This window comes from Homarus americanus, unplaced genomic scaffold (assembly GCF_018991925.1).
Source record: "Homarus americanus isolate GMGI-L3 unplaced genomic scaffold, GMGI_Hamer_2.0 scaffold24523, whole genome shotgun sequence".
Taxonomy (NCBI): domain Eukaryota; kingdom Metazoa; phylum Arthropoda; class Malacostraca; order Decapoda; family Nephropidae; genus Homarus; species Homarus americanus.
The window spans coordinates 3,647,848-3,719,936 of NW_024744357.1; the positions used below are offsets into that span (position 1 = coordinate 3,647,848).

Consider the following 72,089-nt stretch of genomic DNA (forward strand, 5'->3'; position numbering starts at 1 on the left):
CAACTTGTGTATTCTCCGTGGCTACCAGTAATGGTAGTCACGGAGAATTAATTACTGGTGAGCTCATCAGTCTGTCGTAACCATGAACGGCAGAGATATGGTCGTTGTAGTGCTTTTATTTACTCGTTACACATCTCTCACTATGCTTAATAATATTAACTATCTTCATGACATTCTTATTGTTATCAGTGATTGCGGAATTCATGATGTTATGCTCCACCTACACACAGCCTGTTACTAGACTAACCCCCCCCCCACACACACACTACAGTGGGCGACATCTGTTGGCCGACCATAGCATTTCCCCCAGCTGTTTCGAAACTTCAGACTCAAGGCTATTCGAACCCTCACTGTGGCTGGGTAGTGAACACGACTTTGGTGCACGATAGTACAGTAGAGGAGAGTGAGATCAAATCCCTAAGGGACAACAGGTGTCCACAATATTCAGGTCATTGGGTAGTGACCCAACCCTTACTTATCTTCTTAATCACAAAATTTACTATGCTATTACTAAGCACTTTCGTGTAATTTACATCTTTAGGGGTAGGAACAGATTAGGAGTAAATATTGACAAGGCTAATATGTACATTAAAGGAGATTAAATCCATAGGGACAGCAGGTGTCCACCATATTCAGGTCATAAGGTAAGATGACCCCAACCCTCTCACTTGGTTAAAAATCTTCTTAATCACAAAATTTTCTTGTTTGTACATGCTATTACTCAAATTCATGTTGACAAATTCGGTATGTTTAATAAGTTGATATTTTGAACAAAACTGATATTTTAAGATTATGGTTGAAAGGCCTTATGCCCCAAAAAAACTTTTTCCTTCTCAATTGGAAATTATGTTTAACTATTTTAGATTCAGAAAAACACAAAAACACCAGAGTTTTATGAACAAAATCTTAGGTCAGGAATAACTAGCATCGTGAAATTAATTAAATATTTCCAAGGGTCATCAGGACAAATAATTACCCAAATATGAATTTTTAACCACAGTTCATTCGCCCCGACGTGGTTTCCATATAATAAAGCTAATGTTTAGGTGATCCATAAATGCTAAAATTGCAAAAGGTCTCGGTCTTAGACATAGCAGTCTGGACTACATCACATGTTGGGGGATTGGGGCCCTTTGGGACTGGACCCATTGTTAGTTAATATACAAGTGCACATCAACTTGCCAACACCCATAAAGTGGTAGCTCTACAACTTTTCAAAGTGACACAAAGAACATGACATACATTAAATTTATTAGTTTGGAGCCAAAACAAATGAATAAATTACATTATCAAGTTTGTACATTAAATGTAACATTCAACAATACAGTGGATTACTCTGAACAAGTGTCCCAACCCAGTGCCTCTACAACTAACACAAATCTTTCATTTATTCTTTCAACATCTATATTTTATGGAACTCTATACCAAGTACCTTCTTAATCTTTTACTGTGCTGAATAACCCCATAAAACCATTTGACACAAACAAGTCCTTCTCAACTATGATGCAGGATGACTGATATCAAAAGCAAGTCATTCATTCTCTCTAAATGATGTAACAGATGTCTTCTGCTACAGTGTTCCCATCCCACAACAATGTCCCAAGAGATCTTGTTACTTTATTCATATCAGCATCATCACATATCATGCTAACATTATTAACAAAGGTACATATACAGTATAATGCAACAAAATAGTAACCCTTAAACAGAAATATTCCAGTAATCTTATTTTCTGTATACTGTATAGGCCTATGTATGAACCTTATTCACATACAGTACATGAGAATATACGGTAAACACCTTAGTACCGGACACCTGAGTAACGACATGTCCAAATAACAACATGAATCTTGGAAAAAATTATTTAACAATTTGAAAAAATATTGGTAGCATATATTGCAGTTTTACTCCCAATTGGGTTGGAGCAATTTTAGGCTCACTGGACGTTATATCATCAATTGCAAGAACTGTGTCTAATACCACTTCCGTCGCAAATGGATAATAACCACGATAGTAATTCATATAGGAAATTAAAGTAAATCTGCAAGTCACCTCGTGTCATGTTTGTTTACAACTGACTTACTCAGTCTGAGCGTACACTCACGTCCACAAAAAAAAAGAGGAAATTACACCCTGATGCTTCAACAAAGTTGCTATCATTGATACCAGATATCAAAATAGGTACTGTCTGTTTAATATGGAGGGGGTCTGTCCCCCTGCTAGGAAGTTAGGTAAAGTTAGGTAGGTTTCTTTGGTTGGTTAGTTCAGGTTCTATGGGGGGTGATAACTCAGAAAGGGCTCTTTTCCGGCAGAAATTAAGGTCAAATTTGAATGAATCACACCAAATACCATGGAAAAAACCTAGATTTATGGTCCAAAACCAATTGGTAGTGAAACTGCAATTTTACCAAAACATCTTGGTATCTAGCGGGTCGTTGTTATTGTTGTGGAGTGACGTAGCTCCAGGGAAGCCCACATCACAGCAATATAGAATAACAAAGAATTGGAACCTATTACCTTTTACTCATTGTTAAATCAAACTATAATTTGATCCTAGCTTTTGAGAAATACAGTAGAGTCCTGGTTATCAGGAGTCCGGGTAACTGGCATATTTAACTATAATCGGCACCAAAATTAAATAAAAAAATCAGCGAGAACCATAATTTTGAATACTGCCATATCCATTGTTTTGATAAACAATAAAATTGATACATAACATATCATAAAATACAATAGCACATATTTTATGTACAGATATAGCTCCTTCCACACTCAAACCATCCTCTGGACGATGCGACACAGTACCGTACAATCAAATGACTCACAGATGTGTGGCTGCCATGCTGTGTGTATGTCATGATGTCACATCAGGAGGAAGCTCAACCACACAGTTATAATGCACCACCTCAACACACATTCACTTCCCACACAAACACTCCCACACTCTTCATTTTTCTTATTTTATAGTTTTATATTATATTTTTGTTATTTATAAACCCAATTAGAGTATTGTAGTAATTTTTCCACAACTTTTATAGTTTCATTACCTGTGAGGTTAATGGGGTTTTATATTATGTATATTTTCTTTATTCTAAGCCACATTGTTTATATAGAGTGGAATAAGTGATTAAAGAAGTCTGTTTTTCTGAGACATGAATTTGTGAGGTCAGCCTGTAGCACTGTGTAGTGCAGGATTTATTGGGGGATCCTAAAAGTGAGGTTCAACTAACTGGAAAATCACCTGTTCAGTGAATGAGGTTCTGTTCTTCATGTAGCAACATAAAGAAAGAATCTTGGGGTATGGTAGGCAAACCCAGGATGAAGGAGCTTACTACGAGCATGTACAGCTACCATTCACCACAAATGACCCACAGAAATTAATGAATTTTAACCCCTCAACAACAGCACTGTATGTGTACCTGTACTGTATAGTTCGACTCCTTACTTTTTGCATGAAAATTTTATCATAAAAACTTGAAATGTACTCTAGCATATACTGTATACATTACTGCACACATCCACTTCATCTCACACTGCACAAAGCCATTCATGCCTCATACACGTACGTTTTAGAATCTAGAACCTTACCTACATTTATTATAACTTTAAATGAAAAACAACTGAATTTCCTGAAAGCATATCATAAGAATGATTATTTTACTTGAAATCTGTGTTAGTGTAATATGCTGGCTGTTGTTTTGGACAGTCGTGCCTCCCTTCTGATACGGACGTCCGTATAACGGATTCTGTCCGAGTAACATCACTGTGGCCTAATTAGTCCGATACTCGGGGTCTTTATTGAACTATATACAGTACAGTATTAATGTTCAACAGTCCACTTATCCCAAATCAATATTACATGTGTTCGGGCTACTTCAATATCATGCATCATTTAATTGTGGACAAAGAGCAAAACTGATCCCATATCTCTTCAATTTGACAGCAAAATGTGTCTATCCTTAACTTGTTGAGCAGATGTAGTGAGGGTCTGTTACTATTAGACTGGCATACGTATGAAATGAGGGTCAGTGACAGTTAGATAAACTATGGATGCACTAAAGAAAGGTCACTGTCAAGGAAAATAGCAAGAAAATCTGGGGTAGAGTGCAAACTTAATAATGCCCTGTAGACTATCAAATGTATCTGAGACCATCATGTTTAACTGACTACCTAAAGTTCCTTCTAAATGACACAGAGAAAGTTCTTGGTGTACAACTAAGAATGTTCATCATCACAGAAAGTGGCCCACTGTTATCTAAAGTCTCAAAAGTAACCAAACACTACAGGTTGAACATTATATATAAGATGTAACACATATTACTAATACAGCCTCTACATACCTTGCAACAACTCACTGATAGCTAACTGCAGTATCCATTTATTGGCATTACACTTCTACTCTTTTGTGGGGTGAAAACCTCATAATATTCAATGTAATATGAAGCCTAAACTTCTTAACTGGTTTACAAGTTCACAATGCTTCATACTAGTTGATTGTGTATACTAACTTATTTAGTGACATACTGTATATAGTGTTGAAAAAATATTTAATGGTTCCTATAATTTTAAAACTTGTGACTAGATAAGAAATATTTCGAGTTTTATCCTCTATTTCTAAATACTGTACACAACAAACTTCATTCGTCCTGTCTGAAGTACAGTGAGTTCTGGTATAACGCGTGTTTTGATAACGCGAATTTGCTCTAACGCGATTTATGAATAGCGGAACGATATTTGTATAACGCGAACGCTTGTTTGCTGTAACGCGATTTTTGCTTACTATTTCTCCAATTTTGTGGTATTAACTGTGAATATGGTAAAGAAGAATATCTCCAAGAAGCATTCTGGTGATCGAATTCCCGGTGATGATTGTAAAAGAAAGGATATAACACTTGAAGAGAAGCTCGATGTTATCAACCTCAAAATCACCCTTCTCCCCCATCAAGTTATATTCATATTTTTTCAAGGTAAAGTGTTACATTTACTGTATGATTTCATTATTAGATATGAATGTAACATTTATTTAGACTGTGCTATCCTTTGTGTTAGGCTAATTACCAACTGTTTTTCGATTTCAAGTAGTAATCTGCACCTAACCCTATTTTCTCCATAAGCCCTGTTATTTCTATTACGCAATTTTCTATAACACGATATTTTACAAGAACACAACTATCGCGTTATAGCAGAACTGACTGTAACTTTAACAATGATGGGAAACTGTCCATGAAAAATAGTTAGCGAACTCGAAGTCTTATAATTCTCTAAACATAACATAAATACAGTATAAGCAATTCATCTTTTTTTAAGTGTTAACTCAAAAGCTTTAGTGTTTATAAGTGACAACTAAATAAGAATCTGGATTTAGTGTCAAGTCAAACACATTAGTTTTCTAGATGTTAACTGAAAATGCTTAATCTTAAGTAAGTGATTATCTTGGACGAGTAATTACTTCTTGAAGCATTAACTCAAAGGATTTATTTCTTCCTAAGTGTTGCCAGGATCAGTAGTGTGGCCCCAGCAGTGATGCAGGTGGTAGTGAGCAGCACGGTGTCCAGCAGGTCTGTATTGCCCACTGGAACAATACCCATAACTGCCTCACTCGTCTAAAAATATAACAACACATATATTAACATATGGTAAATATCAAAACAAATCTTTAATCAAAAGGGAACTTTCTCTCTCAATGGGAAAAGTATCTTTGTACACTCTCAACAAAAACTTCTTGAACACCTGGGCACGATGGATATGAGAATGAGCAGAATAGGGGCTTGCCATCTTGGAAGAATTTTAGATTCTTCGTTCATTTTTCAGATTGCATAGTGCTTATAGAGTTCGAGAAGTGTTTGGTGAGTGTACAATACTTTGACAAAATCTTGTATATTAGTGAATCAAAGCTCAGGACACAGACCAAAAGACAAAGTTCTATTTAAGGTTGATGGGTTTCTGTAAGTGACCCATTAGATGTATCACAACTCATCATTGCCTAGGGATCTTGTATTGCTTAGTTACAGGCCATTTGGATAATGATATTGCTGTTAACCTTTCATTGGTGACTAAGGATTCCCCCAGATTTGCAAAAATGGAATTCAAAGAACATACAACTTTCACAGATGATGGCCACTGTCCCTACAACTAACTTCTACAGACGATGATCACCGTCTCTACAGCTAACTTCCACAGATGATTTTTGCTGTTTAAGAGTTAAGCAGCTTGTACTGTAGAGGTAATTATGGAGAGGAGCACAAAGTATGAGAGTCAGTTGCAAGTAACGAGAGGTAAAAGAAGCAAAGAGTATAGGGAAATGGAGAAAAATAAGCAGATTGGTAGAAAAGAAAATGAAAAGAAAAAGAGAATACATACCATCCATAGTATAATTCAAGAGGAGAATGGGATGATCAAGAAGGAGCTGTAAGGGGTGGGGCTGGTGGGGGGGGGGCCAAAAAGGAAGTAACAGAGTCTATTACTGTAATGAAAGAAAAGAATGATGTTGAGTGGTTCAAGCAGTCATGGCAGTAATGGGGACTGAAAGGAAAGTCTGTATTTGCTCTTGATTCCAGCCACTCTGTACCACGGCAGGAAAACACTTACAAGACAAAACTGAATTCTCTGTATTCTTCCCACCATCGTTTTTCACATCAAGTATGACAAAAGACAATAATACTGTACAATAAAAGACCCAACAGATGATACTTACGCTGAAGGTATTTACAGGCAGCCACTCACACAGCTGCACACCACTTGGAGGACATGGTTCCAGCTGTACAAGAGGCCGGCATGCATCTCCACCCACATCTTCACACTGGACAAGTACAGCCGGGTGTTGTAATCTCACTGGGACCTCCAATGAATAAGACTCTCCACTCCGAGCCCTAGAAATGTAATGTTTTTCATATATACCTGTACCTGTATATATATCTACACTCGCTGTTTTCTAATATGACATTCTGAGACTTCTGCAGAAACCACAGTCATAAAATGTGTTCTACCTTTTTCTTTTCTACTACACTGAGTCCTGTACTACCTGTCCTAGTACAGGTGAACACACTTCACTCTCTGCCCCGAAATCAGGGTTAGGCCACATGACGTAATAGTAGAGGATGTGTACTAGCTGCCAAACATTTTCATAATTAATTTACCATAAGTCAGTTCACACCATTTGATGTACAATAAACCCCTGCTATTTGCGGGTTTGCGATTCGTGATTTGGACTATTTGCGGTAAGTAGATGGTGGCTAGCTTACGAGTCTGCTCACAGCACAACGAATCACCCTCACATGCCCGCAGCAACTCCCCTCTCTTTGTTTGTGCTCAACCATTGCCTATGACACAGCATCTCTTATGTTGTAATGAAATGGCCCCTAACAGACTGCCTAGTGTTAGTGTTAGTGATGCTAGTGGAGTGAAACGTTTAGAGATGTCAAAGCCAAGAGGAAACAACTACCAATCACGATGTTTTTCAAGAAAGAACCAGCGGCTCGCCCAGCTGATTCATCTCCCTCACCTACTTGGTCAGCTGCTGCTGCCACTACACCACCTGCCTCCCCACCACATGGCTCTCCACCACCTGGCTCTCCACCACCTGCCTCTCCACCACCTGCCTCCCCACCACATGGCTTTCCACCACCTGCCTCCCCACCACCTGCCTCCCACCACATGGCTCTCCACCACCTGCCTCCCCACCACATGGCTCCACCACCTGCCTCCCACCACATGGCTCTCCACCACCTGCCTCCCCACCACACTGGCTCTCCACCACCTGCCTCCCCACCACCTACCTCCCCACCACATGGCTTTCCACCACCTGCCTCCCCACCACATGCCTCCCCACCACATGGCTCTCCACCACCTGCCTCCTCCCCACCACACCACCACATGGCTCTCCACCACCTGCCTCCCCACCACATGGCTCTCCACCACCTGCCCTCCCCACCACATGGCTCTCCACCACCTGCCTCCCCACCACCCACCTCCCACCACATGGCTCTCCACCACCTGCCTCCTCCACCTACCTCCCCCACCACACATGGCTCTCCACCACCTGCCTCCCCACCACATGGCTCTCCACCACCTGCCTCCCACCACATGGCTCTCCACCACCTGCCTCCCTCCACCACACCACACATGGCTCTCCACCACCTGCCTCCCCACCACCCCCACCACATGGCTCTCCACCACCTGCCTCCCCACCACATGGCTCTCCACCAACCATCACTGCATCACCCTCTTCCAACAGTGATCCTGATGACCTCCCTATGCTTCAGTAACCATACTTCATCCTAATGTACAGTGCATTTCATCAAGCTCCAGACGTCTACATACAAAGGCGAGTAGTATTGGTGACCTTAGTTTCTCATACACTGTATAAGTATACAGTAGTGCACTAAAGTAGTATAAGTTGTGCTATTCACGGTTTTGCCAATTTGTTCCATTCCTTGGAATCTAACCCCCATGAATAGGAAGGGTTAACTGTATTTAGAAATAACATTAAAGGAACGTCTGCTACTTTTTTAGCTGACAGTACAAGCCCCACCCCCTTGCAGCTCCTTGGCTCATACATAAGTTTGATTATTATTGATATATTGCAAATAAATCCATATAAAATTGTTCAGGATACCCAGTTCAGACTCACTCTAATGCTGAATATAATGTATGTAAAGATAAAACTACTTGAACACATTAACATTCAAGATATGATTGGAAAAAAGTTTGAAATAAAGAAAATTTAGCGTCAAAGTCACAAACAAATTCAAGCTTTCTGAGAACACATTCATCATTACTTCTTCTCTTTTCACTAATTATAATGTATATTAAGATAAACGAAACAAAACATATAAAGCAACAACATCCTTACATGAATAGGTGGTGTTCACACTTAATTCTACTCTTTCGTATAACTCACCTGGCATTAGGTCAGGTCAAATGTTAACTCGTACCAAGACCAACTCGTCCCCTACCAACTTATACACATTCCTGGCTAGTGGTATAAATCTTAAATGGAATTAGTGACCTATACCAAGTGTAGGTAATTTATCTCTACATTAGCACCTGCCTCTGGTCAACAACCGGTGTCAATTTGTCAACATTTCAAAGGAACTGCCAAGTAAGGGGCAATAGATGTAAGGTGACAGGAGTTATAACCTCACATGACAAGGGTTACCACCACTGACAACAGATTATGGAGGGAGATGATTAGGGTGGGTGATAATGGGTGCTGGCTCTGATACAGATTCACCATGCAAAGGATTTAGACATCAGCAAAATCACAGACAAGTTTGCCATCAAGTACCCAAGATGGATGCTGATATACAGGTACAGTTGCCTTCACATGAACGTACCTCATCTTGGGAGTGTGCAAGGGATCGGGTAAGAGATGTGGCAATGCAGCACCATAGTAAGGGCTGAATGAATAGGCATGAAACAGTGAAATTAACTCGTGTGTGATAAGATACAAACAAAAAAGGAAATAACAGATAAACGATCACTGTAATACGGATTATGCAGCATTGATGTGTAGCCACAATTGAGTAACAAGGACTGAACTACAGGGAACCGGCGAACAGGATAATCCACAGTTTCACACCCCTTGTCACGTACTGTACCATCAACACGAGGGGACATAACGAAAAATTTGCCAAGTTATCATGTAGAATGAATACAATATAAGGATATACAGTATTTCTTTACACAGAGTGTGGTAGAACTATGTGGAATCCAGAACAGTACTGGACTTCAAAATAGCCCTGACAAAATTACCAAGAACAATACAGGGAACCTACACAGGCAACTGTCCTCCTTCCCTTGGCATGGACACCTCTAAAGGGTGACCATTTGATAAATATGATAAGGTAAGTCTCCCCAGAGTTGTCAGGTTGGCAGTTTTCACACCAAATTGGTCTAGTATTGAGACTAGTTGAAGGTCAACATTTGACTGAGGTGGGTTGGTGGTTATTTAATTGTTTTCTACTCAAGGTGGGGTTTTTAGGGCTGGTTATTGAGTAAAGTGTGATTTCTAATTCTGTGTAATTTCTATTAAGTTTTGATTGTTAATATTCCCATAACAGTCATTACTGACCTGATAATCATCTGAGTTTGACTTTGACCGTCACTCAGTGATCCAAGGTCCCCCTCCCCTCTTCCTCACCATGCCACTGAGGTGCAGTAAGCCGGTATCTTTGGCAATTCTTCTATATGTGAGACTTACGATGTCATTGGCAAGGCAATTAACGACAACTGGCCGCTGGGTCTGGCTGGGCAAAACCACATCATGCTGTGGAGATGACAGAGGATATGTGTATACCTAGTGTTAGGTGTTTATGAGATTATATCCGTAAATGTTACTTATGCCTATTGCCATGAAAACTATTAACAACGTGGTTAAAAAATCTGCTACAATGGAATCATGTATACCAAGCAGGCCACTCACAAAACCAAGTTGTGGTGGAAATGTATGAAAAGATTCAGTGGTCGCTGTCGGGGCAGTTTGATGGCAAACTTTGTTTCACACTCGTGCAGCGCCTTATTTATAACAGGTACCCCTCCAACGCATGGGTTAATTTTTTCGTTTAAAACCAACTACAGTATATTAGTACAACATGCTTTGACAATTCACGGATTTTTAATTTGCGGACCTCAATTATTCACGGATGACACCCTGGATGTACCCAAATATGTCTGAGGGTAGTTTTAAAGTTGCTGGCATTTTTGTGGCCGGGACAGGGAGCCATTCATACTAGAGACAGTAATTTCTTTAACCTGTGGTGTATGTGTGTGTGTGTGTGTGTGTGTGTGTGCATAGACACACACACACATACACAAAAAAAACATATACAAATAATTATAATGGGAAAATCCTCTAACAAATAATCAGAAACAAGACAACAAAATTTAGAAACAATATGAGAGTCTACCCTCAAGTCAACTCCATGCTTTGTTATTAAAGTTAACTTTAATAACAAAGCATTCTTCATTGTGTCTCCTGTTTCTCAATGACAGTTCCTTATATTTAAAATTAAACTGCACTAGTTTTCTAGTTTTGTTCACATTATACAGAATTTAATTTTGACAAGACATAATGTCATAGATCATTGTTAATACTATTTCCAATGCAGCAATAATTACTGTCATTGACATTAATGTAAAAATATGGAAACATTATACTGTACTGCTTTAAGAAGTACTGGATAAATGACCGAAATAAATGTGAGAGTCCGGTACAGGCACCAGCCACAACATGTTCTTGGTAGAGTAATGGTACAGTATAAACTAAGTTTACCCCACCATGCACATGTCCTCTGGCACAAAATAGCAGTGACAATATTACTGTCTATCATCTATACCTGTGATAGCGTAGGTGGATGGGAACAGTTATGTTCACCAGCCATCGTCCATCACTCATAGGCTGAGGAAGTATGTAGAAGTAAGCAAGAACTCGGGGCGACAGATGTTCTGGAGTCTCCACATTAATAATCTGTTCAGAAAACCATACAACAGTTATATACCATACAGTACTAACTTAGGACATTCAACAATACATAATAGAGGTGACAATGAGAACCTACTATCCTGAATTTTATAGATTAATACAAAAGCCATCTTCATCATAGCTTGAAAGTTTCAGCAAGTGTGTGGAAAAAATGCTTCAATCCATCATGGTTAACAGATTGACCTCAACAATCAGTCCTGAGAGTTATCTAAAAATATCAAATGTTTGCACACTTCTAACCATTCATACAAATCAAAACAAAACATAAAAGCTATGTTCTTTATCTTCTCTCTATCCAATAACTGTACTTTTTACATCCCTACTGCAAATTATCTCAAAACAACCACCTTGCTATTACAGTATTTACAAATTCACTTCTTGACTTACATCAAACTGTTGTTCTTCTCCACTATTCTGGTTTATCTTCACTTTCTCTTGTTTCCTTTCCATTATATTATCTTTCTGGTCCTCATCAAAAAGCCTGATGGGGTATCCAGTTCAATAAAAGTACTGCCTCTCTTTTCCAACATATTTGTGGGATATTCATATGTAGTTCTGACTATCAGGCACACTCAGCCCATCAACATGAGTCATGGTTAATGACATTACAAAATACTCTCAAGTACAGACCTGTTGATGACATCACCCAGGACAGGACCATATACTGTACCCTGATATTACCCAAGTATCAAGACAAAAGTTTCTTGATACAGGTGTTGACTGTTATACAATTGATTGATATACAATCGATCAGTTTTACAATGTTAAAAAATTAACACCAAATACCACTATGTGATTTCTAAGATCAGATTTATGATGGTCGCTACTCGAGTGCTTTACCTGAAATGTCACTGCTATGAAAAAGTGATGTGCAATAACTCTCAATATTTTGAGATATGATGATGCAATCTTGGAATGGCTTAATACGCGGGATGTGTGGGAGACTCTGCCTAAGCCCGGTGACTGCCAGGATGAGCAATTGAACTGTGTCACGTCACCCAGAGGGGGGTTTTGCATGTGGAAGAAGCTGTTCTTTGTACATAAAATAACATACGAGGAAAAAATAATAATAACAAATAAAATAAAAATACTGCATTGCTTATTTGGCAATTGTTCCATGGGACATAAGACAGAACAGCTGAGAAATCCCCCTCAGTGCTCCTCCCTCCCCCGCTCTGTGATAACTCGCACACACTTAATAAATGTTCATTCCCTGTATGTTTTTAACCTTATGATACCGTAATTATTCTTTCATATTTTGTTTTCACATTTTGTATGAAAGATGTGTGTGCATATAATTGTGTGTGCATATAACAAAGTAAAAGAAATTAAAAAATTACGTACGGGTAATGACAGTAACACAATGGGTCTATATATGATCAATCAGTTTTACGATGTTAAAAAATTAACACCATTTACCACTATGCAAGGGCTACGATCAGTCTTACGATGGTTGCTACAAAAATGCCTTTTCTGCATTGTGACTGCTATGAAAAAGTGATGTGCAATAACTTGCGATACTTGTATTTCGATATATAATAACGCAATCTCCGAATGGCATAACTTGTATGACCAATGCAGGATGTGTGGGAGACTCTGCCTGTCCCTGGTGACTGCCAGGCCAAGCAGTTGAACAGTGTCACGTCATCAAGAGGATGGTTTGAGTGTGGAAGTTATTCTTTGTACATAAAATAATATATACTACACCAGTAAATGTGAGGTATAAATAATATTAAATAAAATAAAAGAAAAATATACTCCACTACCATTTAGCAAACATGTCACTACACATGGGATGAGACAGCGAGCTGAGATCCCCCACGCTGCTCCTACTCCCTTTCCCCCACCCCCACTATATGTGTTAAGTCCTGCACATGTAAGAAATGTTTATTCCCTTTATGTTTTTGAGCTTATGATATATATATATATATATATATATATATATATATATATATATATATATATATATATATATATATATATATATATATATATATATCCTTTTTTTTTGCATATGAATAAAATTACGTACAGTACATCTATCAGAAATTGTGAGTTGAAAAATACCAATAATGCATCTCACAGCTTGACCTGATAAGGGAGGCACAGATCCTGATGCTGCACCCCTCCTCCTGCTCCCCCCCTCCCCTCCCATGATCCACAAACTCCTGTGGACACAAGAAATGTTTATTCCCTTTGTTTTTTATCTTATGATAATTATTATATATATATATTTTTTTGTACATTCTGTATGAAAGACTGTGTGTGTATGTATCAAAGTATAAAAAACAAAAAACAAAACACAAAACAAACAAGAAAATTACAGTACGTATGTCTACTCAAAATTACAAGTTGAAAAATAACTACTGTGAGTACTTACTCTAGCTTGCAGGGCCTCAGGAAAAGAAACTATTTTCCCCCATAAGTCATAAATACTGTATCGATATACGATCGATTACTATGTTACAACTTTTTGAGGTCCCTAACTCCATCGTACAATAGTCAACACCTATACTGTATTACTTTAATATCCCTCCATACATATATAAGCTAAGATCTAAAGTTACTATACTGCTCTCTTTATCAACAGCATAATCAATAAAACTAGTTCCTGGAGCTTCCATTGGAAAAAATTACTATTCATGTACGGTTGTACGGTATCTCAAAAAAGTATCTGTCCACACTGTGAAACATTATGAGACGACGGATGATAGATACTGCATTGGGACATAGTTTAACATAAGTAATGCAATGTGTATTTATATCAGCGTAATTAATATGATGTTCGGTTACCAAATGCAGTAGGATCAGTATGCCACAGAGCCATGCATACCAACCCTCCCGGGACATCACGAGTTGCATGTAGCATTTCAGAAGTAATCAGACCCATCCTGGCAGATACTTTCTCGAGATATTATACATATAGTATAGTACATTCTTATACAGTATGTGATATACACTACAGTACATGATGACTAGCAACTTGTGGTATTAACTGTTATCAGTGCAGTGTTAACTATATATATATATATATATATATATATATATATATATATATATATATATATATATATATATATATATATATATATATATATATATATATATATATATATATATATATATATATGAGAATAAGCTCACCTGTGGAACATGGAAATCAGGACCCCCAAATGCTCTGAGGAAGCGGAGTTGATTAGGGTCTACATAAGAGCCAGGAGGGAGGACTTCTTTAATGAGAACTAAACATGACTGTAGGTCCTCTGGGGAAGACAAAAATACTGTTGTTTCCAAATCTCTGAAACAGAAAAAAAAATTTGCTTGATAAGTTAATTTTTAAATTTTCAGGAGAGTACATGTCATCCTTTAGCTTTTCTTTCCATCTTTCCCCACTTAATGGATCTCAAGTTACAGAATGCACCCAACTTAGTCAAGATGTTTGTGTTTTCCATGGTTCTCCTCTTCATTATATATAGTACTGTATATGCAATCCGGTCCTGTCTGTGCGACTGAGCGGCCCTTTCGAGGAGCCACTCTGTTCATCCCACATGGGGAGGGGGCTAGAAAAAGTGCCCTAAACATAGCCTGCCTAAAGAACCAACCTGACTGGGCAACCGCACCCAGTAAGGTCATCCTAAAGCAGTCAAAAACACAATTATAATCACAGATCAAAACAAAAACAAAAACAAACTATACCTCTTATGGTCGCTGCATGGAATGTCAGGACCCTTCTGGATACTGGCAGAAGAACCACCCGTGTGGCAAAAGAGCTGGCTAAATATAACATTGACATAGCAGCCATTAGTGAGTCCCAGCTCCCAGACAAGGGTCGACTCACAGAACGGGGATATGGCTACACCTTCTTCGGGAAGGGTAAGCCTGCTGCCAAGAGAAACCGCATTTATGTTGTTGGCTTTGCCATCCGCCGAGGCATCCTACACAGGCTAACTGAAATGCCTATTGGGATCAACGAGCACCCCATGATGCTCAGAGTCCCACTGAATCACTCAAGTCATGATTTTTTTATCAGTGCATACGCCGCAACACTGGATGCAGAGGATGACATCAAAGAGGCCTTTTATGCCGACCTTGATAGAATGCTAACCTCTATCCCCAGAGAAGATAAGGTTGTGCTCCTTGGTGACTTCAATGACAGAGTTCGCAGAGGTGCTGACATTTGGCAGAGAACCATAGGGAGAAATGGACTAGGCAAGTGAAATCCCAATGGCCAGATCGAAAGAATACATCAGGACTGGTTTGATGCAAATGACCCGGAAATCAATGTACAGTACTCGTAAATGATAAAAGTGCTGCTTTAACTGACTGGCAGAACAACCCTCAGTCTAGGTCCGCAAGAAGAAAGCGGCGGCCCAGCGCGAACTTCGTAAACTAAAGAACGACTGGTTTAAAAACAAAGCATGTGAAATGCAAAAAATTGCAGATCAATACAAGATGAGTGAATTTTTTCAATTCCACTAAAACATTTTATGGGCCAATCACTCATAGCACAGCCACCCTCCGCTCATCCGATAGTAACTCCATAATTAAAGATGCTGGAAAAAAGCACTACCATTCACTGCTCAACCGAAACACTGATGTGGATGTCCTGACTACCCAGCAGGTCCCTCAACATCCAGAGCTGACCCATCTCAGCTATCCTCCATCCCTGGATGAGGTAGCTACTGCCATCAAACAGATGAAAAATAACAAAGCCTCAGGGCCTGATGGAATCCCAGCCGAGGTGTATAAAGCAGGAGGACCTGTGCTTACCAGCCGTCTCCACTCTCTCCTGGAGAATATATGGGAAAAGGAGGAAATCCCCAAGCTCTTAAAGACGCCTCCGTCGTCAATATTTATAAGAACAAGGGAGACAGGTCAGACTGTGGCAATTAACGCGGGACCTCGCTGCTGTCCATAGCTGGCAAAACAGACTACTGTACTACCTGAGGCAGAAAACTTACTCCCAGAATCTCAATGAGGACTTAGACCATCAAGTGGCACCACTGACATGATCTTTGCTGCCCACCAGATACAGGAAAAGTGCAGAGAACAGCTTCGTGACCTATACATGGCCTCCATCGACCTAACTGAGGCCTTCGAATCGGTCAACAGGGAAGCCCTCTGGCGGACCCTCAGCCAGTTTGCCTGCCCGCCAAAATTCATTGCTATTGTGAGGCAGCTCCATGATGGCATGAACGGCAGTGTCCTGCACAATGGGATCTAGTCTGAGTTCTTCCCCATCCAAACGGGGGTAAAACAAGGGTGTTTACTGGCACCAACTCTCTTTTCCATTTTCTTGGCTGCCTTCCTTACTCGTACCAGTGCCAATTTAGCCAGCAGGGTGGACATTGAGTACCGAGTGAAGGGGGGTCTTTTCAACATAAGACGACTCCAGGCAGGAACAAAGGTGTCGGCAGCTTCCATTACTGAATTTCAGTATGCAGACGACCTCCCCTTGTCGCTCACACTTAACGTGACCTACAGGAGATCCTTCGAACACCTATACAGATGCATATGCACACTTTGGCCTTGAGGTGAATGTGTGCAAGACTCAGATTCTCTTTCAACCTGTCCCTGGTTGAGCCACACCTCCACCATCCATCCAGCTTAACGGTACTACCCTCTCTAATATTACCCACTATCAGTATCTCGGCTCCTACCTGTCCACCACCGCAGATATCAATGAAGAGATTCAACATCGGATCAGATGTGCATTTCAAGCCTTTGGCAAACTCTGTACCTGTGTCTTCAGCTGTAGGGAGCTGAAATTATCTACAAAGCTGCACGTTCTTCGAGCAGTGGTCATCCTCACCCTGCCATGTGGCAGTGAGACATGGGTTACATACAGGAGGCACCTCAATGGACTTGAAAACTTTCACCAACTTCGTCTACGTTCCTTCTTCTGAGTTCGCTGGGAAGACAAGAGAACAAATGCCAGTATTCTCGCTGACACCAACTGTAGGAGCATCGAGGCTACCATTATCCAAGAACAACTACGTTGGACTGGCCATGTTACCCGCATGGATGACAGTAGACTGCTAAGGCAGCTACTTTACAGTCATCTAACGAATAATAAACGTAATGCTGGCGGGCAACTGAAAAGGTATAAGGACAGTCTTAAGACAAACCTGAAAAAGTGCCAAATCGAACACCCTCACCTCGGAGACGATCACTACACACCGTAACGCTTGGAGGATCATCACACGAGAAGGTGTCATTACCTTCGAATTAGCCCAACTGTAAACCGAGGGAGACAAGCACCAGAGCCGGAAAGACGCTGCCACCACCCCTCCCGCACTAGATGTAGCCCACCACATATGTAACGTGTGATCGACCCTGTCGGTCCCGTATCGGCCTCTTTAGTCACCTCAGAGCTCACCAACCTAGGTGATATCCTTAATAACTCATATCATTGTAGCATAGCTGGATAATCATCATACTCGATTCCAAGTGACAGTGCAAACTATGTAATGTCTATACTCAAATTTTCACATAGTTTGCAAAAGAAAATTTTTTTTATTCCTTTAGTGTAGTACATTTAAGTACAAAATTATATATATATATATATATGTTGAAGTCTCGCGTGCTATATGGACTCGAACCCTCGAACTTATGTGTGTGACCAGGGAACGCTACCACCTTTGCCACAAGGACACTAAAAGCAATCCTAGACTTCGTTATATTTCCAGGGAACGCTACCACCTTTGCCACAAGGACACTAAAAGCAATCCTAGACTTCGTTATATTTCACAAAAAGCCTGTTCATTGAGCTGATGGCGCCGTGAACCTCCAATGGGGATTGCCCGTGCCACTTATGTGGTGGGAGTAGCATTTTACCGTTGATTACGGTATATGTTGAAGTCCACGTGCTATATGGACTAAATGAAATAAATATGGTACCACGTGTTTCATACCTTTTGGATTCGGTAATCTACATATGTTACCAGTGAAACTTTAAGAACAGCATACTGCGTAGCATTTTAATTTTAATTTCTTTTATTACCAGTTGCTTACCACACACATATTTCATAAGTATTGTACAGTAAAGTGTATCTGATACAGTAATACTCGACCAACAGGAAGTGTCATGTGCCACTAAGGAACACCCTAGATTATTCTTACGGATACAACCCAGCAGAGGGGGATTATTGACATTCTTACAAACATTACTATGGCAGCCCTATACAGATGTACTATACTGTGCAGTGTAACACATAATCTAAAGTTCAATAATGTGAATGAATAACACACACCTGTGGAAGCCTTCATTCAGTAGCCTTCGTTCCACCTGTGCATTTGTTTTGAGGACCAAAGGGCAAGTGGAGGCCCAAGACACGGGTACAAGGGATATTACCACAAATGCAGTTGCCAACATTGTAACACAAGCCATTTTCTTGATCAACAGTGAGTTCCGATGCATCTGTAAATAAAATAAAATAATATAAAATAAAGTATTTTTGTTATTACTACAATACTGTGCATTTCTCTGTACAGTAATTAACTGCTTCTCTGTAGGTCAGTACTGTACAGGGTATTAGTCTTTATTTTTGTAATGTGATTATGGCAATTATCATCCCACAACTTAATCTAAGTTAACTCTCCAAGCATGTTAATATGATATACAGTACTGGGGCCACATACTCAAAAGCATTCACGGGACTGTATCTGTTTGTTTATCACGTAACTGGAGTTACAGTCCTTGATCGGTATACTCAAAACAAATATTTATCAGTGGACTCAGAAAGCGAGTCCGTAACTTAAAGGACCCCCTTGGCTGCTGTAGCATGCCCAACCTGGATATAATAAGTATGCTATTTCCCGATTGCATAACAAAAATAATAATATACAGGTAGTCCCCGACTTACGACTGCCTCAACTTACGTCCATCGGTACTTACGACCTGCGCTGACCTTATGACCGTCGGAACATACGACCGCGGCAGTTGTGACCAATTTTTTTTTCTTCAAATGACGAGCGCATTTTCTATAACGAAACGTTTCCAGTTAATGTAGTCTCCATGTATAATTAGAAAATTATGGGGCCCCCGTGTGCATTCAGCTGACTACATTAAAGGTAAGTGCTCAGTCACACTGTATCCATTCCTCATTATTTATTACTTTTACTGTACTGTATTTCATCGTAGAATTTAAAAAATTTTTTTTATCTATGTCGGACTTATGACCATTCGGACTTACGACCTGGATTTGGGTCCCTAACCCCGTCGTAAGTCGGGGAGGAGTTGTATGAGGTTTTGCCAGTATAGACAATGATGCTCTCATATATTGAGATTTCCCATTCAGAATATTATTGAACTTTTTATGAAAACAATCAATAAGAGGTTGGATTTTGTATGGCTTGTATGAAGGGTCATGATATTGGGGCATAGCAGCATTATCATTGAAGTGCAAAAACTTCACAATCAATTCAAACCTTTCCCTGTTGAAGTGTTCTCAAAACCATGGGATGACTAGCTTGGGTTAGAGCAGCCCCAGTATGGTCTGAGAGTAGGTTTTCTCATCAATCCCATATTGAACAGTACTCCCAGGAATGCATAGAATTCCTTTACTGACGTTTTACCTTGTTTTATCCATAACTGTACAATAGATCTATGTTTACCCTCAAATACTATTCATGACTAACTATCTACTGCTCAGCATAATGATTGGTTTCCTGAACTACTTTATTGACTATATCATCAGTGAAAAAGGTTGAAATAATCTATAGGCATTGCATCACTATTAGGGGGGTGCTTTAGTCCACTGACTCCAGTAAATGGCACAGAAGGAGGGCATACATCATCATCAAGTAATGGCATCCATACACCAGTCCCAACATGTGACACAACGCTTGGCTCGCCCCCATCACTGTCACTCACGTCTCTACTGGTATCACAAGAACCACTTATATTTTCATCATGAATATATTCACATTCACTAGCTACACCCTTCATGTCAATTTCCTCATCACTAGTATCATAATCATTGTCTTTCGCAGTCTCAACTATGCTGAAACACACATATCTAACTCCTCACCTTCTTCAGCCATGGTGAGACACACATGGACTGTAACTTATCTATATATTTTTGTCACAGTTCTGTCAGCTATACACAGTAAACCCTTGATAACTCAGCACGTATGGGGCTCTGGCCTTGCCGAGTTATCCCAAATTCCGACTTATAGAGGCATTTCCCACCTCCTACAAAAATACACTAAAAAAGTATTGATCCATATATGTGTACAAGTAATTACTAAATAAAAAAAAAGTAACACTTACCAGCACTGCAGGCAAAGAATGAAGCATCATAGTAGGTGACACAGAGGCATGGTAGGTGACACAGAGGTATGGTAGGTGACACAGAGGCATAGTAGGTGACACAGAGGCATGGCAGGTGACACAGGGGTATGGTAGGTGACACAGAGGTATGGTAGGTGACACAGAGGTATGGTAGGTGACACAGAGGTATGGTAGGTGACACAGAGGCATAGGGTAGGTGACACAGAGGTATGGTAGGTGACACAGAGGCATAGTAGGTGACACAGAGGTGACACAGTAGGTATGACACAGAGGTATGGTAGGTGACACAGAGGTATGGTAGGTGACACAGAGGTATGGTAGGTGACACAGAGGTATGGTAGGTGACACAGAGGCATGGTAGGTGACACAGAGGTATGGTAGGTGAGACAGAGGCATGGTAGGTGACACAGAGGTATGGTAGGTGAGACATCAAAACCATCGGAAAAACATAGTTTCAGTTTCGATTTCGTACATTGGCAACAAGTGAAATTTTACTGCAAATTTACCCAGGTTATGTTAGGTTCTGATGGTAGAACCTGGGGAATCTGGGGGGCTCGACTGTGGCCACAAGGTAGGCTATTTCTTTTTTTTTATACGGGGAATAGCCCACCCGGGCACAGGTAATCGACCCACAACTGGGCCTAGGGGGTGAAAAAATAGGAATTAAAAGAAATTAAAAATAGAAGATAAAGACTAAATTAATCTACACCACGAAGATGCCAGAAAACCAGCTTTTTGAAGTGAAACAGATTGTAAGAGTACGGAAACACAGAAGAAGGCAGAGCATTCCACAGTTTGGCTGTGTGGGGAAAGAAGGATGTACTATAACGGGTTATTCTAGCGTGACCGACAACTACACAGAAATGGTGGGCACCGCTGTCAAGACGAGTGTTACGAGCCCACAACCTAGCCAGCAGTACACAGGATGCCAAATCCACCGAACATTGACCATTAAAGTACCTGTAAAAGAGAGAGAGTGAAGCAACACTGCGGCGAAGAGAAGGGGAAGAGAGATCGTCAACAAAAGGTGGAGAGTTAATAAGACAAAATGCCTTTGATTCTACCCTATCTAACAAATGGACAGAAGAGCCACCCCAGATATGAGAGCAGTAGTCGATGTTAGGACGAATGAATCCCTTATAAACTTGAAGCAACGGGTCCGACTAATTACCCAAATGTACCCAAATATAGCCGGAATGAAGTCAAATAATGGTCCTAGATGAATAAATCGGACTGCCAATCACTTCTCGACTAGTATTTGGTGTCAGAAAGTCACAAAAAATTGGAAAACTTACTTTAATCTGAGTTAATAGATCGCGTGCATGTACCGACGGAGCGAGGAATTACCCAAATATAGCCGGAATGAAGTCAAATAATGGTCCTAGATGAATAAATCGGACTGCCAATCACTTCTCGACTAGTATTTGGTGTCAGAAAGTCACAAAAAATTGGAAAACTTACTTTAATCTGAGTTAATAGATCGAGTGCATGTACCTAACCTAACCTAACCTAACACAGCACAACTCAGATTAAATTAAGTTTACCAATTTTTTTTTTACTTTATGACACCAAATAATAATCGAGAAATGATTCACAGCCCGAATTACGCTTGTACAACCATCATTTGACTTCATTGCGGCTACATTTGGGTAATTCCTCGCTCCGTCGGTACATGCACGCGATCTATTAACTCAGATTAAAGTAAGTTTTCCAATTTTTTTTGACTTTCTGACACCAAATACTAGTCGAGAAGTGATTAGCAGTCCGATTTATTCATGTAGGACCATTATTTGATTTCATTGCGACTAATTTGGCTACATTTGGGTAATTAGTCGGACCGTGAAGCAACTGCTCAGGAGTGAAGTAGCTACAGCATCTGTACAGTATTTACCATTTAAAGAAATAATGGTTAATATATAGGACTAACCTGCCACCTGCATAGCGCCGATGCGGTCGTGTCATCTCACGTCCGGAACATGCCTCAAATTTCACCATATCATAGTAAGTTCTTTCTGTTTAATATACCGGGGAAGTTAGGTAAGGGTAGGTAGGTTTGGTTGGTTTGGTTGGTTAGGTTAGGTTAGGTTAGGTTAGGTAAGGGTAGGTAGGTTTGGTTAGGATAGGTTAGGTTAGGTTAGGTCGGTTCTTCATAACCCACAAATGTTAAGTAGAGTTTATTTTAATAATTTTTTTTTTAATATTTCCACAAACTACAACGTTGTTCACTATAATATAACAATGAAAATCCGGCGGTTTTTGTAATCGTTTTCAATCAATTTCTCTCGTGGATTAGTCCTATATAATTACCCAAATAATACCTACATTTGTTTATATTGTCTTGAGCTCACGTTTGTTTACATCTCCTTCAGCTTACACTTGTTTACACCGTCGGCCGATGGTAATTGTTGTTGTTTTTAGCTCAGCTGATCCGTCGGGTCGCTTAGATTCACAAAACAAGACATACATTTTCTTTGAACTATTTGGGTAACTCTAGTAACTAGATAAAAATAATTTTCTTTAATAAAATAATAGGTTAAGACAGTACGCTTTCTGTAGGTTCTGTCTGGTGCTTAAGGCTACATTTTGGTTCGGAAAACTTTCTAAAGCATCTGAAGATTTTTTAGAATTTATAAAAAAAAAATTACAACTGATTTCGTTGCTTAGTACGCAACTTTTTTTTTTTTTACAGGATTAGCCCATCCGAGCACAGGTCGAGCGACCCACAAGGGGCCCTAGGAGGCGAAAAAAGAATAGAAAGAAATTTAAAAAAGAAAAGGAAAAGGTTATATTTCTCTTATATTTCTTATGTTATGTTACTTTACTTTTTTAACATACACCTCAATTACTGTAGGCCACCCCTTGCCCGTCTGTAGTATTTTGGGGTACGAGATATTTGGTTCACACTCAGGATGGGATGGAGAAAGGAAACTCACAATGTGCTCTCTGTATACATGTTGTATTGGATGTACAGTGCAGCTTGGTGATGGGAAGGCAGCATGGTTACAAGCGTGATGTAGAGAGAGCTGGTTGGTGAGGATGCTCAGAGGAGGACCAGCTTGTGGGTCGCCATGCTCGCCGGCGGGAGCGAGGACCACCAGGCAGGCGGAGGAGGAGGAGGTGTTGCTGGCTGGTTGGTGTAGGTAGAAAGAGACAGGTCACCACGAGGTCAGGTCTTAAATAGCGGGGGGTAGGCGAGGCTTAGTAGTTGACCCCCGCTCCGTGATGTATGGCGGCGCTGGTTGACCTAGACCACGAGGCACACACTGTGGAATTCGTGGGGTCGGCTACGCAGCGACAAACAGCGTTTGTAGGGGAGAAATCCACTACAAGCTTGTAGTTAGTAGGTATATTTTTGTGTATGCATGTGTATTTGCTTGCCTGTACACCCAGTAGTAATTGGTGGCCTGGGTGTTAGTGGATCAGGTTCTGGGTTAATGGTTAGCCGTTACAGTTGGTGAGTCACCCATTCTTCCAGGACATTCCTGCACACTGGGTCCTGCACTACCCTCAAAAGTGAGAGGTTTTGGACTCCATCTCCAAACAGGGTGCTACCATAAAAAAAAGGTTCAAGGTTCTATATTTCATTGGTCTCGATACTCAGCAGTAATAAAGAACATGAATGTTAGTCAATGGACATCCTATACTGTATTGTGTTTGGGGTATGTTAGTCAGTGTAGTTGCCAAGGTGTCTGGTCTTCTTGGATTGTCCCTTGAAACTGTCCTGTCATGTGTTTACAGGTTCTCTTCTTCTTTATTTGCTTTCCTGGTCATCAACTGCGCCAGTTATTATGGCTGTAGACGTGTTAGTTTGGCCTTTACCTGCTTCTTGTTCTTTGTTGTCTTGTTCTTGCTTTTTTTCATTATCTTGTTCTTGTTCTTTCTTTCTTCGGTTCTTCATTAATTTTCTTGTTGTAGTTCTTCATTCTCTTATTTCTTGGTTTTAACTACAAGGAGAATCTCCTTGTATGTAAGGTTCCTCTAGGTTCACAACTTGGCTACCATACACTCCTCCCTCCACTTAGGACACAGCCAGTCGGGGGAGGAATGAGGAGCTCCACAAGCTGCACACTTCTTGTTTGTTGCCAAACACATGGTATGCTGGTGCCCGGTCGCCCCGTACGTGGTGTAGACCTCCCTAGCCTAGCACTTCTTCACTGCCTGGCTGTAGTGCTGACAATAGTAGCACCTCATTGGTCTTTATACGTATGGTTTTACTGGGATGGTGTCCCATCCCAGTAAAAACTCTTTGGAAAGTATGCCGAGGAAATCGGCCAATGCGGAGGTGGCTTGCCCGTTGGGTCTTAAAGGTTTCCTCTGAGCTACAACGTTCCCGATGAGTTTTTCTAGTTTGTCGTTTTTCAAATGTTTGAGTTCGGTGTGGTAGATGACCCTTCACATAGCGTTGTCCCAAAAGTCGACGCGCAGCTTAACTGGCACGTTATTAGTGCATGTAACTTACTTCAGTTGTTTGGCCTGCCCCCAGTCACCGAAGGTAACCATAAGGCCACCACTCGGCCGACGACCTTCTTAACCCCTTCAATACCTGAAGAAGTAAATAACTTCTTCAGGACGAGGAGGTTCAGCTTCTCTGGAGGGGTTGAAGATGGGGGATAGAGTCTCACAGTCTTCACCTGCTTCCAAAGGATTTTCAGGGCTGTTCTTGCTGAGGTCTTATCTCGGAATAGTGTGTGTACAGGTTCTCAGATTTCAGGATGGTCACTTATTGAAGGAGAATGACGCTCATTGGTCACTTTAATGTAGCACATCTGACATCAGCCAATCACAACAGACATCACATCCTTTGTACATCTTGCCCATGAACTCGTTTCAACAGCACAGAAGATTTTCATATAATATATTTATATACTGTACTGTAATATAAAACATGTATACAAGTATATTTATATATTTATATAATATAGTACAGGTTCTCAGATTTCACTACTATATATACAGTAAATATAAATATACTTTTATATATGTTGTTTTATATTATATACCTGTAAATCTGTTATATGACAATTTTCTGTGCGCTACAATAAGTGACCAATAAGCGTCAGTCTCCTTCAATAAGTAACCAATGAACGTCAATCTCATTCCTCTGGCTGGCTCCACTCATCTCCACAGTAAACACCAGTTCTAAGATTAACTTGAAATAATTATGATGCCATCAACACTGTGTTGCCTATTAATTACAGTACAGGGTATTATTACCTTTAGAGGAGATAGGGGATAAGTGGAGGCGACTGGTGAATTTGGTTATTATGTGCATGCTGGACGGCAGACTTCACAAAACAACAATGATACCCTTAGTGCTCTCTTTCTGAACCATCTGTTACGAGTTGGGGATTTAGAATATAGTAAAAAGTCTACCCAGATCCCAACAGGCAACAACAATAAAAAACTTAAACAAACAAAGACAATCGGACTATAAAAAGGTAGACAAAGGATGCAAGTTTTTGTTGTGTATAATAAAGTACCATAAATTCCTTAACAAAATATTCAGCTTTCTATAATTTACCCTCAACCATACTTAACCTAAACATACGCAACATTGGCTTAACATTATATACATATTTATACAACATACAACAATTAGAAGCAAGTGGAGGTGGGGAGGCAATATAGGATAACAAATACTTAAGTGCGGAGCTGAGATGTCTGACGAGTAAGGCTGAGTATTGAAGAAGATGGTAGGTAGTCACTGTGCCGTAGGTTTCCAGGATAGGTGATCCTAGTGTGGTTACTTCCCAGAGTGAACTGAACTCTCCTCGATCTGGAGCTGATGAGGAAGACTTGGAGGAGGCGATGCAACAACCAGGATATAGAGAAGGGAAACCCCGGAGTGGTGACTAAGACTAGTCATACTCGGGTTTCGTCCCTAGATGGCGTTGCTCGTGGTGCTGGGTAGGTAGATCATGACAATAGATGGCGTGGTTCGTAGTGCTGGGTAGGTAGATCATGACAATAGATAGCGTGGTTCGTAACACATCATTACAGCTTTATATATCACGATGGATTGTGATGATATGATAATATAGAAAATGAAGTATCGTAACAGAAGAAAAGAAGACTAGTACAGAAGGGAGATAACAGACTGTGTTTGAAGGGTTTAAACGTGTACTATGCAAAGGTTTCTCTGAGTTGGTTTGGGGATTAATAAAGTTGTTGAAAATAGCGACATTTATTTATCACATTCTCCTACCAATAGATAAATTAAAATCATTCGTTGACTGGAATTAATTATCTTAAAATCAAGTCATTTTCTTTTAGATAACCTCAATAATATGTCTGTTAGATACTATATAGCCATTTGAATATTATCAAGCGGTTGTCACCATTGAAGAATATCTGGGGAAACTTGCACTCAATTTCAATTGTTTATTCCTTGATTGAGGAAGCGGGATCCTAGTGCTGTCACTAGGTACCCCTGTACAATGACACCAGAAACATCTGGCAAGTGTGACAAGTATATACAGTATAAATATTATAAAGAGGCTTACTAAAACCTAAGGAAGGAAGGATATTCCTTTAACACATAATCATTGTTATTTACAAAATATCTGGCCAGTATGGGGAGGATCATCGTGTCTCCGTCAGGGGGTCGTGGAGTGGTGGTCCAGCAGGCGTCACGGAAGCGTTGTGTGTGGGGACATCTTAGGAGGTAGTGGATAAGGGTGCTGCTGTCGGGTCTTCTGCATAATGCACAAGAGCGTTGCTCAGGGGATGCGGGGATACCAATCTCCCAAGCAAAGTCTTACCCAATGATGATACGGGCAGCAATCACGTCCCCTTTCCGCGACCCTTTCCCATAGACGTACGAGAGGTCAGGAAGTTTACGGAGGACATCGTACCAGGTGGGCGGGGAGTCTAGGGGGGATGGCTGCATCCCGAGCTTCTCTCTGTTTGCGGCGAATTTGGGTCCTAAGTTGTAAAAGTGTTCGAGGAACAACTTAGTCTTGGCAAGGCCATCTGCTGCCTCATTCCCCAAGATACCGACATGACTGGGTATCCATAGGAATGTCACAGGACGGCCTGCATCCTGAAGTGTGGATGTTAACCCTCGTATTCGGAGGATGAGGTCCTTATTTTCCCCTGATCCAAATGCGATCCCGTCGAGAGCAGACCTGGAATCGCAGCAAACAAGCAAGGGGCAGAAACCATCTGCCTCTTCCTCACCGAGAAGGGCAGCAAGGAGGGCTATTAGTTCAGCCTGAGTGGAGGATGCCCCGTCAGAAACTCTGAGAGACAGTTTGACAGGCTCAGGGGCATCAGGACGGGACATGTAGACACCAGCCCCGGCCCTACCTGTAGCGGGGTCAACAGAACCATCAGTGTAGAGGACGACCCTACCTGGGGTCTAGTGGGCGATCCTGGCGAGGTGGTATTTGCAGAGAATAACAGGGTTCACCTGGGATTTCGGGAGCGGTCCATCGAGGGCAATCACTTCAGGTTGAAAATCCAGCCAGGGAGAAGGAGACGAACCAACAGCAGGGGTGACAACAATATCAGGCAGGAGGTCGTGTTCCTGAAGGGCTCGGATGAGTGACCCTCGCCACTGTCTTCTAGATGGAGGTCGGCCTCCAGTCGTGGCGTGACCACCCAAGGACCCACACGTACCCATAGGTGCTCTCGTCTTCCCGATCGTCCCATGAAGGTCTCCTCAGCTGGCCCGTTTTGCCAGCATGGGGGTTCGACATAAACGTCCCAGAAGAGGCTCTCTCATAGATGCAGACGCAGACATCTCTGATACTGATGCCATTACCATCTCGCCTGGTCATACTGAATCCAACACCCTTCAAGAGTCAGACCCCAGTGATTATGACAGTGACGGTAATGTTTCTATGGGAAACGCTAGCCACAGTGGAAACACCAATGCCATGGACCCTATCACCCTGCCCTCTGCCAAACAAACAAGTAAGCTGAATCTCCACTTCCCCAAGGACTCTCTGAAAACTGTAGAGGAACGCTTCAACTGGATGATGAAGTACTGCAGACAGCACGGTTTCAGCATTGAATTCCGACAAGGTAAGAACCGGAACTTTATCAAGTATCAGACTCCTGAGGCCTATGAAACACTTAGTACTGTTGGCTTTGACGGGGTCGTCCTGCTGCCGCCCCCTGTAGACGCGGATGAATGTTGCTACATCCTAGTGAAACGTTTCCCCTTATACGCTGACATCGAAGATGCGCGTGACTTTAACTCTAGTATACTGAGTATACGTCGCCATTACTGGGGGAAGAGTTCCACAACCAGCTGTCATTGTCAAGTGGAATGGAAGGGAGTGCCCAACCACTGTGAATGCCCACCCACTCTTACCCCCACTGCAAGCAGAAGCCTACCATCCTGAGCCTGCATTTTGTGTTGTCTGTTCTCATTGGGGTCACAACTTCACTGCCTGCTGTCGTCATGATCGGCCGAGATGTCGCTTCTGTTCACGTAACCACAACTCCGCCGCCTGTGCCCAGAAAATCAAAGACCACCTTAATAGTGGTGGGGTGGGCTATGTAATTAATCCCAGATGTTGTAACTGTGGCGGCCGGCACAATGCTGACTCACGGCAATGCCCCAATCGCCCGTCTGTCCCAGGGGAAAAGCCTCCCCGAAGGCCAAGTCTACCACAACGCCCCCCCCCAGTCTTCCGGGCCACACCCCCCTGTGTACCCTGTGTCTCCAGCAACGCCTTCTTCAACAACACCTGCCTCTGCCTGGCCTCATCTGGCTACAACACAGCAGTCCCGGCCGTCTCCTAACTCAACTACTACTGGGCCTCCTCCCCGTCTCTACTCTGAGGCTGTCAGGCCTTGCGCTCCCACCGGTGCCCCCCCACAACCCCCCGCCAGTGACATGACACAGATCATATCCCTCTTCCAAGAATTTACCAACCGTATTGAAAAACTCTTCGCTACACTCTGTACCACCATCTCCCACCTACTCCTGCCCTCTGTTGCCACCCAGTCACTCCTCTCTGCTGGTTTGACACAAGCTGTTGGTCCCCCTGTGAGCCCCCCCCTGCTCACGGCCTACTCCACCGCCGGCGGCCTTCACTACTGGTGTAGTGCCTACCGGGTCTGCCCTGGTGTGTCCTGCTGCCCCCGAGCGAAGTCCTGCCCCATCCTCACAACACTTGGTGCCTCAACCTGTCCACCACCCACCGCAAGCCGCGCCCGTGTCTGAGCTGTCTCCACCAGGGCTACCTGGACCTGAGGACACCACCCCCGGCTACCTGTACCCCACCGACATGTCGACGAACACACCTTCACAATCACACTAAAAGGTGTGTCCCTCAATGTTGTCAATGCCTATGTGCCTCCCTCCACCCCTACTGTACCTGCCCCACCACACCATATCACCTCCACCCCCACTGTACTTCGCCACGCCTAGTACATTGGCAACCCTGAGCCTGGCCGCACTGTTTGTAAACTTTGTGGTCAACAGACTCTCACACCCTCTTTCACCACATCCTCATCTGCCCTATGACCTCCCCCTACAGGGGTGGCACCTCTTCCCTCCCTGACCAGATATCCGTCCTCCTAGTGACAGGCCTGGCACTTGACATTATTAGGGACCTGCTACACTTTGCCATAAACAGATAAATTGTACCGGGAATTTTCCCCCCACACACTCATCATTGTCACTTTATGTAACTTGCTGACAAAACCCATGACCCTTCAGGCCTTTTACGCCCTTAATGCATGGGTCATAAGGGCAAGCATGAACTCCGCATGCTTCCCAGTTGGGCACTGTAAACGCTTCTGCGCTTCACCTTGCACAGGATGTAAGGGGGTGCCCAATAAACTAGCCCCTCCTGGGCAATCTGTAATCTGAGGTCGGCCTTGGACAGCAGGAGTCAAGTTGGCTTGGACATAATTGCCCTGAGGATCCCGTCGAATGGAAACGGCAGTTTTTAGGTAAAACTCCTGGACACGATCCTGTAAGGGGGAAAGACCAAGTTCGGCATATAGAGAAGTAGAGCGTGTCCACTGAGGAGCCCCAAGGATGATACGAGCAGCTTTCCTCTGGATAACTTCGAGACGGTTGACAACAGTCCGACTAATGTTGACGAGGGCAGGGGCGGCGTAGTCGACACAGGAATGGACAAAGGACTCGTACATGGTGAGAAGTACAGGGATGGTGGCACCAAGGGAACCCCTGCACATGGTAGAGAGGGGAGCGAGATGCCGAAAGCACATGTCTCGAAGATAGCAGACTTCAGGGATCTGACAACGTGTGCGAGTTACACACACACCCAGGTATTTTGTCTCATTAACCCAGTCCAAGGGCGTTCTTGATAAGAGAAGGGGTGGAGGTACAAAACGACCGTGCCACATGGCTTTTGTTTTCGCAGTTGAAAGAAGGAAACCAAGTGAATCACACTCTCTGGAGACCAGATCAAGGGCTTCCTGCATGCTGAGGTAGTCAGGGGCTTGGAGGAGGACATCGTCGGCATATCCTGAGTGAACAACTTCTGTCGGCCACGGGAGAGATGCAATGGAGTGCATGAGAGTGTTAAACAAGGTGGGACTCAGGACTCCACCTTGAGGGGTGCCGAGGTTCATTTCTTGAACAGAAGATATAGAGCCTTCAACGCGAACCCGGGCCTGACGTCCAGTGAGGTAAGAGGCGATCCATTGTAGAAGTCTCCCTTTAACCCCAAATCGCGCAAGTTTAGCTAAAATGAGGGCAGGCTGAGCCGTATCAAAGGCTCCAAAACTTGCACTTTACAAACTTTTACAGGAACGTGGATAAGTTTTTTATTCAAACGAAAAAAATAATGACAACTGTGGGATCTCGGTATTTATACCTTTGAGTTTAACTGTGGATAGCTCCATCACTCATTATAATATCAAGTTTAATGATATTTACTTGATAAGCAAAATTAAAACTACTATTTTTTTTCGTGACATCTTTATGCCTTTCCCCGCAGTCTATTCTTCATCAAATTGTTGACAATAACTGTCTGATAAACAGTTTCCTACTCCCAGTTAACAGCAGAACTTAACTGTACCTTAATAAACAATTCGATTAAAAAAAAAATTTGTTTTATTTTAACCAATATAATGTTTCATGGAGATTACTTGCTTATCATATAATTGCTTAAGTTTATTGTTATATCTATCCCCTCAGTACATCTCATGGTTGTTGTAATAAATAATAAACATTTTTATACCTGGCATTTTCCAGGTATTTTATAATGCCGACCAAAACATGCTTTCTTGCTATTACAATTTATACCTGTTGTGTACCATGATCATCAGATAACAGGGAACAGAGTAGCTTGTCGTCATGGTCGAGTTACATACTGCTTGTACTATTTTTACTTTTACTTTGAATAAGTAATATTTTCAGGTTTATTAAGAGTCCTACACTTGAAATAATAATATAGCTTAATTATTATTATATTAACTATTCAATTTAATTATAATATCAGTCTTTTATATAAAACAACAATATAGTTGCTGTTACATGATCCGGTGTAGCGGACCAGAAGTAGCCGAAACGATAACTGCGCATGCACGGTTGATGACGTCACATTCACAAACAGTGACGTAACCCAGCCTCACCCTACGGCGGACCAGTTGTGCTGTGGCGATAGGTAAGTGGATATGGCGACTCTGATAGGCCAGGAAATGCAGAGTGAGAACTTTGAAAAAATTCTGAGTACATGGAGTATGTTAAATACTACCTGAAAAATAACACTCATCGGCCAGGCAGTGATTATCGTGTTAAGAAGGCCGTGGTGAAGGCTATAGGCAGTAATCAGTTGATTGCTTGTTTGATATAGATTTATAGTAACATATAGAGCTTACTGTAACTTTATGTATGAAGTGTGGTGTGGTGGAGTGGATGAAGGGGAATACACTAAGGTGGTGTGGACATGTGCGGAGGATGCATGAAGATAGGCTGACAAAAAAGTTTATAATAGCAAGAGAGAGGGGAATGTTGGGAGGGGTAGACCAATTACCACCTGGGAGAAAAGAGTTACAGAGATTGTTGAAGAGAGCAGGAAGGGGAGGAAGAGTGTTTGAGAGAGCAAGTGAGGTGTGCAAGGATAAAATGGCTTGGAGACACTTCTGCCATGGCCACCCCCTGTTGGGGAGTTCCCGGGAGGGATATTGATTGATTGATCAAAACAGAGGTGCCGGAGCAGCGCTCCGGTGAGCTCTGGCAGGATTGCAGCTTCGCTAGAGTGCAGTCCTGGTGCAGTTATTCATACTTGTATAGATTCTGGTCATTATAGACAGCACTTCTCTACTGCCTTCCACTTCCCTTACTGTAAAGCTCAAAGAGGATAAGATAAGAATGTGTCATGGCTGAGGATTTTAGATAAAACAATATTTGTTGGAATTATATCAAGGATATGTGCAGTAACAGCTGATTGTTCTATTAATGATTCTGAAACGATTGTCAAGACCAATTTAATAATTGCTGAGGTTGTTAGACAGAATTCAGCATCATATTAATCCTAAAATAACATTTTAAATGGTATACTGTAGCAGATAGTGTGTACCACTGTCTAGTACTTCCTGGGTTTGAGCCCGAGGTAGAGGATAGATAAAGAAAGATGTTCCTAATGCATAAACGTCTTACAGTTGCCATGCTTTTTCAATAAGCGGTCAATTATTATTTTCTTGTTTATTATTGCAATGGTTGCCCCTTGTGTTACGAGGATGGCTGGTCCCAAGGGCCACCTAGGCGTGAATTTGTTTAAGGCATAGAAGCTGTCGCCAACTCAACAACCACACCCCGAGTTAACGAGCTGCATGACCCAGTGTCAAGGAATAGTCCGAGAAGACCGGACAAATCGCCAACTGCACTGGCTAACCATTACCCCGGAACAAATCGATTAACATCCAGGTTCCCAATTACTGCTGGGTAGACAGAGACAAATGGCGTAAAGAAACTTACCCACAGTTTCACCCCGCCCGGGGATCGAATCTTGGTCAGCTTGCTTGCGAGGCAAGCATGGCCATTACACCACGGGTCGCTACACAAAAACACACACAAACACAGACAATAACCACACACATTTGATCAGTAGTTTCCAACCCTGTGTAGTCTCTGGGCCACATGTATCATTGAAACCATAGTGGAGGGTGCCTAAACTTTGGATCTACATTCAAGAAACAAACATCTCGTATACTGTACAGTTATTTGCAGTTTTACACGTCTAACTGTTACCAGTTACATACGTTTTACATGTACTCTTGGACAGGGCGTGTGTGTATTTACCCCATTGAGAAGGCTGGCTCTCTCTCTGGGCCCGGTCTGGGGTAAATACACAGTTCCTGTACACGACATTTGTATCAAGTTATTACTTATTTTCATTAATCTCACTCTAACAAAGATTCCCAAGTAATTCACAATTTTCTAACAAACCCTTGAGGGCACCATACTATGGTTCAGAACTACAGGTTGGGGACCACTGCACTAGATAATTACCACCACACACACACGAGACAATTACCCCCACACACTAGATAATGACCACTGCACACTAAGCACTGACCAATACACATTGACCATCACACCTCAACACAACATATTCTTTGTACCTTGTAAGAAATCTCTCTCACTTCTACACCACTGAGAATACTCTGCCAGCACATTCAACACGCAGAGAAAGTTTACCATCTTAAGAGAATATTCCATGTGAAACTTTTATGGGGTACTAATAAAGAGTCCATTTTCAAAATTTTATTTATCAATAGTCTATACAAAAATATTACCATAATTGTCTATAATTTTCATTCAATATATTGTGACGAAAGGTATAAAACCACAAAGCAACTTATGGAGTGAGAGAAAAAAAAAACTTCAAATTCCATTAGTATATAAAGTGCTCAAGTAATTTTCATCAATATACATTTATTTTTACAGTATTCATACAAGCCCCTTCCTGTTTTGGTGCTGCAGGTAGCCTTCAGCAGCTAGTGAGTTATCCCTTTCCCTTGACAGGAAGCTAGTGCACCATTGGTAACCTCATCAAACACTATACTCATTTACTGAAGAAGGCTGGAGTTTATAAATGCGTACATTTCTTGAGTTATCAGTGAATGATACGAATGGTGGACTTGCCAGTGACAGTGAGGAACTCATCATCTTGTAGATCACGGAGGGCATCTTCAAACATCTCACGTGTGATCATCTGCAAAATATTGATTAGAAGTTAGCCACAACTAGAGTCATTACAAAAGCCTGTTAGCTGGAACTCTCCAACAGCTGGAATTTTTCTGGAAAAAATCTCTCAATTCCAGATCGGTAAATAAATGTTCTGGGAGTTCCGAAAAAATTGCATCATGCTCTACTGTGTCACCATGTACCAGCTGCGTGGGCAGGAAAACCCTCAAGTAAATTGGCTAATATTGTCATGTGACTACATGGGATGCCCGTGATAGGCTGATGCATCTTCCAGTTTATCCCCTTTAAGCCTTGTATCAGGCTGCACTTAGTTCATTGTATAAGGATGACCCCTTGCTGGCTGCTGTTTATGTGTTCTGCAGTACTGTACCAGGACACAATCAATCAAGAATACAGTGTTAAGAAGTAAAAAGTGATTACATGAATACCCCAATTATCGCAAGGGATGCATTCCTAAAGGTCACCGCGATTAATGAAACTGCAAATATCAAGACAATTTTCCCTTTAAGAACTACCTCACACCACCAGGGTCCACTACATTCCCGTGACCACCAGTCACCACTACCTCACACCACCACCAAACTCCCTTAACCACCAGCCACCACCACCACACTCCCATGACTACCAGCCACCACTACCTCACACCACCCACCACTACCACGACATGGACACAGTTGCACTGATAATATATTAATACCCACACTTATTCATATTATGCTCCGTCGTCTCATGTGTGAAAGGTACCGTCCATTTCTATATATTTCTTAATCTCTCCATGTATCGTAAATTTAAAATTATGATAAAACATGTATGAGTAACAGTAAGTGATGAATACCTACCAGTAGCTGAAGCATTCAAGATTCAGTGTGTATATGTTGAAAGCTTCAACTATCTAAGTGCAGTGCAAACTGTACTCAGATGATGTATGTGAAGGCCCAGCCAAATCTATGATAACCATTTTTGCCTCTTGTGAAGCTACGAGATATAAATTCAAAACTGAAGTTAGATGTCTTTGATTTGCAGCCACAGAGAATCTGATGACTGTATTGAAGTGACTGTCATTTTTGCATTAAAGAAACTCATTAATCATTTGGCAGAACCTGTCACAGGAAAAACTCTCCAAAGTCTAACGGCCGTGTGTAATTCGTCCCGGGTCCTAAAAGCTGACTTTACAAGAAATAGGTATACCAATCTGAGTAGAGTATTTGTGACCAATTCAATTGATGCATGACAAACTCAAACACTAATTAGAATATAAGTATTAGCCTTACAAATTAATGTAAACCCATAGTAAAAATTTTCCTAACTCAATGTGTACAGTGAAGCCTGGACTCAGCTTCAAAGTGTGAGTCCAGTCGTAGTTTCACTGAGTGTGAAAACAAGGCATGTTTGGATCCAAGCTGTCGTAAGCCCTGTTGTAATTCATCCTGTATCTATCAGTCTGAATTATATTATTCTCAATGAAAATATGAATACCGACATGTCCTGTGTTGTAAAGTGTTAACAAGTATAATATTAAAAGAAATGAGAGGTAAGACTGTACCACTAAGGCTCATGGGGTCATGATAAGTTTGTGTGCCAAGAGTAACTTGTATCCCCAGTATTGAGTAATAATAATTATGGTACACAAATATCAGCCTTGTGACGGGTTTTTGGAGAGTGCTATACAGTATTACCATAAGTGGTAATGAAATGAAATGGTGAAGATTCCTTATTTTCATAGTGTCACTCTTGTAGAATGTTACAGTGAGTTGTAGTAGTTTCTACTGAACATTGCTTTTGTTAAATTTAAAGACTTGTTTTTGCTAACCTGGAAGTAGGGCCAAGTGGTTCTTATAATTTGTATCGATGTTAATGTAAATTTGGCCAAGTCTTGAGTGAACCCCAAGGAGAGGTTCATGTGTTTGTGTATGTTGAAGTGTTCCTAAACTACTCAACTTCATTGCAATAATATCTTAATGTATTTTATACTATCATTACCACTGCATCCTCCTTTTATTCTCCCTCATAATTTGAACCAATGACTACAATAGAACTCATGAGTCAAGCCCTCGCCATGTTACTACCACATGGTTAAGAGGTTAATGTTATGTTATACAGTATATTCTGACAGAATACCTGGGTGGTGGTGGCGGTGGCTACCGTGAGTACTGAAGATATAAATAAACAATAGTCAAGCATTAAGAGAAAAGTAACAGAAAACAAAAATACTTTGATAAATTGAATTAGAAAATATTTCAAAACTTTGAAACAATTAGAAATAGGAGATAAAAGTAAAATAAACAAGCAAAACATATAATAAGATTAATTTACAAGGAAAAAAAAAAACCTCTACAACCACACTCCTATGACCATCAGCCACCATTACCTCACAATACCCACCACCACCACACTCCCATTGAACTTCATTAATTTCTAAATCACACATGTGTTAAATGGGCCTTATGTCGGAATATGAAAGCTTCAGCTAGCCCACCCGGTTTGAAATACCTGTACATACTGTATTGTAGGGTATCGTAATTTTTCATTTGCGAATAAGCGGGGTATGCTTTAAGAATATTGAATAGGGTGTTAAAATATCAATTGTGGGTAAGCGAATAGTGAGGTATTCCTGTAGTGTACTATACAGTCAGTATGGAAGTATTGTACCATATGTACAGGAAATGGGAAACACTGGAGCATCTTAGCTTTAGTCTTTATTCAAGACATCATTCTTCAGGTCCCCCCCACCCCAACAAAGGGTGACCTGACATTGCATCAGGTCATTACATTTAGACCACCTCCAATCCAAGTGTTAAGACGTAAAAAGTGATTAATTACATATTACATTGAGCTTACTGTAGGTGCAAGACGACAGCATCGGCTGGTGAGTACTGTATAATATATACAGTATACAGGAGTATATATATTTTGTTTAATGTACAGAGGTGTTTGTTTAAATAAATATAGCTCCATGTGAGAAGTCGAGTTTAAACTCGGGGAAAACTTTCCCCAGTGCTGGTGGAACATTCCACTGTCTTCAGTGTGACACACAGCTCCATTTATGCCTAGCACACCTGCATCATATAATGTTTTTTTTTATAAATATATTTATTGAACCAAACTTTTGGATAAACTATTCAAGATTATTTTGGGTAAATAATGGTGTTTCCAACTAATTAGAACTTATTCTATTGATCGGTATCACTATATCTTACATTTCTTTTAATAAGAGAATGGAGTCCCCACCATTATACAATCGGCCCTTAACATACGCGGGTTTAGCATACACGGATTTGCAAATACGCGGATTGCCCCGCCGGAGGAATATTCTGTACATTGAAGTACATTCAAATCGCGCGCCATTAAACTCGCACGCGGCACCTCACACGGGACACCACCCGCTCCCGCAACCTCACACACACACACGCATAGCTCTCCATCACTCAGTCAGTCTCGCTGTAACCACGCTTGTGTTGACATCAGCATTGTAGTTGCAAAAATATTACATTTCCGTGAATGTATTATATCAAGCACAGTATGAATAGAATATCACTAATATAACAGTATTTTAACGGAAAGCTATTAAAAAAAACGAGTAACATATCTTGAACATCGGAAGGTTAGGTAAAGTCTTTTGTTTTCATGTAGTTTATCCTAATTTACATTGAAATACATTACATTTCAGCAAAACTACTATTTATTTCTGAGAATATGGAAATGTAATATTTTTGCTGAAATGACATACGTATTACAGTGGTAAGTGACGAAAGCAATGACTTTCGCTTTCTTTCGTTCAAAAGATGTTACCGTAATCGCTTTTCGAATGGTTTGCAGTAAGAAAAACTGTTATATTACAATACTATTATATCCTAATTCACTTGTGATGCAGCAGTTTTTTAACTGAAAACCATTCGAAAAGCGATTACGGTAACATCTTTTGAACGAAAGGAAGCGAAAGTCATTGTTTTGTCACAATTTTATCCCACTTTCCACTGCAATACGTACGTCATTTCTGCAAAAATATTACATTGTGGGATTATCAGGCTAATGATAGGATAGAATATTATTGTAATACAGTACGGTACAACAGTTTTTTAACTGAAAACCATTCGAAAAGCAATTACGGTAAAATCTTTTGAACAACGAAAGAAAGCGAAAGTCATTGTTTTCGTCATGATTTTATCCCACTTTCCACTGTAATATGTATATCATTTCAGCCAAAATATTACATTTCCATAATTATTTCTGAGAATATATTCATTCAGTCACAGTTAAGGTAAAATATACTTGCGATGTAATATTTTAATGAAAATACGGTTCGTCTCATTACCTGGAAAACTCTGCACGAAATGTTCAGACTAATGGATATATCACTGTATCAGTGAATAGATATCTTTATTTTAAGATATCTATTCACTGTTTTGAGAGATTCCATGGACTGAAGACTAGCCCATAAAATTTTGTCATTGTGGAAACATTTTCACAGTATGTAACAAGAGCTGTTTTGGAAATGTGTTGTGAAACTAAATCCTGGAAACTTTGCTCTCTCTTTTTTTTTCATCCCATAACTCACTCAGCTAATCAGAGGAAAATCTGAACCAACAATAGTAAGTCACACTACAAACAATATATATGATTAGGTAAACTGGGTCATTAGCTATTTCCAACCATTTATTTATTAGAAATGGAAAACTTTTTTTGTAACTTACCAAGTCTGATGATTCTTTCATTTCTTGGAACATCTTCTGGAAGTTGAGGGTCATCACCTTGCCCTTAGTCAGAATCAACTTTTTGAGAGACTGAGCAAGTTCAACACGTCGTTTGCGAGCTGCAGAACTCATGCCAGTTGTCAGAATGCTGACATCAATCTTGCCAGACATTGGGTCAGTGGCAGACTGCTTGAGGGCCTCACGATGTAATCTATAAATGTAAAATAATATTATGTTAAAAGAAATTTTGCAATTAAGATATTTCGACTGGAAAAAAAATAAAAAATAAAATAAATCCCTATATACAGCACTGGATATAATGACCAAATAAATACTGTACACACCTCCATGCTTCCTCCACATCAGCCACCTCCACCATGTAAGACAGACGGACTTTAGCATGTGCCTCAGCCAACCGGATCAGAGACTCTAGCTGACGAGGATAGGCAGTCACCTGTCCGCGGCCACTGCCTACCTTACGCATGTCAACATATGCTGAGATAAGGCGCTGTGAAGCGTCTTCAGAAAGCTTTGGGTGGACATATTCTCGAGCATATGCCAAGTAATCTCTGAGAATACCCATGTCCAACATTTCTTCCTCACTCATAGCCTCTGAGCGATAATACAGAGATACAAGATGGCGTGCCAGTCGACGATCATACAGCTCATCTTGGGGATCCAAGATGAGGAAGATGAGGTCAAAACGTGAGAGGAGGGTGTGAGGAAGTTCTATGTTGTCTATGATGGTCTTGTTCTTGTTCCACTGTGACTCAACAGGGTTGGCAGCAGCCAAGACAGATGTTCTAGCATTAAGCTGACAGATGATTCCTGCCTTAGCAATACTGAGAGTCTGCTGTTCCATCACTTCATGAAGCACTGATCTGCAAACCAAGATAACATAATTTTATATTTTGTATTTTATGACTTGACAATAGGAAGAATAGAACCCCTTCAACAGTAGACAAAATAAAAATAGCAGTTAAATTTTTTTTACATTACAAAGATGACAAATCACTTGAAATTCAATACTTTCTCAGTTTGTTTGAAATAAATATGAAATAGGATTTACACATCTAATTCACCATTTCTCAATAATGACTGTAAGACAGTTGCAGTCTCTCCTTCATGAACTTCTATCATTGGCAATCTGTACTAAGTCATCAACTCTTTCCATTCATTCTCAGGTCTGCATTAAGAATACTAATACTGTATTAAAATAATAATTGCAAATCTTTACCACTCCAATGTAGGCTGACCAGTCATAAGCAACAGTTCTTTCCACATATGCTGTCATCTATTCTTCTGCGTACCAATGTGTTGTAAAGTTGTCCCAGTTTTCTATCTGGTTTACCCATGTTGCCTCATACATCACACCAGTATCAAATACAAGCAGCAAGTTCATGTCTCAAATCATTTGATGCTACTCACTTCAATCATCCCATCATACTATTTCTCCCTGTACTGTACACTTATTCCCTTCCCCACAAAGTACTGCCATTTAGAGCTTAAAGGTTTATTGGGACCCAACCTAACCAAAAGTTAGCATTACGACTTGGGCCCATTAAGACTGGAGTCCAATCCGAATGGTAAAGGCTGAGGTCCATATGACTAGTGACCTAGAGAGACTTACCTCGTGGAGTCACTCATCTTGTCAAATTCATCAATACAGCATACACCATTGTCAGCCAGCACAAGAGCACCCGTCTGCAACACCAACTGGCGGCTTTCTGGATCTTTGGTGATGTACGCTGTCAGACCAACAGCCGAAGAACCCTTGCCGCTGGTGTACTGTGACCGAGGCACCAGGTTGTACACATACTGCAACAGCTGGGACTTTGATGTACCAGGGTCACCACACAGAAGAATATTCACCTCAGACCTGTAAATTAAAAAAAACGTTGAGAAAATGACCACCGCAGGACCAAATGATTAAAAATTTTATATTCCATCTTTATATCCTACTAAGTTTCTCTAGCATACAGTTTGAAGGGTAAAGCCAAAGGTTCTCCACACATAATTGCTCTAAATATCAGAACCATTGTAAACCAATCTAAAATGCATTAATTTTATGGTTGCAACCAAAAGTAATGAATGAGACATGTGTTGCAGTTCTGATTACTGTATCGTTAATGATTACCAATTTCTTTTCCTAATCTCATTATGATATAAATATGGGAGGGAAGGGGAGGAAGTAACAAAACCCCACTAATACATCGCAATGAACTAAAATAAATAAATAAATTAATTACCTGAAATGTCCTCGGCCAGCATTTGTGAAGTCTTTCCTCGTGCCACCAAACAGTTGCAGCAAGATACCTTTCTTGATGTCTTCATTTTCATAGATGGAGGGAGCAATTGCACGAGCCAGACGTTCATAGATATCAGGCTTATGGGACAGTTCTTTCAACAATTCAATTCGCTCAGCTGGGAAGCGTGGGGTTTCTCTGTTGAAAATGTATATCAATACCATGATTTACTAATGAGGAAAAGGTCAGCTACTAAGAGTTAAAATTAAAGTCACATATGTAAGAGCCTGAAGCTATCCCCAATACTGCCAGAGCAAACTGCTCAATTCCAATTACAGCATTTGACTAACCATAAAAAAATTACCTGTAAAACTTGAAAGACTCAACTATCCAATAACATACATATGATGAAAAAATATATACAACATCCTATGTCAAGTTTTCATATATTGTATTATAGAGTATAAAAAATTGGTTATATTGCAGCTGTGAATTCCAACCAGATTAGGTGTGTTTGTGACACACACACACACACTAAACTTTCATCAATATACCATAAATTAATTCAGAACTTGTGGCCAAAGTTTGCCCAAATTTTCTTGCAGTACATGTTGAGTCAGGTTGGGTTACACAGATAGTCTGGGAAGTATGTGTAGCTCTTTGGCACCTCTCAAGGCCTGCACTCCCTTGATTGCAGACCCTTCATTCTTGAATTTGCTTTCACCCTTTGTTACCAATATGGGTTCAAAAGACCATCTAAGAGCCCTCTTGTGGTAAGAAAACCATGGAGGTCTTCAAATACAAGCTGACCTCACAAATTTGTGCTAATTGGTATCCCACTGTGACCAAGTTTAAAAAAGGCACAGATGTAAAGTACTCAGTATAGGAGATGTAAACAGGGAAACCAAATACCAGATGAACAAAGATGTTATTGAGAAATCTGACTGCAAGAAAGATTTAGGAGTAATGATAAGTAGGAATCTTAAGCCAAGTAAACAATGTGTATTTGCTCGAAACAAGGCAAATAAAGTACTTGGGTTCATACAAAGGAGTGTTAGTTACAAGACTAGCGAGATCATCCTAAAACTATATCTTGCGTTATGAGACTTCACTTGGACTACGCAGTACAATTCTGGTTACCATATTACAGAATGGATTTAGAATCCTTGGAAAGAATTCAGAGGAGAATGACAAGACTAATCCCGGGCATTAGGAACCTTGAGTACAGAGACAGGTTAACGCATCTTAATTTGCACTACCTTGAGAGACGTAGAGTGAGGGGCAATATGATAGAGGTGTATAAATGGAAGTCGGGGGTTAACAAAGGGAACATTACAAAGGTACTCAAACTATCCAACCAGGAGCGAACTCGTAACAATGGTTTTAAATTAGACAAATTCAGATTTAGGCGCTAAATAGGTAAACATTGGTTTGGAAATAGAGTAGTAGACAAGTGAATCAAGTTACCAAATATCATCATTAACTCGAATACGCTGGATAGCTACAAACATAGGTTCAGTGGATATATGAGCAATAGGGGTTGGGTGTAAACGGGACTGCCCAGTATGAGCCAATAGGCCCGCTGCAGTTTCCTCCATTCTTATGGTCTTAAGACAAATTCTGTGTTTACTTACATCTAACACTTTACAGTAAAAAGCAATCACCTCGTTGACAACCAGATTTATATGTTCTGTTTCATTTTTTTTTATTGATGTAATATTCTTTTAATAACCGTGTTATATACTTAAAGGCCTTGGTTGTTGAAATGCAGTAATAACATAACAACAATTGATTTTCTTTAAACAGTTAAGATAAGCAGTGTTATTTCAAATTCTGCCCCGCCCCATATATTCGCTTTTTGGGGACTTTCGCATTTTTCGGACTGGGGTCTGCCCCAATTTGTCCGATTTATCGAGGTTCTACTGTATATTATATTTTCTTTATTTCTAAGCCATGTCGTTTATATAGTGGAACAAGTGTGAAAGAAGTCCATTTTCCCACAAATTTGTGCATTTTCATGAGCGTTTAAATTTCAATAGAAATTATTTGTCTAAAACGGGCACAGACTAGCAACAAACACCGCAATTGGGAAGCCCACATGAAAATGCACAGATTTACAGAAAAAACAGATTTCTGAGACATGAATTTGCAGGGTCAGCCTGTATCTTTGACACCGAGGAGACTTCTTCTTTAGGGTGTGTCATGAACCTTAACAACTCACAAGTTTAGGTTCAGTACTCACCCTTCTTCCTGCCCGTGAAGTCTTTTGTTGTCCACTTTCCGGAAATGAACAACATCTATGTGTGTCTTGTAAACGCTCTTCAGATTACGCATTCGAGGATTCAACCGCATGGGGGTAGCTCTGTAGATACCAGTGACAGTGACGCGATCACCAGGCTGGACAGCATCAACGAGGTCATTGTGGGCATAGACGAGCACAGTGTGAGGTGTTTGGCCAGGGGGCATGTCGTCTGTTGTGGATCAAAAGATAAGAATAGAGAGGATTATCAATATTTGGTTCCCTAAGGCTGTTATATTTAGGGAGAATCAAGTGTACAACTAATGTGACCTAAAGCTGGTGGTAAAAGTATTAAAAAAATATTGTCAAATGTACAATCACAGACAAACTTCCAGATGAGAACTCTTCTTACATTAAACACACAGCAAGATGTTCTCACCTGGCTCTGACATCAACAACACAGCAATATGCAGACACAATGAACTGAATATTGGTGAGTTTATGACTAAAGCATCTAATGATATGTGATAACCCCCACATACCTGGACTCTCTTGCAGTTTGATCATCTGTTTGTCAGAAAACTGTGAGCGATTGTGAATTAATGTGAAGGTGTGGGTTGTGTTACAGAATGTGCACAAGGTTGGCTCAGCAATACGGCCGCGGTCAATCTCAACGGTGATTGTGAAGGAACAGACATGGCAACGGAAGAACGCCTCGCGCATCTCTGGTATGATGTTCGATGTGCGAATGACCATACCGGAGATGGTGATGAGTTGGTCGATGTCTGAAATATAAAAATATATTCAGCACGGTGAAGACAACACAGAGAATCCTGCCCGAGGAATATAAACAGACACACACAACAAAAATAATAAACAAATAAATAAATAAATGAATAGAATGAAATAGAAATGTCCCAAACTATACAATGGTTTGAGTGTGGAAGGAGATTTTTTTACATAAAATTTACTATTGTATTTTATGATATGCTATTTATTTATTTTATTGTTTATCATGGCAATAAATATTGCAGCTCATCCCCGTTGCATGAAGTATTCAAACTTACGATTCCAACAGGTTTTGGAGGAATTTATATCTTTATTATTATTTAATTTTGAGACAGTTAAGTTACATCTGCCAATATGAATGGGGTTAAACTTGAAATTTACAGTATTTTATTTACCTGATGACTTATTTTTTACTTTCATTTACTGTATTTTGTCATTCCATTTCTTCTTTTGTCTTAAATTAAGTGATTTTAGATGTATATAAGGACTTAGGTTATGATTTAGTGGAATTTTAAACCTTGTTTTGTAGGTACGGTATGCATATAGCATATGTTCCAACTTACGAACGTCCTCAGGAGTGGAAACCGTTTGTAACAGTTACAATAAGTGAGTACTGTTTTGGAGTTTAGCCCCTCAAGCCTTGCAAGCCTTTTTCAGCTATCCTACAGCATTGAACAGTACAAAGAGAAAACACAGATGTCATTGTTATTCATTCACTCTCACATTTATAATGGATGTGATGGCCTTTCTTATCCACAAAAGGCCTTAAGATACCTTTCTGGTGTTTCACTGTTGGTTCACACAACATTCAATACCACCTTTAGTCAATCCCTTTTATCCCTTGCCAGACATTATTTAAAGAATTGTCACAACTTTTTTAGGGGGAACTCGGAAGGTTCAAGGAGTGAATATTTTTTTAATGGAAGTGTGTGTGTGTGTGTGTGTGTGTGTGTGTGGGGGGTATCTTCATTAAAAGGGTTAACTTTTACCGAGTACACACACACACACACACTTCCAAACTCATCTGTTAACATTTATAGCTTTCCATTAGGGAATCCTTACCTGCTATTTAAGGATTATTGTGTACAATTAATTATAGCAGGCAGGATACAGCATTGACTTTCCATCCCACCAAAGCTGTATATGGGTCTACAAGTCCTACTTGTAATTGGTATATATATTACCTCAATACTTCCCTAACCTTATATAACCCAACACTTCCATGCATGCCTTTTATTGTATCGAGTACTCCACTATAACTCCCTCTTCTTGTTCATTGCCACACATCCCTTTCTTGTACCTCACCTAACACACCTTCCCTTGTTCAACAACAGTGCTCTGTGTCTCTCTACTCCTGTACTGTACTGTACAACACTATGGAGAACAGTATACCAACCTTCAGGATTCAGCGCACGCATGTTCTTGGTCTTATCAGCATTGAAGGGCCGCACTTGGATCTGGTGTTCCAGAATAGTATCCGGGTAACGCTCAAAGAACATCTCATTGATAGCCATGTCAAATGTGGGGATTACCTATAAACAAAACCAACATATTAGTAGGATGATGATACTATTGATAATAATAATAATGATGATGATAATAATAAAAGTAGTATATTGTAGTTAAATTGAAGGAATTTTCAAAATAACAGCAGCAGAAAACAAAAGAAATCATAGATGCTGCCTGATCACAAAACTAGTCCCCACATCGCTAAAATGTGTCTTAAAAAGTTTGTCCATTTGCTGTGTAAGTGTGAATACTGGTGAGCTGTAATCAGTGGAAGATTTTGGGGTAATGTTCAGCAAGGAATATAAATACATTAGCAAGAAGTTAAAGAGTTATTATGTACAGTACAAGTAATCCTCATAGCCTAAACCAAAACCATAAATTCTACATGGTTCAAAGGTTGTAATTCTTATTAACTATGATTGCAATTGGCTGGTAGGTGAAATCATCTTAGGACTTAGGGATATATATTTTACTTTGTAACAATTATGGTAAAATTTTTAGTACTTTACGTGGTACATACTTCCTGAGGGTAGCAGACCAGCTGGCGGTACAGGTCTGAGTCATACTGGTGGAGGTGAGAACAGTTGATGTTGAGGAAAGGCTCCTCCAAAGTGTGTATCTGAAATATATGTAAGCCCTTAACATCTTCATTTCAAAATAAGAAAAATTGGATAATACAGACCTACAAGACTCCTGGATTATTAATGCATTAACTTAACAATAAATGGTGGCACCTGACATAACCTGGTGATGTTTACTTTACTTGACATATATGTATGATGCAGTCTATGCTTTATTTCACCAACCATATACTGTAAGTGACAATTCAGTGATGTTTTACTTAACATATACTACGGTAATAATTGCTAAGTCCAATTTCTGCTCAGTCAAATACTGTACAGTAGGCCCTTCAAATTCGCGGGGGTTAGGTTCTCAAAATAGCCGCGAATAACATTTGCTTTTCGGTGTGTGTGTGTGTGGGTGTTACTTGTGTAGAAAGAAATGTATATTCCCTTTATGTGTTTCCCCTTAGGACAATTATTTCTTTTACCTGTATTGTATAGAGGGTGATTCAGCAAAGAGTACATTAAATTGGAGGTAGAAATCCTTGGATAATTCTAAACCACAATGTCTCTATGGTAAAATGTCAGATTCTGCAGTTTCCATATTACAATACATTTAAGATGTTGTATTAATGAGTGAATTTACAGTGAAACCCCCATAGGTTTTTGTAATCATTTATTCATGGATCTCTACAGTGTGATCCCTCTTTGTTACAACCTAAAGGAAATGGTCAAAGTTGCCCCCTTCTGCCTCAATGCAGGCCTGTACACGTCATACCATTGATTGTCAGACGCGTTCCAGAATGCCTGGACTATGATTAATTTGCTCGCACCTGTCACGAACACGTGGGCATATGTGCGTGTAGACACTACACACAAAACACATACAAATAAATTATAATGGAAAAATCCTCTCACAAATAATCAGAAACAAATGTACGGTATATTAAAAATGTTAAGTCTACCCCGTGCTTTATTAATAACAAAGCACGGAGTGGACTTGAGGGTAGACTCAACATTGCGTATTAATATACATTGTTTCTGATTATTTGTGAGAGTATTTTCCCATTATTATTTATTTGTATATGTTTTGTGTGTGTAGTGTCTGCACACACACACAAATATATACCATACAGGGAAAAGGAAATTACTGTCTCTAGAACGAATGTCTCCCAGTACCGGCCGCGAAAATGCCGGCAACTTTAAACCTACCCGCAGACATTCTTGGGTACATCCAGGGTGCCATCCGCGAATAATAGAGGACCACGAAATAAAAATCCGCGAATTATCAGGGCGTACTGTACTCATAAGAGGAGGGAAAGACTGTGAAATGTCTCCTGTATACTTGTTAAAAGCTAAGATTTAAGGGTAAATCCCCAAAACCTTAAACAAACTTTACAGTAAGTGGCTTCAACTACTGGCCAGAATAATAAGAAAGAAAAAGAAAAAAAGATCCAGGTATAACTACAGAGTACAGTAGATGGATATTCACTCTTATGAACAGTATTTGTCAATAAAAAATCCCTAACAATAAAATTGTACTACATGTATTGGGGTGTAACTTACCTCCTCCAACTTCTGCAGATACAGTGGTTCATCGGTGTTCATGCCCTCAACTCGTTCATCATTTCCTACATCTGGCTCCACAAAGCGTAGAACAAAAGCCTTAAACTTATCCTTACACTCCGAAACAACAACATCTGTACCCCAGATGACCAGCTGGGGCCCTTGTGGTCCCTCTGTCTGTGCTGAGCCCCCAGGTGGAGCTGATGTAGCAGCGGCTCCCTCGGCATTAGACTCACTGGCAGGGTCCGTGGAGATGTTCACCTGAAGGATGATCATTGTATTAATAGGTTCATGAAATACGGTAGTTTAGTTTTGAAAGCAGTTATTCAATGTGGGCATGCTACAAGTGTAAATGCCTTTGGCAGATGCCTGCAGACATGCCATATACTATACAGAACGGAAACCCGGTAGGTATTAAAAGTTCCATATCGTGGGTAAACTTGAAATTGAGACCAGCCACATTGAATAGGTTAGACTACTACTACTGTACTGTAATAATATTTTTTTACACTTGCAACTTTTCAAATTACTTTGAAAGATTTTATATATTCTTTGAATCCAACTTTTATATTTTTCCTTTTCAGTTTTGGTAAACATGAAAGTTTTATCTTTCTTAAGTTTAACATGCAGACTCATAGATAACATGGCAGGTCCCCGGATGATGTAGTCTGCAGGAGTGAAAAATTAAATTGGTGACCAACCAACTACAGTGGTCCCTCGGTTAATGAACACAATTCGTTCCAGAAGATCGTTCGTTAACCAAAACCATTGTATTAATGGGATTTTGGGTAATTGGTTCCAACTCACCGAAAATTACATACAAAGTAAAAATAAATGCAGTAAAGTACACTTACTTTTAGGTGTGTATGTAGAAGGCTCCTGGTTGATGATGATGATGATGATGGGAATTAGAAGTGGGGGTGGAGGAGAAGGGAGAAGAGAAGGAAGTGGGGGTGGAAGAGAAATCACCCCATGCTTCATGTCGTCATTTCACCCATAAAATTTTAAGTTCACTAGGTGTAATTCAAGATTATTTTCTTTAAATCAACACTGCACTGCACTATATATTGTCAATATGTAAAATAAATTTCAGAATGACCAAATGTATCACACTAAATATGAGACAAGATTGGACCAATACAGTCAGACACCGGCGAGCTAACTGATAACAACGGAGAAATGAGCAATAATCTGAACAGATTTTTTTCAACAGTTTTCACAGCCGAGAATTTAAGGGGAGAGTCCGATTTTTGGTGTAGGTGCTTTTAATTTTGGTCGATTGTTATGATAATCCTGTGATTAATTAAGGGTTATATGGTTACATCTATGTTATGCACTGTTGGCAAGTACAGGTTGTGATAATTTATGTGGTTGCAGTTTCAAAGCTTTGTGACATCACTAATGTATAATGAGTCTCAATATGCCCTGGTTTATTCATTGATCAGTTGTCTAAGTGCAAAAGTAGCCCTGTCGAGCCATCATGTATCAATTAATTTTAAAATAGAAATTATAATGTAAAATGTTATAAGACAATGGTTTAGTAGTGCTGTTAATGTGTGTGCTGTGTAAGTGTCTTGGCATGTCACCTCACCACCTGACTCCTGAACAAACTCTTCATCAACTTCTTCAAATCCTACAATGTGCTTGGCAAGCTCAACACACACACACACACACGGAATTAAGACAACAAGCATCCAGTGAGGGTCTTGTTGTGTGACTGCATGGAGGCAAATTAAAAGATCAGCTGTTGAGGAGCTTTTCACTTGGCAACACTGATGCATGTTACCACTTCTTTCCACTCGATATCTCTAATCACCCACACCTTTCTGCTTTCTCACTCCATATTTTAATATGTTATGTAATGTAATGTTGAAGGGATACAACTTTGCTCATTTATACTTATACTTATCACAATCTCCCTAAAAATACTTTAGGTTTTGTGTTTATTCAAGACAACTTCAGGTCATGAGACCCACTAATCCCCCACCCAAGAAAGGGTGACTTGACATTCCATCAGCAGGTCAGTAATATGAGACCACTAATCCTCACCCTATCTCCACCTGACATTGAGTCAGGTCAGGTCAAGTCCCCACCCAAAAAAAAAATACTTTAACTTTCATCTTTATTTAAGACATTTTCAAAAATTCTCTCGACCTTCAACCTCCGGAAAATTTGTTCCTAAAGCAGGAATTTTTGGGAAAATTCCAATTTTGGGAATGATTTTCGAGCAATTTCAATTCAGCTATCGGAGACTTCGGGTTTGAGGATTCCGTCTAATGGAGATATTACTGTACTTAGTCTAGGAGATGTAAACAGAGAAACCAGATATCAGATGAACAACGATGTTATAGAGAAATCCAAATGTGAAAAGATTTAGGAGTAATGATAAGTAGGAATCTTAAGCCAGGTAAACAATGTGTATTTGCTCGAAACAAAGCTAATAAAGTATTTTGGTTCATACAAAAGAGTGTTAGTTACAAGACTAGAAGGTCATCCTAAAACTGTATCTTAGCAGCGGGGAGCTCACTGAGGTGCGCAGTTAAATTCTGGTCACCGTACTACAGAATGGATATAGAATCCTAGAAAGAATTCAGAGAATGAAAAGACTAATCCCGGGCATTAGGAACCTCGGTACAGAGACAGGTTAAAGCATCTTAATTTGCACTCGAGAGACGAGAGTGAGGGCGATATGATTGAGGTATAAATGGAAGTCAGGGCTAAACAAAGGTACTAAACTACCCAACCAAGAGCGAACTGGTAACAATGGTTTTAAATTAGACAAATTTAGATTTAGGCACGAAATAGGGAAGCATTGGTTTGAAAATAAAAGAGTAGTGGACTGATGGAACACGTTACCAAACATTATCATAAACTCCGAATACACTGGATAGCTTCAAACATAGGTTGGATGGATATATGAGCAATAGGAGTTGGGTGTAAATGGGACTGCCCAGTATGGGCCAATAGGCCTGCTGCAGTTTCCTCCTTTATATGTTTATGTGTCAGCCAATGAAGCACTGACCCTTCAAACACTGGCCTCTCAAGGGTGAAGGAGAAAAATGATGGAAGATGAAGGAAGTCAAACACACAAGCTCAAGCACTGTGACACTTCTCCAAATACAAAAGACTCACCTGTCTGATACGACGATCAGAACGGATATCAGATCGATGACGGATAGGTGTTCCTCGGACACCAGAACGAGGAGTACGTACTGATGATCCGACACTGCTGGGTGTTCCATAGTTCAAAGGAGAGCTTAAATCCATTTCATGAAGAGCTATAAAAAATATGAGTATACATTATCAATTAAACCAAAACAATATATACTAAAAACCAACAAAATAACAGTGATTAAAGAACATGCACTGGATGATAGAATAAATTATTATGTTTGTACAGTACAGGAACAACATAACTCTGATTTATGATGGAGCTTACAGGAGGGGGAAGGACAAAGGACTCTGTAATTCTACACTTCCAACTGAGTTTCATCCTGAGAGGAGGAAGGGCTAGAAGGAGCATTACCAATATGATGTGAAGGAACCCAGCATGTGTAATATTAAGGCTTAAGGTAAACTTTTCCCAACAAGCTGCCATCTAACATCAACTGAAGATGCTGTCAAGTCTTTCTTCCAGTAAAAAACACCCACCTACATCATCCACAGTATCCTATATATATCAAAAGAAATGTCTCCCTTTATAATGAAACCTCCATATATTGGACTTCTCTCTCCACTTAATCCATTAGATGGGTGTTTCACATCTAATGGTCCCTCGATATAACAGCTCTTCAGATCTAAACAGTTTGTTAGATGGAGGTTTCATATCAGATGGACCCTCAGCATAACGGACCTTCATATACAAATAATCCTTAAAATAGAGGTTTCATTGAACTAATAATGCTAACCTGGTACAAGCACAGGGAGAAAAACAAGCATGAAATGAGCATTTCCAAAATTTGGTTATTTTTCTATCTTTACACTAAGCTAATCACCACTATTGTATGAGTTGAAACTTTCTCAGTTGTGGAAACAACCAAACCTCAGATGGAATGCATTGCTACTCCACAACTGTATTCAGCAGGGATACAAAAAATTATTTTCAACTCTAATTACATGAATGTCATGAAAACTGTACTTTGCAAGCGTGGTGGAGCCGGGGACGTAGGTGGTAGAAGTTCTGACCCGGGTGATGAAGGAGGCAAGGGGACCAGTTCACTTGTGTCACTCTGCTTGCTCGGTGTTGAGCGTGCACTTCGACGGCCCGGAGAGGACATGGTGCCTTTACTTATAGGTTACCACCTATAAGAGAGTGAGAAAAGGCTTCAATATAAGTTGTTTGGGAATAGTAATAAATGGATCACAGCGCTGCTTCTCAAATGCAACTTACCTTAAATTTGCTGGATGACCGAAACAATAATAATACCCTTACAGTACATATGTATAAACCTTTACAAAGAGCATTGTTTAGCATGGAAAAACTCATAAAGTGATGTGACACATATTGTAAGCCTTGTGCACTTTTTGGCCATCTCAGCTGGTAAGAAAGTGTTTATCTTCTGTGGAGAGGTTTTCTTAAGTTAGTGATATGAGCACAACCATATCAAGTTTTTTTTTATTTCGTCTGCAAGAAAATTAAGTACTGACAGCGGGTAGATTAGGATATATTGTGTTAAATTTGGTAGGTTAGGTTAGGTTTGATCATCTACTTCCTAAAATCACACAAAGTAGCAGTTGCTGTTATCTTGTTCCGGTCTATGAAAGGATTATTTCATAAACATAGAACATGTTGCTGGGTGGACAATGTTTAGCATTCCTAAAGATAAAAATCACCACAATTACAATACGAAAATAACAAATCCTCATCATTTTCCGAAATATTCCGGAGTTAATAAAGAAGTTGACTGCTATACAAAACATTTCTAAAGTTACTCGTTAACCTGGAGGTAAAAATATCGTTTCGATCATGCACCTATTTTTTGAAGGTCAGAATCATTCAAAACACATAAAGAATCACCAGAAAAACATAATTTCAACCTAACCTACCAACTCCAACCCAACCTAAACCAAAATTCACCGCATGACCGAAACGATAATACTAATTCAAACCTTCTTTTTTTTTTTACAGGGAATAGCCCACCCGGGCACAGGTCATCGACCCCCTACAGGGCCTAGGGGGTGAAAAAATAAAGAGTAAAAAGAAATTAAAAATAGAAGAGAAAAAGATCATATTAATCTACACCACGAAGATGCAGGAAAACCAGCTTTTTGAAGTGGGACAGATTGTAAGAGTATGGAAACACAGAAGAAGGCAGAGCATTCCACAGTTTGGCTGTGTGAGGAAAGAAGGATGTGCTTTTACGGGTTATTCTAGTGTGATCGACATCCACACAGAAACGGTGGGCACCGCGGGCAAGAGAAGTGTTATGAGCCCACGGTCTTGCCGGCGGTACACAGGATGCCGAATCCACCAAACAGCCCGTTAAAGTACCTTCTCTTTCTCTCGTCATTACAGTTTCATGCTTTTGTCCGTGGAGAAAATGATGTTAGCTGAAATTCCGGACTTTTGAAGAATTTTAACAATTACCTCCAGATGATGATTTCAAGACCTAAATGGAGGACATGTCCAGGAAAATACGGACGCATGGCAACCCTAGGTTAGGTTATGTTAGGTTTGGTTTGGTTTTTTTTTTCTTTTTTTTTTACATATTTCTAATACCCAAAGAAAGACCAGTGCTCTACTATAAATTAACATAAAGGTGTTCAAGGTGACGGGGAAAATGAGAGCTTAAGATAGTTTCGAAAATCTTGGAGAGGGATGAAGTGAGGGCAATGGGACGACAGTTAGAGGGATTGGAATGGTCAACAAGCCAAGATGTTTAAGATAAGAACATATATTAAAGCAACACAAACATTTAGAACATGTGTAAAATACCTCTTGCTAGTGTTTTACATATATATTATACACCAAATATATAATAATAATAGTGAATGAGTGAGCCATTCTTCCCTTTACCATGGTTGTTTTATTTCAAAGTTAAAACTCTCATCTTAACCATCCAGGAGACTAGCATTCATCGTCGTCTGGTAATGAACTCAATCACAGTAACTATAAACATTAGGAACTTATATAGTAAAATACTTAACAAACAATCCCCACCAAACACCACAATGACTTACCTTTAAGAACCCTGTGACTATATGACTCTCATTTACTAACTTAAATAGAATCTTACCTTCACCGGAGCAATACAATGTGAGGAATATATTACATGACTCTTTATGGCACCAATTCGATTACTTACCGGGATATAACGATAAAAATGAAGCTAAAATAAGGACAGAGAGTAACACAATATCACCTAAGAATTTTTCCCGCCAAACTTTGTTGTTTACAATAAAAGGCGCGCTGTTCCTGCTGCCCCTCGCTCAAACTATTGTACTAAACTACTACATTGTTATACTTTATATAAAGTTGTCATACATCCCAAGTAATACTTTTCTACTTTTACCATTATTATTAATCATCATATAGTCTATTTGAGAATCAACAGTGTATTAAAATATAAACGTCAAAGTGGTTTAGGCATTGTCGATTTAAATAAAATAAACTTTAACTAATACAGTACATCTGTAGAGTCTACAGTGCAGACATACTATTACTGATTAGAGATCAGGCGTAAACCTAAGCACAGGACCCTCTTGGAAATAAGCAGCTCACAGCTTTGCCGGCCACCATTGGCCAAATTGCCTTACTGTTTACCACTGCTGTTTACCTGCACTGTCTCGGCACCAGGAAACTGTATACTACTCACGGTCTACGTGCACCGTATACCTGCACTGCATAACTGTATAGTTTGTAAAAATGCTAATTCAATTGTAAACCTGCATAAAAACTTAACTGGATACCGTAAATATTATCATTAGTATTATACGAGACACCATCGTACAGTACATTGCCAATTCGCCCCGTGTATATGATTATTATCGTACACTCCATAACTCAGCGTGTATATAAATGCACTTCAGATATTCCAATATATTTTTTCATCGTAATTTACCGGTATATTTAATATTTAGTCACAAATTATAGTAATGTTATCATTAATATCACTATTAAAACTTCATTTGAGTTTTCTTAAATGTAAAAGACGACTTTGAGAGTGTTTTAGAAGGACAGGATGGTATTTTGTACACATAAATATATCCATCATATTTATTTAACGAAAGACACAGGAAATAAAAATTCTAGCGCCATAAATTAAAACTGGCGTATATTTCATCTCAGAATCATGGCCCAATGACTGTCATGGACGAAGGAATCCGAATATATGGTTTCAGTAAGGTATACAGTACAAAACACCCTAATTTATCATTTCTCCACTTATTATTTTACTAGCGGCTCGGGTGCTTCGAGAGGTTAATTTGTTCTTTGTTATGACATTTAATATCGAGTGTTAGTACAGGAGGAAGGTGCACACTGGCTAACACCCTTCTCACGTGTGTCTCGAGCCAGTGGTGACACGTGCCCGTCACCGCTGATGTGCTTACTTAATAGTCCAACCTAATATAATAATCTGTAGGTAACTAAAAATATTCACATTATATAATACATCTTGTGTTGCGTTTTTAAACTAAACAACAGCATAAAACACATTTAGTAACATCCTACACGGTATACAGTACACCAGTAACAGCACACACACCTTTCATTATTCTTTACCTGTCTGTGGTGCATATAACTCCCAGATTCTTCCATTAACAATAAACATAAAACACAAGATTAAAACAAGTAAAAAAAAATAATCACAACAAATACTACTGCATATAACTGATCATAACATATAGGCCGCGAGGTTCGGTTTGGCCAGTAGGTAACGACGTAAAAAAACGCTTCTTCGGGAGGGTGTTGGTGAAGACTTACAGGGTGGTGAGGATAAAGAACAGTCATGACCCTGGGTGGTAGTTTTCAAGGCTCTGTGTGTGTGTGTGTGTGTGTGTCGCTTGGTAACAGAGATTATTAGTGGTTGGTTAGGTTAGATTATGGAAGATTAGATTAGGTTACGGAAGATTAGATTAGGTTATGGAAGATTAGGTTAGGTTAAGTTAAGTTAGCTTAGGTTAGGTTAAGTTAGGTTAGGTTAGTATTAGGGTGTTAAATCATCAGATGAAATAGGCGAGAGATAGAGAGGTTTTACATTACAAACTCACGTCAAGGCAGGATATCATGTTGGGTTTTGAGGAACAACACTTTAAAATAATCCTGTCATTAATCTATAGTCCAGTGTTGAACAAAATAACTTACACAGGGAGGTAAATATATGATAACACAGCTAAAAACGCCTAGTGAAGGTGGTGACTTGTTGAGCTACTTATGGGTGACGGTGGCCAGTTGTTACGTGATCACTGAGTGGCTTTTCGTTTACACACCCAATAAAGGCGTATAATGGCCGTTCATCAAGAGGTCACAGAGGGGTATTTATCACCGTACATGACTCAAATATAAATGGCTAATCTGGTTTTCGAATATAAGAAGTTTGTACGTTAAATTTTCCTTTATTTTGAAAAGTGAGAATTCATTTAGCTGTGACTCAAAAGGTTGATCAAGATGGAATCAGATTTGCATTGAGACTGTACAGACAAGATGTGTTCGATTACTTCCATTATGGGGAAATACGACTAGTGGAGTTTCGAGTGTGATTTTGAGAGTGCCAGAAACTTTATGTATTATACTAAGAGAAAATGAACATTAATTAAGTGCTCACTCAGCCTGGTTACATAAACACACAGTCTTGGGTCAAACTGCCTTATGCAAGAGCAACACCTCCCCTGGTCCGTAATGTGTCAACTTTAACCTTCGCCTCTGGGAAAGATAAAACCTTATGTGACAGCCATTTTGCGTCTGTGATGTTCTTGGTAACTCTACCCCAAAAAATAAAGATTATAATATTTGTTCAATTGAGTTTCATGTGACAGCCTTGGCGGTGTTGTTGTTATTTATAAAAGGGTTGGAGGAGAGACAATGAGAAGCAGGAGTAATTCAATAAGGGGCGTCGCCTGAGTCAGCTACCACCACCAGGGTTTCTTTATGTTGTTTGCTTGTTCACTCACACCCTCTTTTCTCTCCTCCTTCCTCAATTTTTATTATTGTCTCTCACATTGCCAGTATAGGTTTATTGTTTGTTTATTGCCAAGATGGTGGTTAATATAATATACAGGGAGGAATATGTGAGAGCGCCGACCTCCGGTGTCAGGAGGTGGAAGTATTTTCTTCACCTGGGAGCCATACAAGTGGCTACTGACTTGTGTCAAGAAGTGAGGCATAAATACCGCAGCCTCGTGACCACTTAGTCCAGTCACTCCCCAGAGGTAAGGCTGAGAATACGCTCCCTCATAGCTAGGCTGTCTTGAGCTGGCTACTGTCTCGTCCAGGATAATATTTCTGTTGTTTCAGTTATCCTTGTTGGAGACATCATCATCAAAGTCGTGAACACTAGTGACTTGTGCCAAAGGTCATGTTGAGTCTCTTGTCGAGAATTGTGACAGGAAGCGACTGTGAAGAATGTCAGGCACCAGCAAACGCCAAGGACTTCGTGGGGTCATCAGAGTCGTCGTCACTGACGGACGACACCGACGAGGAGGAGCTCAGCCCACCCATGCCAATCATTAACATCGATCAGACGGAATTGGCTGAAGACGCCCTCCATCTTCACAAACAAACAACTGTAACGTCCGTCACACGGTCAGACTCCTCTGAGGACGTGGATGACTCACCTGCCGAGAAAGACGTGGAGGTGTTGGCCCCCGTCGTCCTCCCAAGCCAGGATGTGTGTCGTCGCATCCTAGAGTTAGTGGAGTACTACCTGAGTGAACACAACTTGGTGAAAGACATGTTCCTCCTGAAGCACGTCACCAAGCATCACGAGGGCTACGTCTCGATCAAACTACTCACCAGCTACAAGAAAGTCAAGCGGCTCACCAAAGACTGGAGGGTTGTTGCGCATGCGCTTAAGGCTTCGAAGACACTTGAGATAAACGAGAATAAGACGAAAGTTCGGCGCGTGACTGTGTTGTCGCAGGAGCTGGAAGATGACACGAGGGCCTTCAGGACGCTGCTCGCCACCAACATCGCCAGAGAAGATGCCAATATGAATAATTTAGCAGAGTTTTTCGCCAAGTTTGGTGAGCTGACCTCCTTGCAGATGCACAAACCCAACGGGCGATCCTTGGAAGAGGTGCGGCTAGCTGAGCGGGAACACCCTGGCATCATCAACACCATATGCGCCATTGTGGAATACGAGAGGGTACACTGCGCCCGACAGGCACTAAGGTCTATACTTAATAACTCAGAGTGTAACATGAAGGCACTTGAGTTACCCCGTAAAAAGCGTGAGACCAAGCTGAGCACCAAGACTCACGCTGAAGGAGAAAGTGCTTATTACAGCACTTCAGATATGTCGGAGCCAACATCACCTGAGAGTCATATGAAGATGTTATATAAAAAAAATCTGAGGTCCCCGTGTTCTTCACTGGCCTCGTCTCCTGTCATATCTCCCGTTTTACTGCGTCGTCACCGCAAACCGCAGCACTCATCTCCAGAGTCCTCTCCTCCATCTCCATACAACCTGCGTCGTAGTCCTGCAACACCCAGTTCGTCTCCTGAAGACCGCCCTGTCTTCTTCCCACGGTACGAGGTGCCTGGCTCCTCTCCACTACCTCGGCGTCAGCTGGGCCCCCGGGGTATCACGTCGACACCCAGTTCCCCTAACACCTGGCGTCAAAAGAACTTTATTAACGACATTAACAGCGCCAAAGCTCTCGAATCTGCGGTACCAGCGCCCCTCAGTCCTTGGCTGAGACGTCGTGTCTTTGCAGCATCAGGAAGTGTTACCTCCAATTCCGTTGTTTCGTCTCCCTCTGCTTCCCCCAGTCTCCGACGACGACAAGATGCCTCCTTGTTTGTGCCAGAGAACGTAACTCGTCTCCCCAGGGGGCCAGACGGCACACGGGGCTTCCTACCTCGACAACCCATGGTGAACGCACAGGCTTGAGTCCCCACCCAAAACGCTCGTTGAATTAAAACTGCACAGGAGCGAGCACGACTCTTCTATATATAACCAACCTCTCATAACTCTCAGTAACATTGTGTTTATATACTGGTACACTCAAGAAGTAGTGGTAGCTTGTTATACCTGTGATATATTATTGTTCAACGCATAGGTACTAGATCATACAACTAACACCAAACATGTATAATAATAAAGTCACTGATTATTATATATTATTCTATTTATGTTATAGTAAATAAGAACAACGAAATTTTACTTTTATTCTCCCTTTACACTGAGGCTGTGTGTGTGTAGTAGTATATTGTGGGTGTATGTGTGTGTCTGTGTGTGTGTAGTGGTGTATTGTGTGTGTATGTGTGTGTGTGTGTGTGTGTGTGTATGTGTGTAGTTTTTTTTGTGTGTGTGTGTGTGTGTGTGTGTGTTTCTCGATAATAATCCAGAAAGACGATAACAGGAAACAAGTTCACATTATCATGTTATCTTCGTTCCTGAAGTCCTTGATCACCAATAACTATAACAACAAACCCCTACACCTAGCTCAACTTGGTTCTTATATAACCTCAAAATATTAATCTTCTACCAAACGATCCTAAAATTACCCAAAGAGGCTCAGAATAACGAATAATTTACAAGGAATAATTTATGGGACAAGAAAACTACTATGCCTGCCCCCACAAAGCCATCCTCTCTCCCTTATAGTCTTGAAATGTCTCTTGTCCACCATGACGGCCACATCACAACAGCAAACACAATAACAAAAGACACAAACCCTCACGTAGTGTGTAGAAGTTTAATGTTTATCTCCCATTAGAGGAAATAAAAAAGTCAGATTTAGGATTCAATTAAAAAAAAAAAAATCTAATACGTTTCTCTATGGCAGTCAAACAGTTCTGGCCTTAACTAAAAAATTACATCCTTTGAGAACACGAGACTGGACTCTTTTTTTTTTTGCCAATTAAACCCGAATCAAGAGATGAAATTATTATTTACTCTTGGACAAAGGAAGAAAATGTTAGTAAGAATGGAAACTCTATCATGTGAACATAAGTGACTTTCATGTCTCTATTTCGTCTCGTTAAGTATTACGTTTGGTCGGTTGTGATGCCATGATGTAATGTTATAGTGTATTCCTGTACTTCAGCATTACCTTATGTGCTGAGGAGCCTATATCGAGATTTCATCGTATATCAAACATCAACAATTATGTATTTGAGAGATATACGTGTCGCTCAAGTCGCTGGCAGAGAGTGAGGGAGTGAGATAAAGGGGGAGTGAGGAGTTGAAGGAGTGAGGGGCTGAGAGAGTGAGGGAGTGAAGGAGTAAAGAAGTGAGGGGCTGAGAGAGTGAGGGAGTGAAGGAGTAAAGAAGTGAGGGGCTGAGAGAGTGAGGGAGTGAAGGAGTAAAGAAGTGAGGGGCTGAGAGAGTGAGGGAGTGAGGAAGAGTGACTGAGAGAGTGAGGGAGTGAAGGAGTAAAGAAGTGAGGGGCTGAGAGAGTGAGGGAGTGAAGGAGTAAAGAAGTGAGGGGCTGAGAGAGTGAGGGAGTGAGGAAGTGACACTGGCGGACGGACTGATGCCATACGAATGTTATCTTATGAGGCTTCAACACCCAAGTTATCGCTTCCTTTTACCTCAGATCAAGGTCATAGTGTGTGTGTGTGTGTGTGTGTGTGTGTGTGTGTGTGTGTGTGTGTGTGTGTGTTTGCAATGCCTTTATGCCATTTGCCCCCTCTACCCAGCAGTAATTAGGAACCTGAATATTAATCGATTTCGGATCGTGTTCTGGGGGTAATGGTTAGCCAGTGCTGTTCTAGCCCCTATCAATCAGTATTATATAAATATGGGCTAAGGACATATATTCATTATATACATTCTATCACCCAGACTATTGAGCATAAAGCTACATAAGCATTTGTTCTGTCACACCTCCTAGGGTGGACAGCACACATAAACATTTGTAGTTTCACACAGATTCAGGTTACAACCCATAAATATATGTCCCCAGGCCTCCGTGAGAGTAGGCCTGTGGAGTGTAGCCTCTTATCTCTGTGTTGACGTATAGATTACATACACCCTTACAAGCAGACAGAGAGAGGTTCGCCTAGTTCACAGTTTCACACAGTTCACCAGTTCACAGCCAGACACCGTACTAAAGAGACGTGTGTGAGCATAGCTCCCAAGGCTGTATCTCTCTCTAATTTTATCAGCTAATTACAAGCTAATAGCTAATGCTCAGTAGTCTGTCAACAAACAATGCTGTAACTACGAGAGCATCCAATATAACTAGAAAATCACCACGTGTGTTTACATTAAACCAAGGAACCACAAATGAAGATAACAGAACCTGTGTACACTTGTGTATACTTACAAGCTAAGATAATTACAAGTGTAACCCAGGTGGGCTTGGACGACTCAACGACTCAACTCAACGACTCAAAACTACGACTGTATCAAAGGTGACACGCCGTGAGACTACCTATTATCTCACCCAGCTTCATCAAAGGTACCAGCGACTACTCTACACTCGTTCAGGCAGGTGTTAACAAGTGAGATCGTTTGATATCAAACCCCGGCCCAAACAGTGCAGTTGGCGAGTTGTCCGGTCTTCTCGGGCTATTCCTTGACACTGGGTCGTGCAACTCGTTAACTCAGGGTGTGGTTGTTGTGTTGGCGACAGCTTCTTCACCTTAAAAATATTCACGCCTAGGTGGCCCTTGGGCCGGCCATCCTCGTTACTCGAGGGGCAACCATTATTGCCTCTTACAGCTTCAGGTGAGAAGGACAGAGAAACACCTACAGTACCTCTTCTTCTCTCCAAAACAGAAAAAAGGTGTTGACTACAAACTTCAGCACATAAAAAAAAAACAATGACACACACACACACACACACACACACACACTAATAATGACTGCTGTATTTTTGTCTTGAGAAACAGCACATGAAGTTGACCCTCATAGTTGTAAGGCCTCCCACCTCCTACAACACGGGAGCGAGTACTAAGCTACCTTTTTCTTAAGATAAATGATGTCTAGGTCACGAAGTCACACAACACGCTCTAATTTTTCTCTGTGTATTAGTGTTTCACCTCATTAAGTGCACGTTGCATAAACAAGAATCATTTTTAAAAGTCTTATCATAACATTTACTTGATGGAGATCATCTGAAAAGTATTGATCAGAAGATAATTTAAACTCAAATTTGAAGGAAAAACACTTCAGACAGAACTGAACGAAGATTGAGAAATATTCATAATATAAGTAGTAAATACTCCCAAATGTTGATAGAATGGAAGGGACCTAGTTACTAGATACCTAGTTACTGGATACCTAGTTACTAACGAGGTATCTGGATCGAGAAACATTTGGACTGTAAGAAACTTGTACTGTAGAAACAAACATATTGGACATATTTTTTTTCCCGAGGGGGCTAGTTTATTGGGCACCCCCTTACATCCTGTGCTAGGTGAAGAGCAAAAGCGTTTACAGCGCCCATCTGGGAAGCATGCGTAGTTCATGCTTGCCTTTCATGACTCATGCATTAAGGGCATAAAAGCCTGAAGGGTCATGGGTTTTGTCAGCAAGTTACATATAGTGACAGAATGATGAGTGTGTGTGGAGGGAAAATTCCCGGCACAATTTATCTGTTTATGGCAAAGCGTGGCAGGTCCCTAATAATGTCAAGTGCCAGGCCTGTCTCTAGGAGGGGGGATATCTGGTCAGGGAGGGAAGAGGTGTTGGTAACAGGGTCATCAGTGGTTTGTAGGTATGAAAGTCAGGAGTTACCCTAAGAGCAGAAACTGGGGTGTCGGGCAATAAGGTCAACCAAAAGGAGGGTGGGGGTGGAGGTGATATGTTGTGGTAGTACAGGTACAGTAGATGTGGAGGGAGGCACGTAGGCATTGACAATATTGAGGGACATACCTTTTAGTGTAATTGTAATGGCATGTACGTCGGTAGTGTCGGCTTCAAGGGGGACATAGAGAGGTTGGTAGGGGACATCCTTCTTGGCGTAGATACGTTGTCCACGTGCATGTCCTCATGGTGGTCCATAGATGCGGAGAACTGGAGTGGATGGGCCCCAGGTGCCGGCATGCCGGTGGGGGACGGGGAGCCGGGGATGGTGTCCTCGGGTCCAATAGGGAGCTCTGGTGGAGACAGCTCAGAGACATGAGCAGGCGCGGCTTGCGGTGGGTGGACAGAATGAGGCACCACGTGTCATGGTGATGCGGGACGTGGCACAGGGGCAGCTGGGCACACCGGGGCAGGCTCGGTAGGTGCCACGCCAGCAGTGATGCCAGACGGCGGTGGAGTAGGCCGTGATCAATGATTTTGCCGCTTACAGCGGCTACTTTATTGTGCACCCCACACTCATCCTGTGAGCGGTAGCGCAAAAGGATTACAGAGTAGAGTTTACAACGGGTCATAATAATTAAACCCCCGTTGTCAGGATATTATGGCACTGAATGTTACACAGTATTTCAATTACATTATTTGTTTAGTTCTATACATAAAGGGTAACTTATTCACAAATGCGTGAGTATAGGCGTGTGAGGCAGTATGTCTGGCCTCACACTTTGTTATTCACATTTACGTGAGAAATATTCAAGCACATTGTGTATTTGGTTCTGTACATGAGAACTGATATAGTTACTAAATGCAAAAAAGTGGATACAATCTTAATATGTCGGCTATCTTGCCATTAGAGATGGGGCCGTGAGCAAGAGGGGCACATAGGGGGGGGGGGGGCTACCAGCTTGTGTCGAACCAGAAGAGGGGGTGACTGGGTAGCAGCTGAAGGCAGGGGTAGTCTGTGTAGGTTGGAGATGGCGGTACAGAGTGTATCAAAGAGCTTTTCAAAGCGCTTCCTGAGAAAATAAAACTCCGCCTAGTGACATCATTTATCACACCGATATTAACTTACCCAGCAATACCTCTTCATACTATGAGCACCACTCAAATATTAAAATTACAGGTGGTTCAAAATGAAGCCCTAAGATTCGTCACAGGCGAAAGATACCCCTTCACCAGAACCACAGCCGAGATACATAGAGGCCTGAGAATGAAACCCATCAACCAGCAGCTGCACACCCTGGCCAGCAGAATCTGGCAAAAGATAGAACGATCAGAACAAGAACTCCTTCAAAGACTCCCACCAGATAACGACAGCAACCATACATGGTTCCCAAAAAGTTACCAGATCTCAAAAGGTCCATTACCACCCCCGATCTACACGGCCAGGCAATAGACAACCTCCCTAGACCAACATCCGCCAGTAGGGTCGGCGGAATATGAAATAAGGCCCTTAAAACACCCATATATGGGATACGGTAGGATGTCTAGTGCCTGTACCGACAGACAATAACTAACCCATGACACAACCCTAACACACTATTAGCTTAGCTAGGCGGTCAGCCCGCCCTCTCTTACCTCCTCCTAAACTTCTTCAATTTCCGAACTATAACTTCCTTCCCCCACTAATCGTCTTTCATCCCTTCTTTCTCTACAAAAAAAAAAAATTACGGTTGGTAAATTCGTGTGAGAAGGATATGATCTGTGTCGTGTCACCGGAGGGGGGTTGTGGAGGGTGGCCCCGGTGGGAGCACAAGGCCTGACAGCATCAGAGTAGAGACGGGAGGAGGCCCAGTAGTAGTTGAGTTAGGAGATGGCCGGGACTGCTATATAACTGGAAATTATTTTACTTTTTATACTTTGTCCCGCAAGACTGTCATCTCTAGTTGTGTGTTGACAAACCGACCACGCTGGGAGAATTTACTCACAATCTCTTTATATCAGAGGAAAGTACTGACCGTAGATATCGGAATTGAACTATTTTTTTAATAGTATAGATGCACTAAGAGAGAAATTTCATCAGCGTTCTAGATATTCGTAGAGAAAATAATAAAGGATTAAAAAGACACGTAAGGAAAGGTAAGGGTGGCCGTGGACAAGAAGTGAAGGTGGCGAGGCTACTGACGTGAACCTGACCTCAGCAGAAGCTATGACTGTGTCAGCCTGTAAGGGATCACGACCTAAAAGGAAGAAGACCTGATAGGGTAACGAAACTACAGTATTTTTTTACTGACGTCACTAGGCTAAGAAGCCCCGTCCCCTTCTCCGAAAGCATTAATTTGTTTGTGACTTCGACGGTAAATAGTTTTCATTTCAAACTTCCCCCCCCCCCCACTCATATCTAGAAAGTTGATGTTTCCAAGCAGTTAAATCTTTACATACATTAAATTCTACATTAAAATGAGCCTGAACTGGATATCCTTAACAGTTTTATATGAAATTATTTGCGATATATCAATATTAATTGAACATTATGTATGAACAAACAATTAACAAGAATGATGTAAGGCGATGTAACTTTAGTAGAAGCTGTTCCAAAAGTCAATACCGCAAAATATAAGGTGTGATTAATTCAGATGATTCGAGAAGATTGGAGGAACACGAAAGGGAACGTTTCAATGTGGACCAACAAGTAGCAAATACAGCTTAACCTTTTGAGGGAGAGAGGATTATGTAGATGGATATGAAGTACTAAGGCTGAGAAAAGCAAACAGTGGAACCAGCTATCACCACTCAGAGAGATAATTCTGAACATAAAAACGATATAAAAGTAGTGATTAGAGAACATTTAACACAAAGGTAACAATGTATTTATGTTTGTAGTTAGTCAAATAAGCCATGACACACATACACCCACCTCATGACACATACACCCACCTCATGACACATACACCCACCTCATGACACACATACACCCACCTCATGACACATACACCCACCTTATGACACATACACCCACCTCATGACACATACACCAACCTCATGACACATACACGCACCTCATGACACATACACTCCACCTTATGACACATACACACCAACCTCATGACATACACCAACCCGACACATACACTCCACCTTATGACACATACACCCACCTCTACACACATACACCAACCCCATGACACATACACGCACCTCATGACACATACACCAACCCTATGACACATACACCACCTTATGACACATACACCAACCTCATGACACATACACCCACCTCATGACACATACACCCACCTTACACACCCCACCTCATGACACATACACCACCTTATGACACACATACACCCACATCATGACACATACACCCACCCCATGACACATACACCCACCTTATGACACATACACCCACCTTATGACAGACACACAATTCACCTTATGACACACACACCAACTCATAGACACACATACACCCACCCTTAAGACACATACACCCACCTCATGACACATACACCCACCTCATGACACATATACACCCACCTCATGACACATACACGCACCTCATGACACATACACCCACTCCTATGACACACATACACCTGCCTCATGACACATACACCAACCCAGGACACATAAACCCACCCCATGACACATACACCCACCTATGACACATACACCCACATCATGACACATACACCAACCTCATGACACACATACACCCACCTCATGACACATACACCCACATCATGACACATACACCCACCTCATGACACATACACCCACCTCATGACACATACACCCACCTCATGACACATACACGCACCTCATGACACATACACCCACCTCATGACACATACACCCACCTCATGACACATACACGCACCTCATGACACATACACCAACCTCATGACACACATACACCCACCTCGACAACATACACCCACCTCATGACACATACACCCACCTCATGACATACACGCACCTCATGACACATACACCCACCTTATGCACACATACACCCACCTCATGACACATACACCCACCTTATGACACATACACCAACCTCATGGACACATACACCCACCTTATGACACATACACCAACCTCATGACACACATACACCCACCTCATGACACATACACCCACCTCATGACACATACACGCACCTCATGACACATACACCCACCTTACGACACATACACCAACCTCATGACACACATACACCCACCTCATGACACATACACCCACCTCATGACACATACACGCACCTCATGACACATACACCCACCCTATGACACATACACCAACCTCACACATACACCCACCTTATGACATACACCAACCTCATGACACACATACACCCACCCTCATGACACATACACCCACCTCATGACACATACACGCACCTCATGACACATACACCCACCTCATGACACACCCCACCTCATGACACATACACGCACCTCATGACACTATCTAATAATATTTATTTTGATTTTACAGTGTGGCAGGCTAATTGGGTCAGTTGGATACGACCTTATAACACCGGAGGAGGAATCAACTTAAGAGTAGAGCCGTTGACGGAGCGAGAAATAAAAACATTTTGTGAGTGAGTTAAAAACTAGATAATTATTACTACTACTAATTTTTTTTTAAACGGCGCCTCCAGCCTCCTCCAATAGCCACACCTTCGCCGCCATTTTATTACCTTAAAATTAAATATCTTAATACATAAGTAGCCGCAAATCTATGCAGCATTCAGTAGCTGTAGCCTCATAGTCAATATCTGCAACTGTTGTCGGCTTTGGGGCCGATTCTCTCGTTCCCCTGAGGCAGAGCAAAGCCGACAGAAGGAGAGAGAAGGACCGTCGACATCTCATCCAGGCTGTAACATAACTTCTGGGCTGCTGCTTCTGTTCGGATAGCTCCTCCGCGAGTCTGGCGTAGAAGCATCTTGCACTTGGTCCCATCCCACCAGAGGTTGTGAACACTAGAGGAGTGAAGCTGCCTTGATCAACATTCTGAATTCTCTCCCCGTATGCCCTTATCTTGTCGTTCTCGTTCCTCCTGTGTGCAGCATCGAGAGCTAAGTTAAGGTGACATATGGCCATGGGATAAAAAATCCTGATGTCGAAAAAGGCTCGCTGTCCCCGCGTCCAGAATCCTCGAGCACTGACGTCAACACGGGCGTCGTTGGATGTGTTTGAAGTCCTATGCTGGAAAATCTCACCATCTAACTCTAATGGAAGGAGGGTCGGTTCTACACTGACATCCCGGCAGATTTCCTTCAACATATTTGCTGTGAGATCCCTTACTTTGTCATGCCTCATGCATATGAAGCCCCCTTTCTGCACACCATGGCGTGATCGACGTCATAGGAAGAGCCACTCACGTATTGGGAGGGCAAGCCTTCTACTGGCCTACCATACCTTAGAGCATTGGCATTTGTAAATTCTTGTTTACTGAGACTGAAACCATTCGACCTTATCGGTAACGTAGTTAACCAGTTCGAGGCGCCCACCTCCTGCGCTATAGCTACTTTTTTTTTTTTTCAAATTCTCTGGTACTTGCAGTAACAGTTGCTGCAACTTATCACTTTGGCAGTGCTGTCGTTCTGTCATAATGGACCTTCGAATCTTGTTTACTTCATTGGTATTCACCTACCCTGTTGCATTCTGAGCTCTTATGTGGTCCGTGAGGGCTGCCGTGAGTTTAGCTGAGTTTTGATGTTTGGTGGCAGCTATATCCTCTGGATTGGTCAGTTCCATTCCTCCCAGTCTCGGTGGTAGTGCAAGGAGTGATCTTTCTGCTGGGGTTATGAGTGTTTCACTAATTTAGAATGAAGACGTTGATAGCTTCTTCCAGAGGGTGAGTAGGGTCCGATATCAGATAGTGCGCATCAGGTAGTTCCAGCGATGCTGACTCTTGGTGAATGCCGCAAAGCCGCATGTGGCTCTGTGTTAGCAATCTCAGACAGAGCTTGGATTTCCAACCACTCATTCACCTTTCCCGTTACGTACTCGGTCTTGAAGTCCGTAGTGCCACCAGCCTAGGTGTCTTTGGCTATCCTTTGTTATTTTGACCTCACTTCGACCTTACTACTACTATTACTGCTACTACTACTTTTAATATAAATACTAAACAATAAACATAGTACTAATAAAACAACAAATATACTACTACTACTACTATTAATACAACAACAACAATAATAATAATAATAATAATAATAATAATAATAATAATAATAATAATAATAATAATAATAATAATAATAATAATAATAATAATAAGTAGTAAGGTAAAAATTCCTTCTTCTTGCCCTTGACAGTCACCTTCGATCATGAGTGGTGGTGTGATGGTAGCAGGTGGTGGTGGCAGGTGGTGGTGTGATGGTAGCGGGTGGTGGTGGCGGCAGGTGGTGTTGGTGGAAGCAGCAGGTAGACTCATTAATCTTGGAATCACCTGAGCTGTCTTGTCGTTAAGTGGATTCCACCCTTGTGACCTTCTCTCTCTCTCTTTGTGTCTCTCTGTCTGTCTTTTTCTCTCTCTCTCTAGATCACGTGAGCGACTATCTTGTCCTACTTCACACCTGCATTATACACTCTCGCTTTATCAATATCTCTCTTCCCATCTTTCTTTAGTTCTCTGTCTAACACTCCTTTTACGCCTTGTTTATTCACGTCTCTTGTTCTTTCTACTCTATTCGCTGTTATTGTTGTTTTGCTTATTCCTTATTGCGTCCAGTTACTCTGTTTCACATCTGCGTAATATTATCTGTTCAGTTTTCTTTCTCGTATGCCTCTATGTTTATCCTCCCTTTATTCGGCTGTCTCTGTTTCCCTCGATTTATCTGTTTCTCTGTCTTTCTCTCCTTCCCTCCCTTTCTTTGTCTGCCTTTCTCTTCATCTTTTAAGTCGTGTGACGAGAAACATGAAGAAAAAAAAAACCTGAAGCTGCAGTAGGTGTAAACATTTTGTTGTGTTGGGTTAGGTCACGTGGAAGCTCTACTGGTGCTGGTTGAGGTCGGAGAGTGTGTTTGGGTGAGAGTGTGTATCCATATATGGCCACGGCTTCCACCCAATCACCTGAGTAATGTTTTTCACAGTTGAGAAATTTTCTGTAGTCTGACCATAATATTTGTAAACGGCATCAATATTAATCGTGATGGCACCAAAGTCATTATTATCTGGTTATCTTTATGGTTTTATATAGGTTCCTGCTCTTAATGTGCTCTCTCTCTCATGGTACCTCTGTTATTTAGTCCATCTTCCTTTATAAGTTTAAACAAGACGCCCTTCTTAGTCATCAGTACACAATGACAGTGTCGACACAATTATCACTCTTGTTTTGACTTACATTCCTCACACCTGAACTCTCTTGATCTACATAATGTCTCTCTATCCTTTAGTCATCTACAGTTTGACTACATAAATCAAAATTTATTTCTTCTTTAATCTACAAAGCAAATTCTCCTTAACTAACAAGCAGACCAGTGGCGAAAGATATAAAGTAAAGTAAAGTAAAGTCAGGGGCGGATCCAGGGGTAATGGGGGTCCGGATCCCTCATATTCATCAGAAAATTTTAATATTTTTCCTTAAATGCAGTATTCTACTCAAGCGTTTTTGTATAATAAAAAGTAATTACTATTGACCTCAGAATATCTAATATCAAGTGCACATGGCTTCAAAATGGCCTAAAAAAGCCAAGCTGGGTGGGCTCGCTGTGTTCGCCATGTTACAACAACCCACAACTTCTTGGATTCCCCTTCGATACTCATGGATCCGCCCCTGAAAGTAAAGTACATACAGTAAATGGTGTTAGGGAATCTATAATTTACTGTAGTTAGTTATCAAAATTGTTCGTTTTCTCTGGTATCCATAGAGGAGTTTAAAAGAAAAAAGTAGCCAAAATTTAAAGGGTAACTATACTATTTGTTTCACGGCCATTCCTACTTGTGTATTTCCTGGAAAATGATCGTCGTATTAAAATTTATTATTAACTCGACTACATCCATGCTTCGGATTCACAATGTAAGGGGGGTTCCTCTCAAACTCAAGCTGCCCCCTGGGTCTTACTCATCCTCTCTTGTCTTTTTCTTAGTTCCTTCAATGGTTCTTTCTACTTACTCAGTTCAATGGTTACTACATAACCTCAGTTCTTTGGTAGCATGGCGAGGGCCGGCACATGGGTATTGTAATTCTGATAACTGGTCACTTGGACGGAAATAAAGGTGAACTACTGCGGGAAAATGAATACCCCTAATGTACTCTAAGAAAAGGTTTATTAATATGAAATCAAAGTAGGGAAAAAGATATCATTAACATACAACTCCAAGGTGCAACCCCTCGGCTTTACTCAACTGCAAATTACTCAGATACTGTACTCTTATTACACACAACCTTACTGGTGTTACATTACAGTTACCAGGACCAATTCCTTGGCTTTACTCACATTACATATAGACACATGACAACTCTTTGGCTTTACTCACATGCCATTCCAAGTGGGTACTCTGCCTTCTCCCACATTACTGGTGATACATTTCATTACCAGGATCAACTCCGTGGCTTTACTCGTATTACATATCCAATCAGATACTTTACTTCTCACACCTTACTGGTGGTACATGCATCACAGTACATGACAAACTTACATATGATACCTTCACAGACTGTTGGTAGTACATATGAGATGCACTCACAACACA

At 40.9% G+C, this 72,089-nt stretch overlaps 3 protein-coding genes across 7 annotated transcripts; 1 reads left to right on the forward strand and 2 right to left on the reverse strand.

The window, feature by feature from the left end:
- Nucleotides 1-4,942: 4,942 nt before the first annotated feature.
- Nucleotides 4,943-23,221, reverse strand: LOC121877841 (phosphatidylinositol-glycan biosynthesis class X protein-like). Of its 4 annotated transcripts, none has more exons than XM_042383732.1 (7): nt 23,100-23,215; nt 21,284-21,418; nt 18,736-18,902; nt 14,627-14,780; nt 11,337-11,467; nt 6,695-6,869; nt 4,943-5,603 (listed from the first exon to the last, which is right to left on the reverse strand). In XM_042383732.1, the coding sequence occupies exons 3-7, from the start codon at nt 18,900-18,902 to the stop codon at nt 5,475-5,477; spliced, it is 756 nt and encodes a 251-aa protein (XP_042239666.1). In that variant the 5' UTR covers nt 21,284-21,418; nt 23,100-23,215; the 3' UTR covers nt 4,943-5,474. The 4 variants fall into 4 exon arrangements, with proteins under 4 accessions (XP_042239666.1, XP_042239665.1, XP_042239667.1 ...); XM_042383731.1 differs by lacking the exon at nt 21,284-21,418 and adding an exon at nt 22,705-22,789 and having other exon boundaries at nt 4,944-5,603; XM_042383733.1 differs by lacking the exon at nt 21,284-21,418 and having other exon boundaries at nt 4,944-5,603; nt 23,126-23,191.
- An 11,242-nt stretch (nt 23,222-34,463) lies between these two features.
- Nucleotides 34,464-54,939, reverse strand: LOC121877772 (DNA replication licensing factor MCM4-like). Of its 2 annotated transcripts, none has more exons than XM_042383633.1 (13): nt 54,886-54,939; nt 52,662-52,825; nt 51,656-51,801; nt 48,524-48,784; nt 46,915-47,013; nt 46,282-46,417; nt 44,639-44,881; nt 44,100-44,328; nt 41,861-42,055; nt 41,242-41,490; nt 39,956-40,492; nt 39,612-39,822; nt 34,464-34,927 (listed from the first exon to the last, which is right to left on the reverse strand). In XM_042383633.1, exons 2-13 carry the CDS (start codon nt 52,798-52,800, stop codon nt 34,829-34,831), a joined length of 2,544 nt encoding a protein of 847 aa, XP_042239567.1. In that variant the 5' UTR covers nt 52,801-52,825; nt 54,886-54,939; the 3' UTR covers nt 34,464-34,828. The 2 variants fall into 2 exon arrangements, with proteins under 2 accessions (XP_042239567.1, XP_042239566.1); XM_042383632.1 differs by having other exon boundaries at nt 54,829-54,928.
- A 2,920-nt stretch (nt 54,940-57,859) lies between these two features.
- Nucleotides 57,860-59,842, forward strand: LOC121877832 (la-related protein 6-like). Its single transcript, XM_042383718.1, has one exon. It carries the CDS (start codon nt 58,039-58,041, stop codon nt 59,572-59,574), a length of 1,536 nt encoding a protein of 511 aa, XP_042239652.1. The 5' UTR covers nt 57,860-58,038; the 3' UTR covers nt 59,575-59,842.
- The last annotated feature ends 12,247 nt before the right edge of the window (nt 59,843-72,089 follow it).

Excerpts from the sequence above, each read along its gene's own strand:
- LOC121877832 (XM_042383718.1), top strand. The coding sequence starts at position 58,039 with ATGTTGAGTCTCTTGTCGAGAATTGTGACAGGAAGCGACTGTGAAGAA.
- LOC121877772 (XM_042383633.1), bottom strand. The coding sequence starts at position 52,800 with ATGTCCTCTCCGGGCCGTCGAAGTGCACGCTCAACACCGAGCAAGCAG. Across the intron at positions 39,823-39,955 it reads GATGTGGAGGAAGCATGGAG|ATTACATCGTGAGGCCCTCA; the intron begins GTGTGTACAGTA and ends TTACATTTATAG. Across the intron at positions 34,928-39,611 it reads TGAAAGAATCATCAGACTTG|ATGATCACACGTGAGATGTT; the intron begins GTAAGTTACAAA and ends AATATTTTGCAG.
- LOC121877841 (XM_042383732.1), bottom strand. The coding sequence starts at position 18,902 with ATGCATCGGAACTCACTGTTGATCAAGAAAATGGCTTGTGTTACAATG. Across the intron at positions 14,781-18,735 it reads CTGAATGAAGGCTTCCACAG|AGATTTGGAAACAACAGTAT; the intron begins GTGTGTGTTATT and ends TTTCTGTTTCAG. Across the intron at positions 11,468-14,626 it reads CTGATTTCCATGTTCCACAG|ATTATTAATGTGGAGACTCC; the intron begins GTGAGCTTATTC and ends TTTTCTGAACAG.